The sequence below is a fragment of the Xyrauchen texanus genome, chromosome 3 (genome assembly GCF_025860055.1).
Source record: "Xyrauchen texanus isolate HMW12.3.18 chromosome 3, RBS_HiC_50CHRs, whole genome shotgun sequence".
NCBI lineage: Eukaryota > Metazoa > Chordata > Actinopteri > Cypriniformes > Catostomidae > Xyrauchen > Xyrauchen texanus.
In genome coordinates, this window is record NC_068278.1 from 6,173,997 (window position 1) to 6,237,882 (window position 63,886).

The 63,886-nt window shown below is 41.7% G+C and overlaps 1 protein-coding gene across 1 annotated transcript; it reads left to right on the plus strand.

Annotated features, from left to right (window-relative positions):
- Positions 1–28,990: 28,990 nt before the first annotated feature.
- zgc:175280 (cationic amino acid transporter 2 family protein) lies at positions 28,991–56,054 on the plus strand. The gene is made up of 12 exons (XM_052104467.1): positions 28,991–29,028; positions 32,002–32,369; positions 33,281–33,436; positions 33,963–34,125; positions 35,168–35,304; positions 36,177–36,399; positions 38,157–38,293; positions 38,920–39,022; positions 46,085–46,215; positions 47,267–47,433; positions 52,882–52,990; positions 54,045–56,054. The coding sequence occupies exons 2-12, from the start codon at positions 32,003–32,005 to the stop codon at positions 54,200–54,202; spliced, it is 1,851 nt and encodes a 616-aa protein (XP_051960427.1). The 5' UTR covers positions 28,991–29,028; position 32,002; the 3' UTR covers positions 54,203–56,054.
- Positions 56,055–63,886: the final 7,832 nt, after the last annotated feature.

The window sequence follows — 63,886 nt, forward strand, 5'->3', positions numbered from 1 at the left end:
AAAGTTTATGATGATTTTATGGGGCGTTGGGGAAGGGTACATACAGTCTGATGCAGCTTGTCGCTTTGGCACGCAACTGCTTGCCCGCACCTGCATCAGAAGCACGCACACTGTTCGACACAACGTCGAAGTGAGCAACAGACGGGGAACGTCTAGGTTACTGTTATAACCTCCGTTCCCTAATGGAGGGAACGAGACATTGTGTCCCCCTGGCCACGACGCTGAACCAAGCCACTGCTATGGCTGGACCTTATTCTTGGCTCCTCGGCAAAACCTGAATGGACAGATGCATGATTCCTTCCTTTTATACCGATATGTCTGGGGGGAGGGACATGCAAATTCTGTCTGCCAGTTTCTCATTGGCCTTTTCTCAAGTTCCAAGGTAACCGACACCTTCAAAGAAGTCCCCTAGTGTTGCTTCATTCGACACAACGTCTCGTTCCCTCCATCAGGGAATGGAGGTTACAACAGTAACCCTAGACATTTTCTCACTCCTTGAGTAACACAGCCAGTGATTACGACCGTCATTATCACTGCAACCGGACAAGAGCGCCTGGACGACACGAACACAGGCCCTCCTCCTTCACGTGCCTGGCTGCACCACACTCACTCCCTGGTTGTGACGAGCTACGAAGACAGTCAAAAAGCCCCTCCTCCCACTTTGAAGTGCCCACAATAACAAAATTGTGCATGCTAATTACCGTGATATACCATATTACCGAATACAGTCACATGCCTACTCTAAGCAATTTGCAACTTTGTATTACAGCACTTCTCTTATTACTGCCTCCTTAGGATGAATCACTTCTTTTGTACTCCTCATTTGTAAGTATCTTGGGATAAAATCTTCTGCAAAATGAATAAATGTAAAACAATGGAGGTTTTTGAATTAATTCACAAATTACAATTATACAGTGACTACATTAAACTGAAACAGATAATTTTACACTAAATATATAATGTAAAAATAATATCTGAGTCAAAAACATAGAACTGAACAGCAGAATTTGGCTAAATATTTCACTTTAAATAAGAAGACCTAAAATGTACAGGGACTTTAGGCTGGGAATCATTGTTTGAATTGGTTAATTTATATAGTCTGTCCAAACAAACATCTTTATTAGAATGTATCCGATTTTATAACGCTATATAAGAGCAAAAGGACAGCTTAGACGAACATGTTTAGCAAGATTTAGGCGAGATTATTGCCTCTGCTTTTAATGCTTTAAAGCTGTGAGTGCAATACAATCTGACAAAAACACACACACACACACACACACACACACACACACACACACACACACACACACACACACAAAACAGTTATGTAGCATTTTGTCACACAACAATACTACTTGTTGGAATCAATAGTTGGCTAGTAAAAAATTTCAGAATCAGAATCAGTTTATTGCCAGGTATGTGTACACATACGAGGAATTTGACTCAGGATTGTACATTGCTCACAATGTGCTTACTCATACAAAAATACAATAACACAATAATAAAATAAAATCAGACACAGTCTACAGTGTAGACAACACAAATATATACACTATGAACAAAAACAATATAGACATATTGACAAATAGTGCAGTGATCAGTGCAAAGAATGCAGGAGTAAAGTTATTATTATCATTATTATGTACATGTCGGAGGTGGAGGTGATATACAGTTACACATAAATGCATACATGTACACAGTGCGATGAAGCATAGTGCAAAGAATGCTGGAATAAATAGTTTAGGTATATTGTGCAGGAGTTGTGACTTGAGGTAGGTGGATTGGTATACAGTATATACAATATGAAAATATAACAATTTGATAACAGTTGAACAACTGACACTACTGAAAAGTGATATGTAAACATTTGTTTACTCTTTCTAATACACTGCTGGAAAAACAGCCATGTAGAGCTTAACTATGGAACGTTTGCATTTCTATTCTGTTATTAAATGTCATGGGGTTCTATATAATCATTGTATACATATTACTGTATACAACAAAACATACAAAATAAAAGTATCCCTTAAAAATGCATGTTCATGTTGACCAATAAATGCTAATATGAATATCACCACTTAAAATGAAGAAGTAAATGAAAGGCAATTGAGACAAAAAGAATCACGAGGCAAATCAGTTAGCAAAAGTAAAAGATAAGGTCATATGAATTTCATATAAGCAGATCACTTTAATGTTGGTTCAAAGTAATGTTTATCAAAGTTTTGAAATACAATCATTTTTAATCTATACAATACTTGGAATCATATAAAAGGTTGCTGAAAAAGGATGTAAGACCAATTATTTTGGTGACTCATGAAGTGTTAGGAGAAGTATTATTAAAGATTATTAAAGTAAAATTAATGATTAGACTTTTAATTTTCTGTTCCAGTTGGGATTTTAGAACTTTGGACAGCTTCTGCATGGTTTTTGCTTTAGTTTTGCTTCCTTCAGCAAATAACTGCATCAACCCACATGATCTCCTCGCCTTACTATGATACTGAGTCTCTCAGGTGATAACGACGTCCAGCTGAACAAATACTCATTTACAACTTTTCAGCACTTTGCTGGATACCGTCATTAAAAAACAAAACAAGTCAAAACAGATTACAAGTCAGCTCCACCACTACCACCTCTAGTAGATCTCCTCAGATGTAATTGCGGTTGTTATGTTGTAAATTGTCCTTATGATAACTGTCTTATGTCTTAACCTTGCTTACCCTTAATGTTACTATGATACACATAAAGCTGATTTCTGCAAGCTAATGTTTCCATATTGTTTTTTAATGGTGATAGTATAGAACCACAACTAGTGGCCAGTGTTGTAGATTGTGTGGTTGTGATGGGTGGTTTCCTACTTGAAAAATTAGCTATTGTAGCCTTTAAGTGGAGTTGGAAATATTGTATTGTGCACACAAATTACTAAGCACAGTTTTACTTACCAGTGGGAAACTCAGAATCCTAGTTGATTCTCTAGTTGTGACATTGGAATGGGTGTGTCCACATGAAAAATGCCACATTTTATTGCGAATGCAATGGAATTTAACGCAGCAATGGTCATTGCAAAACACAGCAAAAAAACGTCCTCTTTCTCTCATGTAGCGCTGAAGAAATCAAATAATTTAGAGAATCGGTCCTTTTGGACAGATCATGTAAATCAACCAGTTAAAATGAACGAGTTCCTTGTATTGAATGTTGAGAACACTGATCCATTTTAGTGAGTCGGTTCACTCGGACAGTTGGGCATTAAATGAACTACTGTAGTTCAGTTATTCCCAACCAGGTGTACACGTACGTAAGCAGGTTCTACAGGGTACACAAAAGGAATTGGATTTAGCTTTATTTAATCTATGAAACAAAATGTATAACTTAAAATACAAATATTTGGGCTCTGTAAAAAATATACATTTTCAGATTAATCTCAGTCTTTATTTGAACAGTCTTGTTATCGATTCATAAATTCCCAGGAGTGAAGTTAAGTACCGAGATCTTTTCACTGCATGCTGCGAGTAAAAGTTTTGGTTTCGCGTGTGTTGATTTGTTCACATATGGTATCTGAAAAAAAAATTGTCAATTTTCTTTGTATTTTTCAGAAATATTAAGTGTTCAGGAGCATCCCAATCCTTTAGATGAGCACATACGTGGATATGTGTTTGCACACACAAAGTCCTGGGACATGTGCACATGCACACACAACACACACACACACGGCCTCATCCATGAAAATGTCATAAATATACAAAAGAGATTGGGAGTAAATTCTGCGTAAAATGGAGCTTTCCGAAAACATTTTGCCAGATTCACGAACGTTTTGTAATTCCCAGATTTGTTAGTAAAACGTGTTTGTAAGTGAATTCCAGTTGTTCATAAATAGAGCACGCATGCACATTCATTTACAATTATCAATATCCATGCCCATGAAAATGCAGAATAAAGAAGGCTTCAGACTCACTAGTAAATGACAATAGAAAGCTTTTAACATACATGCGGACAGTAACAGTAAAAAAAAAGTTTTTTAATGGAGTACATACAAATCGTAAAACATTGATTTAGCAAACACAATAGGAAGTGATCAGACTGGGATTGGGAGGCCACTGGACATTGGTCAGATTGGACTTGGGCGGCCTTAGGGCAGTGGTCAGAGTGGACTTGAGTGGCTATAGGGCAGTGGTCGGCCATGGTGGTGGGCGCGTAGTAGGGGTCAGACTTAGCAGCAGCCACTAGGAGGGGGTCTGACTGAGTGGCGGCCACTGGGAACTGGACAGATGGAGAGGTGACCACAGGGTCAGGACAAGCATGTCGATAGCCCCAGGGAACTGGGCAGACTCATTGACCATAGGAAACTGGATAGGCTTGTCAATGGCCTCAGGAACCAGACAGGCTCATCAACAGCATCAGGGAACTGGACAGGCTCAATGACCACTGGGAACTGGAAAGACTTTTCGAAGGCTGCAGGAACTGGGCAGACTCAATGACTACAGGGTACTGGACAGGCTCTTCAATGACCTCAGGGAACTGGAAAGGCACGTTGATGGCATCAGGGTCGGTAATGCTGGCAACACCTGGGGAACGGCCTCTATGGCCGTGGGCTCTGGCACTGACTGGGGAATGGCCTCTGTGGCCATGAGCACTGACAGCGACTGGCGAGCAGGGGCCCTTCTCCTCCTCCTCCTATTTTGTATGGTCAGAAGCACTGTTGCGGGAACGGCCACCGCCTCCTGGTTGTCAGCTGGGCAGACCAAGACCACGTCATTCTTTCTCCTCCATTTAAGGGTAATCAGAGGACTGGTGCTCTGACTAATTGAGAGAGTGTGGGTGTTAAAGGAGGGAGAATGCCCAGGGGTTATCCACTCCTTAAGGTGGTGAAGCGTAACCCACAAACTCCCAAAAAGAAAGAAACCATAAAATTGCCATCTCCCAGGAACCGAGAGGGTCCTTAAGGCAGATGTTAAATATGTCCTTAAGCTCAGCCTTGCTGAGGTCCAGCTCATCCGCTGCAATGAGGAAACTGCTATCCAGGACAACAATCTAGATGACAGGCTGGGGGCAGATGAACTGTGTCCAGTACTAACCAGAATCGACAGACTGGAAGGCAAACAGGACTGATATGAATATGAAACAAGCACAAGACTAACTGGCACTTGACACCACACATGAGGAGACTAAAATAGGGAAGGAAATCAATCAGGTTAATGGGCAGTGCAGGCATAATAAATGAACTACTAATGGTAATAAACAAGGAGGCGGGGTATGACACAAGACTGAGAGACACGTGGCAACACAACAAAAAAAACAAAGCCACATGCTCTCACAAGACACAAACTCAAATGGTATGAGTGCTCATCGCCAAGACAATAAGGCAAAATACACTCATGTCAACTGACAAACAAGATGAGAGAATGCATAGCAACACCAAACAAAGCAATGTCATGCATTCCCACCCTAGACAAAGCCTGAATGTACATTAAGAGGCAAAAGTCATGCAACAGGTGATAAAACGAGACAGGACACATGTGGAAGAGTTCGGCCCCACACAAACCTGACACCTTAAACCGAAGTGACTGAAAACAGCTTGCATCCCAGGCACGCAGCACAACAGGAGTACAATGCATAGCATGTCCGTGGTCGTGAGAAACAGACATAAATGACTGACTGAGTGCATGCCGCCAAAACGACATAAGCGCAATGCACCCATGCCAATAACAGACAGAACAGGGAGCATGAATGTCCGGATAACGACACAGACCGAAACTGAACCAGACAGGGAATTCAGGATCCAGACACCATGCTCCGGAAATGAAACAAGACCAACCAAAGAGCGCACAGCAGGGAAACTACATCCAAAGCATGCATTCAAAAAGACAGAAGACAGAACACAAGACAGACACAGAACAATTATGTCACGATCCTGCCACACAAAATCTGAGACTGACAGATTGATAGGACCTTGACACATATTTGCTGTCATTGGAGCTTCTTTTGTGAATTAAACAGCCAAGAGATCAATAAAAAAGGTTTGACTTGAAGTTTTAGTGTAAAAAACGTTCAGTTTGTGCCGACAGGAGGATGTCCACCACATTCTCTGGTTCACTTGAGCCCATCGATTGTGTCATTGGAGAAACTTCTCGAGTAAATACAAGACTGTGTAAAGTTATATACTTCCCTTGCAACAGGAACAATCTTCAATGAAAGTGATAGAATGCCTGAAGGTCTTGACCGAAATGCTGTAAGATATTACAGATTTAAAAGTCTTTTTCAGACAGTGTGCAAGCTTTTTCTTTTTTCCCCATTGTATTGTTTACACAGCTGCCTGCAATGTGTTCATTTTAGGTTTTACCACTTACCAAAAGTCAACTGAATACGATTTACACATGCCTAAACTGAATTATGAAATCTAAATAAAAGAGCTTATAACAAATAAAAAAATGTCCATCTAGTCACATTAGAGGGCATTTGTGGAGGCGGGGGCATGGTCGAACTCTCGTCTGGGTAGAGAGGAAGCGGTAAGGGTTTTCACCTGAGATTAATTGCTGGTAATTGCTGTTTTTATGTTTGCAGTGAGAGATGGGGAAGTGAGAGAGATAAAACAGCTTCTGGTCGCCAACCTCCTAGACTACTTGCTGCTGAAGAAGTCCAGCACTTCTGCTCCTTGACATTTAGCGAGGTCGGCCACCCGTTTTCCTTTACCCGTGACGCCTGCCAGCAGTAGGTGCTGGCCAAGGAGGACGGCGACGTTGAGGATGTCAGCAATCTGGTGGTGCCGGAAAAGTTTTTATCCCGGCTGCCGAAGGAGACAGCCAAGTGGGTTCAGTGCCACCAACCGGCATCGCTAGACAAAGTGGTCTAGCTGGCAGAAAACCATCTGGCAGCATATCTGGGGGCCCACGCCCTTTCTCCCTCTAATGTTTCCTCCCCTGTTCTCTCTCCCCCCTTCTTCCAACCAGCCTGTTCCGTTGTCCCAGAAACGGGAGAACATTCCCCCAAGCCCGGCTTTTTGATCATTGTTGAAGGGGTTGTGTGCGGATGGGTTCTGTGAGATAGGGAATTGTGTGGGATGTGCGAAGCGCTGGCTGGGGAGGCATGGCTTGAGCCATCTCTGGCTGCTCTGTGTCAGGCTGATGCTGGGGAAGGGGATTTCTCGCTAGAGCAGTCGCGAGACAAAACCCTGAGATACGCGTTTGACCAAGTGATAGTGATTGATGGTCAATGTCTTCAGCTGGGCGTCACACTCACATATCCATATTTTTCAATTATAATATATCGGTTGAATAGAGTGACTGTTAGGAATTCCTTGTCTTGTTTCACTGTTGCCCTCTGTCTGCCATTTATGTCACCTTTGCATTCCATAGTTTTCACTTTTGTCCCTTGTTTAGCTCCACTGTCTCACTTGTCATTGTTTAGAACTACACTTCCCGGAATCCACCTGCCATCATCACTGCCATTTTGTTCATTGTTTTCACCTGTGTCTCATTCTGTCATCACTCACTGTGTATTTAAGCCCTGCTGTTTGTTCACTCCTTGTCGTTTGTTGTTTGTTGTTAGCCTGGTTTGTGTTCCCTGCCCTAGTTCTCTGTCTTGTTCCTTCGTGTTTAGGTTTCAGTTTTCAGTTCTATTTTCCCCATTGAGGGTTGTTCCTTTGTGTTTTTCTTGCTTGTTTATTTAATAAAGTGTAACTGCATTTAGATCCGCATCTTCTCGTCTGCCTTGCTGCTCAATCGTGACAGAACGAATGACCAATATGGATCTAGCAGCTTACCTGATGGAACTGATCCAGGTGGAGTTGACCATCCGCGAGTACTCCCACTTCTTTTCCGCTGTTGCCATCCACACCGGCTTCGACGACACATCCCTGAAAACCATCTAACAGCTCGGGCTACCAACGTACCAGTTGAGGGGATTGCCGAACTCCGGAGACCTCACGTGGAGGGAATATGTGGATCTAGTCTTAGGAGTACTCGCTGCCGGGGAACCACCTCTCTCGATCCCGGTTTCCGCCACTGGGCTTTCCGTGCCTGCCATGGCCAGCGAGCCAGAGCCCACGCCTGCCACGGCCAGCAAGCCAAGCTTTCCAGAGCTCCGCCTCCCGAGCTTTCCAGAGCTCCGCCTCCCAAGCTTTCCAGAGCTCCACCTCCCGAGCTTTCCAGAGCACCGCCTTCCGAGCCTCCCGAGTTTTCTATAGCTCCGCCTTCCGAGCTTTTCAGAGCTCCGCCTTCCGAGCTTTCCAGAGCTCCGCCTCCCGAGCTTCCTAGAGCTCCGCCTTCCGAGCCTCCTGAGCTTTCCAGAGCTCCGCCTTCCGAGCTTTCCAGAGCTCCGCCTTCCGAGCCACCCAAGCTTTATAGAGCTCCGCCTTCCAAGCTTTCTAGAGCTCCGCCTTCCGAGCTTTCCAGAGCTCCGCCTTCCGAGCTTCCTAGAGCTCCGCCTTCTGAGCCTCCCGAGCTTTCCAGAGCTTCACCTCTCAAGCCTCCCAGGGCTCCGCCTCTCAAGCCTCTCGATCCTCCCAGGACTCTGCCTCCCAAGCCTCTCGAGCCTTCCAGGGCTCTGCCTCCCAAGCCTCTCGAGCCTTCCAGAGCTCCGCCTCCCAAGCCTCTCGAGCCTTCCAGGGCTCCACCTCCAGAGCCTCTCGAGTCTTCCACGGCCCTTCTCCCCGAGCCTCCTACGGCTCCACCTCCAGAGCCTCCTACGGCTCCGCCTCCCGAGCCTCCTACGGCTCTGCTCCCAGAGACTCCAGAGCTTCCTACGGCTCCGCCTCCAGAGCCTCCTATGGCTCCGCCCCAAAGCCTCCTGAGCCTCCCACGGCTCCACCTCCTGAGCCGCCAGAACTTCCCACGGCTCCGCCTCCCGAGTCTCCTACGGCTCCGCCTCCAGAACCTCCCGAACCTCTTATGGCTCCGCCTCCAGAGCCTCCTGTGGCTCAGGCCCCAGAGACTCCAGAGCCTTCCTCGGCTCCGTCTCCTGAGCCTTCCTCAGTTCCGTCTCCTGAGCCTTCCTCAGCTCCGTCCTCTGAGCCTTCCAGGCCTCCTGACCCAGTCCCTGTCCTGTGGCCTCCTCCCAGGCCTCCTGACCCTGTTCCTGTCCTGTGGCCTTTCCCCAGGCCTCCTGACCCGGTCCCTGTCCTGTGGCCTCCTCCCAGACCTCCTGACCCAGTTCCTGTCCTGTGGCCTCCTCCCAGGCCTCCTGACCCTGTTCCCGTCCTGTGGCCTTCCCCCAGGCCTCCTGACCCGGTCCCTGTCCTGTGGCCTCCTCCCAGACCTCCTGACCCAGTCCCTGTCCTGTGGCCTCCTCCCAGGCCTCCTGACCTTGTTCCCGTCCTGTGGCCTCTTCCCAGGCCCCCTGACCCAGTCCCTGTCCTGTGGCCTCCTCCCAGGCCTCCTGACCCTGTTCCCGTCCTGTGGCCTCCTCCCAGGCCCCCTGACCCAGTCCCTGTCCTGTGGCCTCCTCCCAGGCCTCCTGACCCAGTACCTGTCCAGTGGCCTCCTCCCAGGTTCCCCAAACCTGTCCTTGCCCGGTGGCCAGCTCCCAGACCACCTGAACCTGTCCTTGCCCTTTGTGCCCCCTTGAACTTCCTATCTGCCCCTCGTTGCCCCCTGGACTTCCTGCCTGCGCTCTGTGGCCCCTTGGACTTCCTGCCTGCCCTCTGTGTCCCCTTGGACTTCCTGCCTGCCTTCTGTGCCCCCTGGACTGTCTATCTGCCCCTCGTTGCCCCCTGGACTGTCTGTCTGCCCCTCGTTGCCCCCTGGACTGCCTGTCTGCCCGTTGTTGCCCCCTTGGTCTGTCTGCCCACCTCAAGCTCCCCCCCAGTCATGGACATTTTTTGTTTCGTTTTATGTTACTTTGATCGTCTGGAATCCGATCCTTGAGGGGGGGCTATGTTAGGAATTCCTTGTCTTGTTTCACTGTTGCCCTCTGTCTGCCATTTATGTCACCTTTGCATTCCATAGTTTTCACTTTTGTCCCTTGTTTAGCTCCACTGTCTCACTTGTCATTGTTTAGAACTACACTTCCCGGAATCCACCTGCCATCATCACTGCCATTTTGTTCATTGTTTTCACCTGTGTCTCATTCTGTCATCACTCACTGTGTATTTAAGCCCTGCTTTTTGTTCACTCCTTGTCGTTCGTTGTTTGTTGTTAGCCTGGTTTGTGTTCCCTGCCCTAGTTCTCTGTCTTGTTCCTTCGTGTTTAGGTTTCAGTTTTCAGTTCTATTTTCCCCATTGAAGGTTGTTCCTTTGTGTTTTTCTTGCTTGTTTATTTAATAAAGTGTAACTGCATTTAGATCCGCATCTCCTCGTCTGCCTTGCTGCTCAATAGTGACAGTGACACAGGACATTCGCATGAAGGAACTACATTTGTTTGGTACCACACTGGACATCTTATTCCAGGCAGTGCATTATAATCTGATAGCAGGCCACTTGGGACAGGGGAAGACACTAAGCCATCTCATGGCCCATTTCTTTTGGCCAGACATTCATGGGGATATTCACCGGTGGTGTGCAGCATGCTGTGAATGTTAGCTGGTGAATCTGCCGGTGCTCCAAAAGCACCATTGCACCCTCCTCCCGTTGATTGATGTCCCCTTTGAACGAATTAGCATGGACCTCATTGGGCCATTAGAACGGATCGCACACGGACATCACTTTGCACTTTTCCTGGTGGAAAACGTAATGCCACATCCAGAAGCAATGACTCTGTGCAAGATCTCAGCACATAGTGTTGCAGAGGCACTGTTCAGAATTATCTCCCAAGTGGGGATTCCAAAAGAAATCCTCACTGATCAGGGCACTGTTTTTATATCACGTAAGCCATGCGAGCTGTACAAATTATTGGGTATTGAATTGATTTGGACAAGCGTGTAACATCCACAAACAGTCGAATCTAAAAGCCAATCAGTTCACCCCGGTCCCTTGTGGAGACCACCTCTTGATATCAGTGTACGGAGGTTGCCAGGTTGCAAAATAATTTCTCTGACGTCTTCTCGCTTCTCCCCGGCCGCACTAATCTCATAAAACACAACATCAAAACAACCCCAGGGGTAGTGGTATGTAGTCGTCCCTACCACTTACCCGAACACAAGAAACAGATAGTACGGGAAGAATTAAAGGCAATGCTCCATATGGGGGTAATAGCTCTCTTTTATTCGACACTGGATTTAACAAAGGGATATTGGCAGATCCCCTTAATGCTGATGTCCCATGAAAATACATCTTTCTCCACACCAGTTGGTTTGCACCAATTTGTGACCCTTCCATTCAGTTTGTTTGAGGCCCCGGCTATATTTCAGCATCTTATGGACATGGTCCTCAGACTGCATGCTGCATATGCCGCTGCATATTTGGATGACATCATTATTTATAGTAATGATGGCAGCATCAGGGGGCTGTTCTGAGGTCGCTGCAACGAGCAAGCAAACACGAAGAAGTGCACAATTGGGTGGGTGGAGGTACGGTATCTTGGGTTCCACTTGGGTCATGGTCAGATGCGGCCCCAAATTGATAAAACCAAAGCGATTGCGACCTGTCCGAGACCCAAGACCAAAAAGGAAGTGGGAAATTTACTGGGGCTGGCTGGCTATAATAGAAGATTTGTGCCTAGTTATTCGGATGTCACCAGCCAGCTGACTGGTCTCAATAGAAACCGGTCCAGTGGACAGAGCTGTGCCAACAAGCATTCACGCAGGTAAAAGCTGCACTTTGTGGCGCACCACTTCTGTAGTCACCTGACTTCTCTCTCCTTTTTGTTTTGCAGATGGATGCATTGGACAGGGGGCTGGGTGATGTACTATCCCAGATGGTGGAGGGGGAGGAGCGCTCGGAGCTGTACACTAGTCAGAAGCTCTCTATGAGAGAGATGAATTACAGCACCATAGAGAAGGAGTGCTTGGCCATCAGGGCGGTCCTCACTCTCTGCTATTATTTGTTGAGATGACCATTAACCTCTGTTCAGACCATGCCCCGCTCCATTGCATGAAGGAGGTAATTCATGCAGTTCAATGGAAGGAGGAGGTGAGAACCAGCTTGACGACATAAATAATATTTTAATGACTAACTTAAACAAAAGACAAACACACACACACATGACGGACATGTCCATAAACGATCTCTCTCTCCTGCACCATCCTCTGCAGTCAGCCTTTATCCCTCTCGGAGGCTTGATTAGCCTGATAAGGGACTGGGTGTGTAGAATCGCGATCCGCCCTGCCACAGGGCTTAGGCTAATTAAGCCCCCGTGAGGGATAAAGGTCGACTGCAGAGGATCGTGTGGGAGAGAGAGATAGATGTGTGTGTTTGTCTTTTGTTTTAGTTTATTCATTAAAATATTATTTATGTTGAAAAGCCGGTTCTCGCCTCCTCCTTTCCACTGATCCCTTTACAGTGTTCATCTGAGATGAATTGCTGGTAGTTACTGTTTCTATGTCCGCAATGAGAGACAGGGGTGTGTGGGACCTCAGAGTGAGAGAGAGAACCCAGCTGACAAGCTACGTGTATGTTTGCTGCTGCTGTTTCCATGCGAGAACCTGTTGAGTTATTATCTGAAGCTACACCGTGTTTTTGATATTAATACATTTACCTTTGATTTGGATTCGCAGTCTCCCACTTCCTCATTCCTTGAAACTGTTACAGCATTACTATTATTTTTCTCAAGAAAATTAAATGTGGAAAGATCACATGGTGCGTTAATGGCAGCACAGCTTTGAAAAGACTCTTCATACACTCTCATATTTTCAGGTCTTTGAAGGACAATTCAATGCTAAACTGTGTCAAATCAACTAAAATGTCGACTCAGACCATTCTTGTTCATGCTCGGGAGAATGGAAACTCTCTAATTAAGAAGAAATTTAATTAGTCCTCCACCGTTATCTGCCGAGCTCCATTTTGGCCAGAGTGAAGCCTTGAGCGAGCAACAGACTGATCGCTGATCAGTCACTGATCGAATTATTACTGCCTCTGTCAAATCTGCCATAGATGAAGTGCTAACGTCTCAGATTTTAGATCCGAAACTTGAAATTGAAAACACTAACAAAGCGGTCACCGCGCAACTGGACAAATCGAGCAAGTGGAAAAATGCTTATGTCTGCTTCAATCTAGATGCGATTCCAAGGAAGGAAAGCGATAAGATCAGTGATTTGAAATCCAAACTCGATGACATTACATTAAAGATTGCTGATATGGAAGATCCCAGCAGGAGATCCAATGTGCGGTTAGTCGGCCTCAGAGAAGGAGCTGAAAGAGATGATTGCATCACTTTTTAAAGGCTAATCTGGCCAAATGGATACCTTCTATCATGAACAGTGAGATCAAAATCGAACGTGCGCAACGTATCTATTCAGACAAGTCTTCCAAACACCCCCACACAGTCATATTTAAACTGTTGAACTATACCGATATACAAGCAATCCTCAAAGTGGCGAGGGCCATATACCCGATTAAATATGGCAGCGAAACTCTGGACTCTTTCTGGATTACAGTGCAGACACCACTAAAAAAAGGAAGGCTTTCACTGAGGTAAGGATTCCATCTTCCGATAGATACACTCGGAATTCAGTCTTTTCTCCTCTTTCCTGCCACACTCAAGGTAATTCATGCAGATAGGCAAAACCTCTTCTGATGCCACTTGAGGCTGAGCATTATCTTCTGTCTTCAGGGCCTGGGCACAACACCACTATAACATCTGTGGGTCTACCTCTTCCCCTGGACCGCTGTGCTGATATGGATATGGAGCAGCCCGTTACTGAGTCCAAATAAACTACACAGCGCTGAGGTTTTATATGCACACATGTTGCGTGATCTTTTGCGTGATTTTTATCATGATCATAAATCCTTCCTCCAGTTTTAAAATTATTTTTAGTAGTCTATTTAGTAGTCTATTTAACATCCTCGCGGCTTGCAAAGTGTATGTATATAGTGTGGTTTATCTTCATATGTGTTCTGTTAGTGGCTGCAATTGACATAAATGTACAACTTTTCTTAAATGTTTTTTGAGGTCTAGGCTTTATTACTCTCTATTTGTTTTCCTATCTGCACATGTTATGTCTACTCTTAATATTTTAAGCTGGAATGTGTGGTGGTTAAACTCACCGGTTATGTGCACTCATTGTTTGGAATTTTTGCGACGGAAAGATGTATCTAGCAGGGAAAAGGGAATATCAGGCCTGTGAGTCACTGTATGAACAGTTGGTTCTCAGGGACGCACATAAAATTATAGCTGACCCACTGTATATATTGCACACAGATTATGAATTGTTACCCTCGGGAAGATTGCCAATGTGTAGGTATAATCATTTAAAAAAATCTTTTGTACCTACCTCTATTAAAATGTTAAACATTGAGTAATTTCTTTTTTTTTTTTTTTTTTTACGGTTAGGGATTTATGTTTTTATTGTATTTGTTCTTAGTTGTATTGCTATTTTATGATCCAATGTAGTTGTCAATGTAAATGCACCTTGAGTCCAAAACAAATTTCCCTCTGGGGACAATAAAGTGTATTTCATTCATTCATTTCATTCATCTATTGCGCTGCTCCAAGAAACCCATTTAAAGGGTGAAGATTTCCAAAATATTTTTTTTTACGATTACCATATTATTCTTGGTGAAGATTGCAATGCTTGTGTCCACCCAGAGTTAGACCATTCTTCCGCAAATTCCACTGCAGCAATGTTGTCTTCATTAGCTCTTAATTGGTTTATTACAGAGCTTAATCTAGCAGACCCATGGCATATTAAAAATGGTAATGCCAAGATGTATACATTTTATTCCGCCCATCACAAGTCATTTTCCAGGACTGATTATATTTTGGTTGATTCCTCTTTGGTCCAACACATCAGTACTTTTGATATTTTGCCCATTTTTATATCGCATCATTCACCTGTGATTTGTAATGTCACTATAGGTGTAAAACTCTAAAATCAATAGATGGTGCTTCAATAATACACTATTAAATGACACCTCCTTCTTAGATCAACTTTGATGAGAACTAATTACCTTTTTGGAGATTAATTGTTCTCTGTGCCACAATCCACAGGTGTTGAGGGAAGTTACAAAATGTTTTAAGGGGTAACTGTATTTCATATTCCTCCAAGGTTAAGGCTTCTAGGAATAAACAGTTTGAAGTGTTGGAACATAAAATTCATGATCCAGAATGGTCTTGATGGTATTCCTCTAGAGCTTTGCCTAGCTGTCTGGGACAATAAGGGTCCTTTAATTTTGAACTCCATGAACTATGCCATTGATCACGGTACCTTCACAGATACCAAAATGAAGCCCTCATTACTTTGATGCTTAAAAAAGATAAAGATCCATTAAGTTGCTCTAGTTACTACCCAAAATCTTTGATATCAACTGATGTCAAGATCCTAGCTAAGGCATTGGTTCTATGACTGGAACCATACATTGACAGTCTGATTCATTATGATCAGACTGGCTTTTTGAAGGGCAGAGTAGCATCAGATAATATGCTTCAGCTGTTACACATAATTTACCATGCTTGTACTATTATGGTTACTTCTGGCATTTTTCCTTTGGATGACAGACTCAAATGGGACTATCTATGGGCTGTTCTAGAGCGCTTTGGATTTGGCCCTAAATTACGAAATATTATACAATTGTTATATAAATGTCCTACTGCCTCCGTAAAGACAGGTTCCCATCAATCACAACCTTTACCACTCCAAAAGGGTTGCCGGCAAGATTGTCACCATTTTTATTTGCACTCTCACTAGAGCCTCTTGCACAAGCCCTTAGACAAAGTAAAATAATCTCTCCTATAACAATTAATAACTATCGTATCTCATTGAACAATGATGATATTATGCTTTATCTTTCAGATTTCAGCACTTCTTTGCCAGAGGTTTTGCAACAATTTAATTCCTTTAGAACCATGACTGGATTAAAATAAATAGGGATAAGTAATCTTTTATGGCACTTAAGCACTTCTTTGCCAGAGGTTTTGCAACAATTTAATTCCTTTAGCACAATGACTGGATATAAAATAAATGGGGATAAGTCATCTTTAATGGCACTTAACAGTATCACTAAAGCAACTTCTCTCCCTAATGGCCTTATCTTCACTAATTCATGTACTTATCTTGGCATCAAAACGTCTAGATTACTGTTGTAACCTCCGTTACCTGATGCAGGGAACGAGACATTGTGTCGAAGAAGCGACACTAGGGGTATCTCTTGAGAGACTTGTGCATCTCTGAACTTGAGAAAAGGACAATGAGAAATTGGCAGACAGAATTTGCATTTCTTTCAGGGGGGAAAGACCCTGCGGAGACCACACCTGCCCAGGCTTGGGGAGGTAAAGAGTGGTGAAATACATCACATGGGATTTCAGGTCACATGTGCAAAATGGCCCAGTGGTAGATCCTATCTTATTGGGAGGGAGGAGTTGAATCTCCCTGAACATGCTGAGAAAAGAGATGTTCTGAACCAGGGCGAGCTTGCTCTTTTCCCAGTTGACCTGAAGCCCTAAGCGGCTGAGGTGCCTGGATGCACAGTAACTCCAGGATGCCGTTGAGGTAGTTGAGTATGCGAACGCCTGCTTCCTGTAGCGGGGCTGCCTCTGTGACCTTCGTAAAGACACGAAGGGACAGGAACATGCAGAAGGGGAGGACCTTGTACTGATTAGCCTGGCCGTAGAAACGTGAACTATAGAAAGGGTCGATGTCAAGGTAAGATTGAGACGTGAAAGTACGCGTCCTTCAAGGCAAGGCAAGGCAAGTTTATTTATATAGCACATTTCATACACAATGGTAATTCAAAGTGCTTTACATAGAAGAGATTAAAATAAGAATAAAAAAATAAGAATAATTGAAACAGTTTAGAATAAAATAAAATAAAATACAGTACAAACAGTCGGACACACAGTGGCACAGTGCTCATTCAGTAAATGCACAGCTAAACAGATGTGTTTTGAGTCTGGATTTGAATGTGACTAATGTAGGAGCACATCTGATCTCTTCTGGAAGCTGGTTCCAGCGGCTGCTGGCATAATAGCTAAAAGCAGACTCTCCTTGCTTAGAGTGAACCCTTGGTATTTCTAGCTGATGTGATCCTAATGATCTGAGTGATCTGTTGGGTTTATATTCAGTGAGCATATCTGCAATATATTGAGGTCCTAGCCCATTGAGTGATTTATATACCAGTAATAATACTTTAAAATCAATCCTAAATGTAACTGGGAGCCAGTGTAAAGACCTGAGGACTGGTGTGATATGTTCATATTTTCTGGTTCTGCTCAGAATCCTGGCAGCAGCGTTCTGTATGAGCTTTGACTGTCTTATGGTCTTTTTGGGAAGGCCAGTGAGGAGTCCATTACAATAATCCACCCTGCTGGTGATGAAAGCATGCACAAGTTTCTCTAGGTCTTGACTGGAAACAAAGCATCTAATTCTTGCAATATTTTTCAGATGATAGTATGCTGATTTAGTTATTGCTTTGACATGACTACTGAAACTAAGGTCTGACTCTAGAGACACACCAAGATTCCTGACTTGATTTTTAGTTGTTTGACCCCTAGCGTCAAGGTATGCATTCACCTTGAGAACGTCATCTTTGTTTCCAAACACAATGACATCAGTTTTGTCTTTGTTTAACTGAAGAAAGTTTTGGCACATCCAACTGTTAACTTCATCAATGCATTGGCACAGGGAGTCAATGGGGCTGTAATCGTTAGGTGATAGGGCTAAGTAGAACTGTGTGTCGTCTGCATAGCTGTGGTAAGCAATTTGGTTCTTTTTCATTATTTGGCTCATTGGGAGCATATACAGGTTGAACAGGAGTGGCGCAAGAATTGAGCCTTGAGGGACTCCTCATGTCATGGACGTCCACTCAGACTTATGGTCTCCTATACTCACATAATAACCTCTCCCTTCTAAGTATGACCTGAACCATTTTAGGACCATCCCAGAAAGCCCCACCCAGTTTTCCAGCCTGTCAAGAAGTATGTTGTGATCGACAGTGTCAAATGCAGCACTGAGGTCGAGTAGTACCAGTACTGATAATTTGCCTGTATCAGTATTTAAGCGAATATCGTTTATTATCTTTATGAGCGCTGTCTCTGTGCTGTGATGCGATGCTACCTTCTCTGCAGACACTCAAATAAGTAAAGTTAGGAGGGGATGTTTCATTAAGGACTGTTGCACTACAGCTGTCTTCTAGCCAAGTTTCATTTAGACAATAAAATCCAGGTTGTATGTGCTTATTAAGTCATTGACTAGAAGTGATTTATTTTTAAGTGAGCGGATGTTTAAAAGTGCTAACTTAACAGTTTTTGTCCCCACAGCAATCTTAGTTTGGCGTGTAATAGGCACCAGATTAGATGGGTTTGCTGTACGGCTTTTGAAGGCCTTAGACTTTCTATGATGTAATCGAACAGCAATAGAGATTGATACAGGCACACTGGGTTCCCGCTTGTTTTGTAAACATTTGAGAAAGTTACTGTTATCATAGCAGGGACCCAACACATATCACTGAGAGCTGGTATCAGTTGTTTTTGGTTCACCTCGAGCAGATGGAGGAGGGTGTGAGCCCTGCCGTTGTGGCAGAGGTCGAAGAGCTCTCACAGGAGTAGGGGGAGGGCGAGCTGGGCCCGCAGGTGCTTGAGGGGCCTGACGTTTTTTGCTTGATATCTGGGGGCTTGCAGCAAAAGAGTGGGATAGTTTGGTTCCAGCATACACCAGTTCTTCCATTTTCTCTGAGAAACACAGATGTGGAGATGCTGGAGAGAGGGATAACGTGTCTGGTGAGAGGGGTTGTAATATGCTGTCCTGGTTTCCCTGGATGTTTTCCAGAAAGTCGCCCTTGGGTGCTGAATCTTGGAGCAGTTCTAATATGTCACAGTCTGTCTGTGGTGAACTTTGTGGGCAGGGCTCAGATGAGATTGTGTCCATGAGCAGAAATTGTTGTGGCTGAGTGGTGTTATCATTGTCCTTGTGTGATTTGTCAACTGCATGTCCATTCAGGTGCTGAAGTGAAGTCCTGTGGTCATTCATACTGTGTCCAGGTGTGTGTGTGCCATTCAGATTGAGTGGATTGGCACACACTGCAGAAGGATGATTGAGGGAGAAGTAGATATTGTCCTTTAGCACTCTTGAACCAAGTTTGTTTGGGTGGTGGCCATCCTGTCAAAACAGTTGCCTCTGACTCCAGAAAAGATTGAAGTTGTCAATGAAGTTCACTTCTTTTATATTGCAGGTTTTTTGCAGCCATGTATTAAGCCCAAGCAACCGTGAAAACCTGTTTGTTCCTCTTGCTGGAAGTGGTCCACTGATGAATGTTTGAACTTTCAGTCTTTTAAGTGTTTCAAAAAGTTCATTGAAATCCTTTTTAAGGAGTTCTGACTGCTCTCTATGAATATTATTCTTCCCCACATGAATGACGAGTCGATTTGCAGTGTTATGTTTCATCAGAATGTTCTGAAGTTCCCTGTTTACATCCGAGGTTGTTGCTTGTGGAAGGCAGCATGTAGTTGTATTCCTGCTGCTAATGTTTCTGATTATGGAGTCACCCACTATCCTGGGCTCGGCTGTGCTCTGAGCTGAATGCCGCTGTCTGCTCGACCTTGAGCGCCAGTTCACATCAGTGTTAGCTACTGGCTGATTCAGTCCGTGTTCGATCACATTCATCACATATGGGGATTCCTCATTCATTAATACTTAAAATCTGTTCTCAAGATGTATAGGCGGTGGTAGGAAACCAGTGTTTGCAATCCTTGTCAGAGCCGTATCTGGGGTAGAGGATGCTACTGCGGCAATATGAGATGCTCGTGACAATCTGATGTCTCGAGTACCTTTTGGTCTCGCTCCCTGTTTTTGCCATCGATTTGTAAGTCGATCGGCTTGTTTCTCTACACTCAGTATGGCCTGTCAAGGAGCACTAGATTCATGGGACTCACCGGCTGTATGCTGAGGGCGTCCATGACGAAGCTCTGTTGTGTGTTCCGTCTGGTTTGGTGGTCCTGTAAATAACTTTGTTTCAAGAACTGCAATCCTTTGTAAAAGTCTGTGGCAGTTAATGCAGCAAGTAGATTCCAGAAGAGGCATTTTCTCTTATCCTTTTGAATGTAGGCAGTTGTGTTTTCCCTTCCCTGGAATGAAAACTTTCAGTGGGAGGCTGGTCGGATAAAAGAATTCTGCTTTTTTTTTTTTTTTGTAGTAGTCCAAGCTTTTGAGCACTGTGCTGATTTGTTTAAGTTAAAATTAGTTAAAATTAGTTGATTAAAGGAGATAAAATATGAAAATATAAAAGCGATAGAGCAAAGCGCGGAGCAGTAAGCAAGAGCGTCCGAACAGAAGACGTTACACTTCAGGTCTACCGCTGCGAACCAATCCTGATGCCGGACACAAGTTCAGATGTGTCATTGCGTGAGCATTTGGAACGGAAGTTTATAAAGACGCGTTCTGAAAAGGACATTCAACGCCGCTGTGTATTGCTCTTTAAGAGAATCAAACTCTTTTACAAATATTCTCTTTTAGAAAATGCTGTCGAAGCGCCCAGGGGCAAAGCTGCACTGCCGTGCAGAGAAGGAGAAAGACGCTGATATGCGCCGTAGATCCAACAGCATACGCTCTTAGAGATGAGGTGAACAGTTTTGTGAATCGCAGCTTGCTGATCACATCGGCTCCGAAGAAAATTTCTGAATGAACAGACACATTTCCCTTCCTTTATACCCGTATGTCCTGGGGCGGGACGTGCAAATTCTGTCTGCCAATTTCTCATTGGCCTTTTCTCAAGTTCAGAGATGCGCAAGGCGCTCAAGAGAGACCCTTGTGTCACTTCTTCAACCCAACGTCAAAGTGAGCGACAGACGGGGAATTGTTTATTCCCTGTCACGGGCTGCTCAAACAAACTTTTGCGAAATTGGTCAGAAAATTAAGCAGGATTTACAGAGTTGGGGTAACATGAATATTTCAATGCAAGACAGAATGAGCACGGTTAAAATGAATATTTTACCTGGAGTAAACTTTTTATTTTCCATGGTCCCTAGTCTCCATCCCCCTTACATTTTATCTGGGGCGGGGAACGTCCTAGAGTCAGTTTCTCAGTATTGCAGCTTGCAAAATTACATGGCAATCTCACTCTCCCTAAATTAATGCTTTACCACCTCGCTTTCCAGTTTAGGGTCATGTGTGTCTGGGTGGACACACTTTCCACAGTACCTGGAGGAATATTGAGTCTGACCACGTTCACCCTCATAGGCTTCAAGATCTGCCCTTTACTGGTATAGGCTCAAGAATCTACATCAGAAATTTGGAAGTAATTTCAATTACTTTAAAGGCTTGGTTCAATGCAGAGAAGATAACAGGTCACTCTAATTTTCTTTAACATAAGTCTCCTCTCTGGAACAATAACCGCCTGTTATCTGGCGGCCAACCTTTCAGTTACCCTCCCTGGCCCTAAAAAGGTGTACTCACTTTTGGCAATGTTTTTAATGGTAGCGGACTTCGTACATTTCAGAATATTCAAGCAGACTATTCCTTGCCAGGTACCTCCTCCTTCATGTATCTGAAGTTAAGTTTGGCAATGAAAGCATATGGTGTTGCCCTGGAATTCTGGCTTAGATGATCATCCATTGTTAAAGTGGATCAAACACACTGGAGGCTTTCGGGGTACAGTCTCTCTGATCTATAAAAACGACTTGAATGTTCATTTAAATCCTAGAAGATATTAGCTGTATGGGAGAGAGAACTCTCCTGGTTGGTTTATAGTCCTGACTGGAATACAGTATGGTTAAATCTCTGCCTTACCCACCTTCAAAACTGTACACAAAATGTATTGCACCCCATATAAGCGATACTTGATGAAACTCTCATTAAATCCCAATTGCGGTCCGTGTAATACTAATTATAAAGGTACTTTTTTTGCATATTTTTTGTCCGGTCATATTCCATTTCTGGAAACATGTAGTTCAAATGTTAAACAGCATCACAGAGCAGCAGATTGACCTAGATCCTTGTCTCTTGTTGCTAAATGATGATTCTTCTTATAAGTTCACATTAGTTCAGAGAAAGCTGTTAATGTCTGGTTTCCCTGCTGCTAAAAAAAACAATATTACAGCAATGGTTTACACCTGACATTTAAAAGATCTTGGTTGCTCTCATTTTATAACATAGTTTGTTTGTAATGCAGCACTGCAAGGATCAATGGGGCTAGAATACATATTGTTACCTATTGGAGTAATATAGCCAATATTAAAATAATTTTACTAAACTGATGGTTTGACAACCTACGTGATAATCTGCTGCCATGATTTATTCGTCTGTTCCTTTTAATTTTCCCTGTAGCCTTACTTACTGTACATATGTTCCCCTTCTGTCACTTACTCGACATTGTGTCACTGAAGCAACACTAGGGTCTCACTTGAGAGCCTCAGTTGCCTCTAAGCTTTGAGAAAAGGCCAATGAGAATTGGCGAACAGAATTTGCATGTCCAACCTCCGGACATACGGGTATAAAAGTAGGGAATCGTGCATCTGTTTAGTCAGATTGTTTTCTTCGGAGCCAAGAGGTTGTGTGTCCAGCGAGCTGGTGTTCATGACTGTTCCACTCAAACCTCTACAGAGCTTTTGCTGTTGGACCTTATGGCGCGTTACCATCGGCTTTCTCTTCTCTGAGATGAGACCAGCTCGCCCTACGGCCCGTCTGATGTCTCTTTCGGACCCTCTGGGCTGGATGATGATGTCACCGCTGCATCTGAGAGTGTTGCAGCTTCTGACATGGAGGACTCAACTAGGCTGCCACCTTTGGTTCGGCCCACCCAGTTTGAGGCCGACGCGCATATGGCTGACATGCTTGCCTGGGCCGCCATGAACGCGGGGCTGGATTGGAACCCTCCATCCTCCCCTCAACCCTTGCGGCTTGATGATTGGTTCCTCGGGTCAGAGTCAGAAAAGAACACCTTCCCCGATGCGTGTTATAGAGTTAGATGGCCCCAGCCACTTCAAACAGCCCTATGGTGAACATAGAGAGAGAAAAGGCAGCGGCTGGCGCAGCCTGCTTCCATGCTTGGCACGTTGATTTGTTCCCCGCTTCAGAGAAAGAGGGAGGCCGGTAAACTAAGAAGTGTATAACGTTTTTATGGGGTGTTGGGGAAGGTTATGTGCAGCCTGGCACGGGCTGCTCCTTTGGCACGCAACAGCTTGCTTGCACCTGCATCAGCTGTTCACGTAACACGGTTCAGTGTCATAGCATTATTGGATAGGGACCCCTAGTGTCACTTCACTGACACAATGTAGAGTGAGTGATAGAAGGGGAATGTCTAGGTTACTGTCGTAACCCCCATTCCCTGATGGAGGGAATGAGACGTTGTGTCCCTCTTGCTACAACATCGTACCAACCACTGTAATGGCCGAACCTTATTCTCGGCTCCTCAGTGCAAAAACAGACTAAACAGATGCACGATTCCCTCATTTTATACCCGTATGTCCGGGGAGGGACATGAAAATTCTGTTTGCAATTCTCATTGGCCATTTCTCAAAGCTCAGAGGCAACTGAGGCTCTCAAGAGAGACCCCTAGTGTCACTTCACCGACACAACGTCTAGTTCCCTCCATCAGGGAACGGGGGTTACGACAGTAACCTAGACATTTTTTTCTCTATTATATTTGCTGTACTTTTGCTATTATTCTAGCATTGTAATTCATTATCATTATTTCAAATAAAAATTATAATCACAAAAAGAAAATTAAATGCAAACCAATGTCAACTATACTTGAAAAAAATAAATGCAAGCAGCGAAGAAACATTTCTAAATAAAAACGTTTGTCTTTTTATTATTTGGTATTTTTTAAGGTTAATTTCACTCATTGAATTTTTATAAATTTTTCATTACTTATTTTACTTCTATCAAAATGTAGTAATGGCAGTTTGTCTGTAAGAACACAACATGTTTGAAAATCTTATGCATGATTCACACATGGTCGGGAGCAGGTGTATATTTTATTAATACCAACTAAAGTTTTAAAAATACGAAAACATTCATGAATCCGAAAATTTATGTCAGATTGACTTTACCAACAATTTACACAAAAATGTTTCATGAATGAGGCACATTATGTGTTAAGCACCCTGTTGTGTATCGCCTTTCTCTCTGAGGAATGTTTCAAGATCTACTAATCATATTGTGTTGTGAAGCACTTTCTTATAATGTGTTACATTCATACGAGCAAACAGAGACATAAGTTTGAAGTAAGATTGGAGCAGAAGAAATAGAAATAAACCTTGTGTAAATTGTCAGCTTTATGCTAAGCTAAAATGCTATTTCTAGCCATTTTACCTGCACATGCTACCAAACATGATAATATTTTTTATCAAGAAAATTTTTGTAAAACCTTTGATATTAAGGCACAAATTGTATTCTTGATAATAATTTTGTATTGTTTTCCTATAAAAAATATCTAAAAATCCTTAAAACAAGATCAATTTGATTAATCTTGTTTTAGAAACAACACTGCATAAGATATTTCAGTTTTTCAGAGATTTTAATGTGTATTTTTTCTTTCTGTACTGACAGAGTTTTTATAGTCAAAACAAGTGAAAGAAATCTACCAGTGCTGAAGAAGTAATCCAAAGTATTTAGTTATGATACAGACCTTGAGTAATCTAATGAAATACACAACAAATTAAATTTTACAGCATGTAATCTGTAATCTGTAGTGGAATACATTTCAAAAGTAACCCTCCCAACCCTTGTTATATGAATGTTTCTGAAAGTAATAAGGAAAAATGTGACAAAAATACACATACTATTGTATTTAGGTGTGTCTGTGGGAATTTCATACTCTAAAACTCACTGCAGTTTGGCCTTTGAGTAAAACAATTTTGATCAGTGCATTCTACTAATTGAGACGTTTCCAAAGATATATAACACATGGCTATCTTGTCATTTTATGGTTTTACCAACTCTGAAATATTTGTTGTGATAACAAATTTGCAAATGATGAGAATGAAACATTTCTTATTTGCCAGCCAATTAAAAGCATTATTTATGAACTTGTAGAATCAGTTATATGCATTGTAAAGTCCAGATTCTAAGCTTTAAAATGACACCTATATTGTTCAGATGAAGCAAGTGGTTTTTAATTTGAGCTCGGTTCAATGAATCCTTCTATCAATAAATATATATATATTTTTAAATATGTTCAAAAAAAAAAGTTGATAAGAAGATCAAATGAAATATCTTTTTGTAATATATGCAATATGAGATATTTTTACCAGGAACACTAAATGTTTTTGCACAATACGAACACAGCACACAAGTAAAAAAACACAGCTAGCTAGCTGCAGTTTTATTTGCTAGTCTTTATTTTACTTGGCCATCGCCTCTGTGCTTCTTTCATTCACTTTTGCTCTCTGCTTGCTCGCATTTCTTTTTTGTGCCCCTGATTTTAGCCTTTGGTGAGGCATTTTGTCTCTCTAGTCAGTCCCCGCTTTGCACAATTCACATCGTGTTTGTTCCGCACATCTGATTAGCCAGGTGTTTCGACTGAACCATTTTCACAATAACAGCTGGGGGATGGGGTATCAGAATCAGATGACAAGTTGAAATGTGTTTTAATGATAAAAATGTATGTATTTATAATGTAAATACAAATGCATTCTATTTTCGGTGATATAACTCAGTAAGTAAATTGTTATACTTGATCCCATTAATGGTTAACTATAGTCCCCCCTATAGCATTGGCCCCCCTGGGCCTTGGGCCCGGGGTATCAGTACTCTTTGACCCCCACTGATGGCAGGTCTGCTTGTCTCCCTCCCTACCCTTACAAAAATTTGAGAGTTCATGGCAAACTTGCCTCAAATTTGTCACTCATTGTTTTCACATTCAAAGTTTGCAGCTCTTCTCCAGTAGTGGTGAACCTGCAACAAACTTTTGGCAACAATAGACAATTTGCCACAAGTTGGCCGCAAAAGTCATTTGTATGTGAAAATTATCATTGGCGAATGTGCGACAAGCTTGCGGCAAATTTGCCATGAACTCTGCAGTCCCGCTTCATGCCTGCGATTATAGAGAGGGAGAGAGTATGCACACTTAGACAATTGACCGCGAGGAAAATAATTTTTACTAAAACAAGTTGCCTAACTCAACAAACCCTCAAAGAACAAACACTTCGATGTTTGTAAAAAAAATATCTTGGAAAATGTCTGTTTGTATCTTACATCAGTTTCAGTGCACTTGTTAACATTCAGCTGATTTGTTTGCCCCTGAAGTTTTTTAGAGGTCTACTGCTTGATATACTGTAGATACCTCGCTCGTGCTTTCAAGAAACAGGACAATTTCCTGATTTATAAAATAAACAATTACATGTGTAGGACTTTGCGTTGTAGGGATAGACAGGCACACTGGAATGTTTTGCCAAAGCAATATGGTGACGTTGTGACTTAAAATTTATGACATCATCAGCAATATAGTTCTGCATTATACATAGTCAGTGGTTTAATATGTGTCCAACTTTAGCTTTTCTTTTTGTACATCAGGGTTATTTCAATATTAATGATAACGTTAAAGGAAAAAATAATCCTACACTTCATGGGACTGTGGGGGTATTTACAGTAAAACAAAAAAAATAAAAAACATTAACCAATTCATTAAATGATTCACTGATTCTCTTGAGCCTCTGCACAGCCTTTAAAGGGCCAAATGTTTTAATTTTTGAAGCAAAATATTTAGGCTAGTGAATCGCTTCTGTTTATCACTATATATTTCGATTGAGTTCTATAAAATTAGTTTTCTAGATGTATTAGTGTATATGAAGTATAAATGTATGTGAAATTGAATGTTTTTACTCTATTTGTTTAATGTCACCGTAATTAAATATATAGCTTTCAGGTGATATTTAATTTTGCTATCAGAACTTCTGATATCTGTAAATCTTAAAAATAGTTTCTTCTTTAATAGCTATATTGTGGCTAGATACTTTTTTGGTAGTATCTTGTAGTGAAGCAAAATACTTTTTAAGTAGTTTGACTAGTTTTACTGTTAACTAGTTTAACTTTCCAAATTGTACATGTGACAATTTAAGTAGTTTGACTAGTTTTACTGTTAACTAGTTTAACTTTCCAAATTGTACATGTGACAAGTCATAATAACAACTGCCCAACAAGACACAGAAGTGCAGGTGTACTTGAAGCCAGCATATTGTATGTTAAAAATGGAATATCAGCTAACTAGTTACTGAATATAGCACATAATTTAAAAAAATCGCGAAAGAGAACTGATTTTGCAACAATACACATTTTGAACAGTAGACACAATAATCATGGCTGACTGTGAAATCTAAATTTCAACAATGGCATCTGAAACTGAAAACTATTTTGTTTATTTAAATGATGCTGCATCCAAGCCGCTAGGTGTCAGTGTAGGTCCAAGATGAAACAAAGACAAAAGTTACTGAATGCAATTTAAATGGTGGTCAGTGAATGGTAGAGCTATAAATAAGATTTTTTTCAGAATATAATTTGTGGATTATCGCATGGCTTGCGTATTTAAAGATAAGATTGAGGGAGGGCTGCTCACGGGCACCGCATAATAAATTGAGAAATACATTTCTCCACATAGCATCCATGTAATCATTTTAAATCTGTTTCATAGTGAGCTAACATATAGTGCTAGATAAAAACCGGCAAAATCTGTGCATAATAACTGAGTGCATACTATTTAACCTCTAGCGATGGTTTAGTTCTAAGAGAAAAGATTATTTAATGTTAATTATTAAGGTGTACCAACAATCATAAATCAAGAAGAATTATATCTTACCATTATTGTGAGGTGAAAATGAGAATCTACTGTACCAGTGTCATTCAGTCAGCATCTGTAAGATCCATCAGAAAACAATGTGTGGTGCACTCGGGCATGTTTAGAATTTTACGATGTACAATATCAAATTATGATTATTTATGAAAACACTATAATTGTGTCACCGCAATCATTATAAAAACAAAAATGTAACAATAAAAGTTTGTGTCTAGTATTGTAGTTTTGATGAAACAAGGCCCCCCTCCCCCCTTCCCAAGTAAATTTTTTTAGGCCTTAATAGGTCCCTTAACTCCACATAATTCCAACACTGCAGACTACATACTACAGCAATAATAAGAGTATAGTGGTATGCTATTCCAAAAATAGCCATGGACTTCAGCCGCTTGAACTGATAGTGTAATAATTAGAGTCAGCAAGAAATCACAGATTTTGTGGCTTATCTCTCTTTAAACTGCCCCAGTATCAGATTTACTTACGTTCGTGCATCCTCAGTGTTTCTGTGATTCATCAGCCATATAAAGTTGCTTCTGAAATACATTAATTCGTTCATCTCTTTCTTCTATAGACATTCAGTATATTTACACTTCATTACATAATTACACATTACTTGTATTGAAAAGTGTATAGAAATCACAAATAAAAAAGTCATGCTGGTTTCCTGTGTACCAATGTTTGTCTTTTTGCTGTAGCCTGATTTTAAGACAAAAAAAAATCACATTTCTCTATTATTCGGTATGCTGGAATGGTTACAGTGTCTGCTACACTTATGATTATAGATTTGTACTTAATATATATTCAGTGAGTACCTAAAATAGTATACAGATGTATAGAGAAATATAGAAATATTATATAAAATATGTTTTATCGTATATACATGAACAAATAAACAAAATGTATGATAAACACAGGTTCTGAGTAACAATTATTACAATTATGTTTTAATAAAAAAACAAAATTTTTTATTTCAAAGCTGAAATGAGAATCCTCATAACATCCTTCACACACTTTCATACAATGCAATTAAGAGCTCTTTTGTTAAATAACTTGTATATGTTATGCTTATGAGTGCAAAATTGTTCCTCGAACACGTGTGTATCTCTTCTCCAGAAATCACACAGTTCTTCGAAATGTAACAGAGTCTGTCAAAAATTACACGTGAACGTTTTGGACACGTGAGACTTGACAGGAGGGGCCCAAGACTGATATGGACTGTGCTCAAGATCTCCGTGGGCCACAGCACACGCACACACACACCACACCTTCACATACAGCCGTGCATGCAGGTAAGTTCCTTAATCAATGATTACAAGAAGATGCTGTGAATAATGGAAAGACTACTTTAAAATTGTGTACAAAGTTATGTTTGGATGTCAAGAGTTTTATTAATGCTTTATATTTCAAGCACAATCATAGAATAATTAAATGAAAGGATAGCTTTGTGTTCTTGTCTAAGAAAAAGTGAATGCAAGACTGTGTTTCTGTCAAATTCTGATATTGAAATTGATAAAAGACCCTTTATAAAGACAAAAGGTTGTATGTTAACAATAGGTAACACAATAGCTAATATTAACTAAAATTAGAAAACTCTTTTACAACAATTAAGGATGGACTTCAAAGACATTAGTCATTAAACTTATAGCTCATAAAAAATCTCTTTTTTTTAAACACTGGACCTTAACACTTAGTTTACTAATTTGAAACAATGACTTGCACTGCACACAAATAACTAATATTGGCATTATATTCATGCTGGTTAGTCAGAGGGGAACTGGCACCCACAGTGAGCCTGTTCTCCCCAAGGTTATTTTTCTCCATTAACCAACATCTTATGGAGATTTGTTTCCTTGCCACAGTCGCCTACAGCTTGCTCTCTGGGGTTCTAGATGCAATTATTATGTAATTATTAAATTTCTATGCACAATTTACAATCATATTTAATCAAACTACACAATGATCACTCTAAGACTTTATAGATATTACAGTTTCATTTTTTTTGTTAATGTATGATTTCTTGTAAAGCTGTGTTGTGAAAAGCGCTATACAAATAAAAATGACTTGATATGACTTGACAATTATTAATCTTGGTTTATATAAATTTTGGTACATACTGTACTAATATATTTTCAACATTAAATTTATGTTAGCATTAGTTTAAGTATTACAAACTAACTTGAAATAACAATTAACAATAGTATATTTATAAATAAACATTTTCAAAGATTACATTTCTTTTTAAATGGTTTTTCATTGTTAGATCATGATACATAATGCATTAATAAATGTTAACATGTAAGACCCCATTGTCTAAGAAAGACATGTGGTTGGGTTCCCAGTAGGGAGCAGATACATTAAGCTGTTCAAGTTGTTCAAAACAGCATCATAAAATCAAGATAAGAGAATGCACGTCAGATGTTATGTTTAAAAGGAAAATGTAGGTGATAAGTAATATGACTTTTGAACATTTTTAGTGGACTGGACTTTAGTTTTGAAATTAATTTTTCTTTTATAGTCTATCAAGTGGTTAAAAGCACAGATGACTTTCATTTATTAGAAAATAAATGTATTATTTCTTTTCATAATGAGAACTGAAGCACTGAGATGGGGGTAATGGGGTGGCTGTGGCTCAGATGGTAGGGCGGGTTGTCCACTAATCGCAGGGTTGGTGGTTTGATTCCCAGCCCACACAACTCCACATGACAAAGTGTCCTTGGGCAAGACACTGAACCCCAGGTTGCTCCCAATGGCAGACTAGCACCTTGCATGGCAGCTCTGCCATCATTGGTGTGTGAATGGGTGAATGAGATGCAGTGTAAATCGCTTTGAATGCCGCTAAGGTCGCTTAAATGCAGACCATTTAACTGCATAAAAACACCCATATATTTTGTGCAAAACACAATTTGAGTGGCAAAATTCTTGATCTTATGGGTCGGTTCTCAAAGTTGTCTGATAAGATGATGACACAGACTACTACGATTTGAGAACTACATATGAAGTAATTTTGGAGCAGTATAAATAGAAATAAACCTTGTGTTAAAATGTCAGGTGAACATTTAGCATTGTGCTAAGCTAAAATGCTATTTCTAGCCATTTTACATGCACCTGTTACCAGCCATGATACTTTTTTAATAAAGCAAATCCACGTTAGACGATATATTTTTTTTTCTTGTAAGACCTTTGTTATTAGGGCAAAAGAGAATTTCTGTACTGTTTTTCTGTTAAAATATCAACAAATCCTTAAAACAAGTTCAATTAGATTTATCTTGTTTTAGAAGCAACACTGCATAAGATATTTAGGCTTGATTCAGATAATGTATTTCTAACATGTGTATTTTGTCTTTCTATACTGGCAGATTTTTTATAGTCAAAACAAGTGAAAACATCTACCAGTGCTCAAAAAGTAGTCCAAAGTATTTAGTTTAAGTTACTTGCCTTGAGTATTCTAACAGAATTCATTACAAATTACATTTTACAGCATGCATTCTGTAATCTGTAGTGGAATACATTTGAAAAGTAAGCCTCCCAACCCTGCCGTGTCCTACTCTCGAGGAGACCACGTTGAAATGCCCCATACTGAGCGCATCGTGTCCTGTATTCAAGCAGCAAAATATAGGGGGGGGCCACCCACCATCCCTTAGGTTGTATGGCGAAACACTTGGGGGGGACATCACCCCCATCCACCAACACCCGCAACAAACAGACTAATAACTTTCAAGTTGAAAATAATTCAAGATCAAAAGCTAATTTAAATGATTCAATATAATAAAAAAAAGAATAAGGAAAGAATGTAAAAATGGATTCAAATATGACATACATTGTAAAAAAATAATGTAGTGCGCTGAAGTAACAGCAAAGTGAACACAGTGCTTAATTATAGAATGCACATCAGGTAATGAGTGGTGGTGGTGTAGTGGTCTAAGCACATAACTGGTAATCTGGTAATCAGAAGGACGCTGGTTCGCACTCCACAGCCACCACCATTGTGTCCTTGAGCAAGGCACTTAACTCCAGGTTGCTCCAGGGGGATTGTCCCTGTAATAAGGGCTCTGTAAGTCGCTTTGGATAAAAGCGTCTGCCAAATGCATAAATGTAAATGCATAAATATATAATATAAATATATAAATATACATATACTGTATGTGTTATTAACAGAAACATTTGTTGACAAGACAGACTCAAGTACACCGTTTTTTTTTGTGGACCTGATTTATAAATATATGATTTATTGCATAATCACAAGACTATATTTTTTGTTTCAGGATGTGTGACAAGGTTCTGACCTTTTTGAAGAGCCTGTCCAGGCGGAAACCCTTGGAGCCTGATGGCGAAGAGTCCAACTTTAAGCGTTGCTTAACCACACTCGACCTAGTGGCACTCGGGGTGGGAAGTACACTTGGGGCCGGGGTCTATGTGCTTTCTGGGGAGGTGGCTAGAACGGTCGCTGGTCCCAGCATCATTGTGTCATTCTTCATTGCTGCAGTGGCATCTGTATTTGCGGGTTTATGCTATGCAGAGTTTGGTGCCCGAGTGCCCAAAACGGGCTCGGCATATCTGTACAGCTATGTCACTGTCGGGGAGGTGTGGGCCTTCATCACTGGATGGAACTTACTGTTATCATATATCATAGGCAAGTGCAAACATTATATCTCACAAAAACAATACATCCTAAAAGTGTCCAATATTTGAGAACACCTTGCCATTTGTAGCACATCACTGTTAAAGGAATAGTTCACCCAAAAAGGAAAATTCTATCATCCTTTTCGACCTCTTCATGCCATTCCAAACACATTTCTTCCTTTTTTAAACACAACGAAAGTAGATCTTGATTCATACTGCCAAGCTCCAAATAGGACAAAAAAGCACTTTAAAACTACCATACAAGTAGCAATATTCAAAGTCTTCTGAAGCCATAAAATAAATAGGCCTAACTATGTGTGAGGAACAGACAAAAATGTAGGTTGTTACTCACTAATAATATTCCTCTCCATCACAACCTCTTATATTTTAGGAATATGCGTAAAAGAAGTAATGCACATAAAAGTAATTAACTTAATTGAAAGTCAGTAACTGTAACCTGATTACAAGAATTTAAAATGTAATGCATTACACTAGCCAAACACCGGTCATTGATGGAAAATGCCATTGCTTCTTGTATGTCACATGAACAATCGAGACACAAGTTTGAATATCTGCGACCACAAATGACATGTAGCAGAAAAAGCAAAAAAATTACATTTTGGACTGTTCCTCACATAAAGCTATCATATGACTTCAGAAGACTTGGAACATAGTGCACAAGTCTTACACGGATTACTTTTATGATGTTTTTGTATATGAAGATTTTCCATAATCTATCTGCAAAAGTTCCACAGTTTGATATCCTGGATATTTTTTGTTAATTTTGTGACATAAAGCATGACTCACTTAATGGTTATGCCAGTAATTATACGGCCTGTAAACCTGCCTTATCAAACATATTTTAAGACTCATTATCAGTCTGTCTAACTGAATTGCTTAATTTTTATGATTTTATGACAGGAACATCAAGTGTGGCCAGAGCATGGAGTGGCACTTTTGATGACTTGATTGGAAATAAGATTGCCAATTATTTAAGAGAACATACACCAATGAACTTACCTGGCCTCGCTCCCTATCCAGACTTCTTTGCCGCAGGCCTTATCCTTATTCTGGCAGGCAAGTAAGATTTAAAGTATACTTATTTTACAGTGCTAATAAATGTGTTATGTAAACTACCAGTTCAAAGGTTGGACAAACTTGACTGAAGATATGTTAATTATGATCTTTAAAACATTTATAAATGTAAGACTTATGCCGAAAAGCTTGAAATTAGTTTTATAGACAAATATAAATTGTGCCTATAATGAATTTATATACAAAACAACATTTTAATTCAAATGTAATGATTTTTTTTTTTGGAGTTTGCCAAACTGTTATTCTATAGATAAAGAGTGGCTACTTTTTCCCACAATGTTTTTTGTTATTATGAGTTTTAATGACTTTACCATTCTTCTAAAATGTGTAAAATAGCAATGTGAATAAAAGGGGTGTGTCTAAGCTAGATTGGTATTTTTATATATATATATATATATATATATATATATATATATATATATATATATATATACAGTACAATTCAAATTGACACAAACAAATTAAATTGAGTTAGATTTATGCTGAGTTATAATTTTTTCCATATCAGGTATCCTTGCATTTGGGGTGAAGGAGTCTGCCATTGTCAATAAGGTCTTCACAGCTATAAATATTCTTGTGCTGATTTTCGTCATTATTACTGGCTTCATCAAGGGTGACATTGGAAACTGGCAGATAACAGAAGAGGAAATTTGGAACTACACAATAACTGCGTATGTTTCATTACATACACTACATGTTTAATCATTGAACAAATGGCGCCATTTCAATTGATCTCATTATTATTCGTAGGTAGGATCATTCGTATGTATTGTAAAGTGTGGTTCTAGCACACATGCTTTTTAGTCATTTATATACACTGCAATGTACAGTATCAACATATTGACAGCATATACAACAAAAAACATTTTACATATGAACAACTTTACCCCCCTAAAGGTTCCAATGTGTCTTCAGAGGAAAGTTTTTGAAGGCCCAGCAGGGTGGGTCAAATACGGTGGCCTGTGGCATCCTTGGCTCTATTGCGCTCAGAATCGGACCGCAAGATCAGAATTGCATCTGCATATTGCATTCAGCAGCGATTTTGTGGGCGCGTTTCGGGCGCTAAACGAATGCAGTTAGTGTGTGCAAAAAAACGTGCTTTTAACGGGCACAATTCATTCTTAGTGAATCTGCCCCACAGGCCTCTGAAAAATGAGGCCATTTTATTTATTTAATTTTTTGCAATTATTCCACAGTATGTGCAAATGTTGAGCTTTTAAATTTGAGTGTGAAAAATTGTTTGCGGTAGCCCAAAAATGCTGGATAAGATGTAGCGCATGGTCATTGTGCTTAGCGCTGTGCCTAATGCAGTCACAAAAAAATAGAGCTTTAAAGTAGTACATTGCAGTGTCTATCCAAATGTAATAATAAATGTAATTAAAAATAATAATATATTTATTAAAAATAATTATGGACTATTAAAAATACCAGCTTGAAATAAAAAATACAAATAATATAAAACCCCTGGTGTACATTTTACACACAAATACCTTACAATACGAATGAGATCACTTTGGCAATTTACTGGCTATTTGTGCTAATGCTAGAACTGACCTTTGATTACCTACATATTTTCAAATTAGGGCTCATGAAACTCCTAGAAATGTGAATTTGGAAATTGAGAGACTGTTTTGGCACATATGGACTGCTTTACCACACATCTTTTTCAACCTTGGTCTTTCCGATGGTCTTTAACATTGCTTTTTTGTTTAGAAATCTCACAACTTCAAATGAAACGTTATCAAGTTTTGGAAGTGGAGGATTCTTTCCTTTTGGTTTTGAGGGAACATTTGCTGGAGCCGCCACCTGTTTCTATGCCTTTGTGGGATTTGACTGCATTGCAACCACAGGTGCTTCAAACATTTATATATTTTAAGGATTGATCACAATATTAACTCTCATGTGCATTTCATAAGTAAACTGTCATAAAGAGGTCACATACATTAATTATTATTATTATAATTATTTTCCTGAGGTGCAATTATAATGTTAGTAATGTTTTTTGTACCACAACCAGTCATCATTTGTAGTTTTATTTAAGCATTGTCCACACTCTTTCTGACTCTTACATTTGCTGCTGAATTCAATAAAGTTTATAGCAACTCATTTCATCAATAATGGTCTCTTTTCAAAGCCTGCATTACATTGTGACAGATTTACAAAACAATGTGCTGAACAAACTGTTAAGACCAGACTGAACTAATCAGGAATCTTGTTAAGAATAAACTTAATTTGTCATTTGTTGGGATCCTTCAAAAGGCTCTGCAGTGTAGCAAGTGAAAAAAGGCCAAGAACAGCACAAGGTTTGAAAGATTTTCCCATATTTTAACATACTCTTGTCATAGGTTCTTCTGGTGTTTAGGAATAATAGCATCATCCTGCTATCTCTTTATTACTTCACTGAGACTGGACAGGCCAAGTTCCTGAGTACCAAATATGTGAAAACACAAATGGTCATGCGTTGATCTGTCTGACATCACAAATTGCTGAAGTTCAGAATGAGCCATTTCAATAAATGCTCTTTTAGGACTGGGGAGGACATTTTGAGTTCTAAAAGTCATAGCACATTAAACTTTTATCTCAAAAAAGGGAAAAAGGAACATTTTATTCTTCTTGATATAACCCCTTTAAAACATTTTTGGTATTGGGCTGACACATCAGGAAGGCATAGATGAAAACAAGTTATGTTCTGATATTGAATCAACTTTCTCTATCTGTGCAGGTGAGGAGGTTCGAAACCCTCAGAAGTCGATCCCTATAGGAATTGTGGCTTCTCTTCTCATCTGTTTCGTGGCTTATTTCGGAGTGTCAGCCACTCTCACACTTATGATGCCCTACTACCAACTGAGTGTTCAGAGCCCCTTACCTGTAGCCTTCACCTATGTGGGCTGGGATCCTGCAAAGTATGCAGTGGCTGTTGGATCATTGTGTGCCCTCTCAACAAGGTAGAGCGGAAGCTTAGCATTGTATGATTAGGAAGATGCTCATTACTCATCCATTCTTATGTCATTCCAAATGCTTAAGCTGTATTTATTCTGTGACACAGCTCTTTTCCATACAATAACATTTGACAGTAACCACATCTGTCAAGCTCCAAAATGGACCAAGAAAACATGAACGCACCATAAAAGTACTCCAGACTACTTGTGTTCTATATTCCTAGTCTTCTGAAGCCATTTGATATTTGTGCATGGGACTGAAATTTCAGTCATTATTCTTTGAATATTTTCCCCTCCACCACCACCCCCAAATCCAATATGGCACCTACTGTACGGTGCAAGTTGAACAGCAATAACATCAGATGTCATTGGTTCTTGAGTGTCTAGTAACCAAATGCCATGAGAGCGTAAGTAGAGGTGAAGATTATCAGTGAGTAATGACTTAAATTTCAGTCAGTTTCACACACAAAGCTATCGTGTCTTTGGAAAGCTTGGAATATAGTGCAGGAGCCATACATGTACCACATTTATGATTCTTATATGGTGCTTTTTGTCCATAACTATCATAGTATGTAAAGATGAGTGTGTGCATTCTTCAAAAAAAAGTTACTTTTGTGTCCAACGGAAACAATAACAGCATACAGGAGGGTGAACAATGACAAGTTGCCTTATCAAAAAACAAGACAGTTTACTTGGTTTCCATTTTAGGAACAATCCCGAGCAGCTTTTTTCTATGCAGGTCCAACTGTATATACTTGAATGGGAAAAGACCAACATTTCCAAAACACTCGGTCAAGACTGCGACTAAATAATCAGCAGTAAAATCTAACAACAGCAATGGTATCATAAATTGGCTGGTTCAGGTAATGTGTATTCTCTATTTAAATGACAAGTGATGTCTGTAAAGTGATTGGCTCTTTTACCAGTGAGGCGGGACAACCTTTTCTACACCCGCCATATTGGGTGTTCCAATTTCTCCCATTCATTTTAATACATGGTCTGTATTCTGGCAATATCTATGACTATAGCAAAAGTTAAATATAGCGTGATCTCATAACTGATAGAGCAAGTTGCTATGAATAAAAGCATCTGCTCAATGCATAAATGCAAGATAACAGATAAAACACAGCAGGGACCATTTTTGCCCCACATTTTAAATATCTAGGGGATTTTTATCCCTATGAGTGATATTTTTGCCCAGTGCCCTGCAGGTAATTTCAGACCCTGTCATAAAGTAAAAAGCAAAAGCGTGTTCATCGGTTTGGTAAAGATGATACATCATAAAGTCAAATGTAGTATGGATAATGCTAAACGCTCTATGACCGTCATACACTGTTGATACAGGATGATACAGGATACACAGAAGTTAATATTTACCAGTTCTGGTGGTAACAGTTTGTATAAAATGAACTGGTGCTTTTGGTGCTTTAATCTATATTTTCTATGTGTTTCTATGTGTTATATTTAACTGTCCTCAGTGAAATGTGAAATGTTTTGTGTTGAAAAGTTCATGGCTGGTCAGCAGCATATGTTGTGTTTTAGATGCTGGTATGCTTGTTTCCCCACCAGGCTTCTTCAAGCCTTCCATGGTCAACCAGTTTCACCATAATGACCATGCTGGTTGACCAGCATTTTATTTGTTTTTTTGCACCAAACCAGCAATTACAAACTTGGATCTAAGCTGGACTTTGAACTGTGCAAATGATGCAATGCCATATTACTGTACCAACAGTCTAATTAAATGTTGTAATACTTTTCAACAGTCTGCTGGGGTCTATGTTTCCAATGCCCCGTGTGCTGTTCGCTATGGCTAGAGATGGGTTGCTTTTCAAACCCCTGAGTAAAATGAGTGCCCGACAGAGCCCTGTTATAGCCACACTCTCTTCTGGTATAGTAGCAGGTACATTTCTTTGATAACACATCTCAGTAATACACAGTGGTTATAGTGCTGTTCTGTCATGACATCAATCCAAAAGGAGAATTCGCTATGGGTTCCCTTGGGAATTTCCAATGGGTTCCAATTTAGACATAAAGTAAGGCCTGTTTTTAACTTTCAGATTTTGTTCTACATCATAAATTACACATAGTCATCCCTCAAACATGAGATGTGAAGCCGCTATGTTTCTAAAAAATGGAAGTTACAAAAAGTTGTTAAATAAGGACAACAATGGTTTTCTGATTTGTCAATCACATAAACTTACATCCTTTTGGTAGCTATTGTCGTTATATAGCATCTATGCAAAAAAAACAACAAAAAAAACATTATGTGTCAACTACCCACATATGTAAAGGGTTTACATTTTAGATGCTGTCGATCCAAGCATACAAAAATGTATGTGTACACTTTACCAGTGTAAATGAGACCACCCTGAATGTGCACCTGACGTTAGCCCTGACATTCAGTTATAGCTATTCTTCTCGTTACCATAGCACATGTAAATGTGGTTGTCTTCTGTTAAGCTTGGCCTACAGTAACATTATTTTAATGAAAGTTTTTGATTTAATGAACTCTTTTGCTATTTTCAGCAATAATGGCCCTGGTGTTTGACTTGAAAGCTCTAGTAGACATGATGTCTATTGGAACACTCTTTGCCTACACCCTTGTAGCCATCTGCATCCTAATTCTTCGGTAAGATTCAAAAGCAATACATAATGTATCAATGATAATCTGAAAAATTTAAAGATCTTTCCATACAATTTTTTAAATATTCAAAATGATTTTTCTAAACATGTACATATCCATCAAAAATGTGCATTCACACTTAAATACAGTACGTAATGGTACCATAATAACAAGATTTCCCAAATGCATTTTATTTATTAATATTCGATTTAAAGTGTGAACAAAGTGTTTAGTTAAAATGCCATACTTCATATTCTGTAACTACAAACATCTTGTAGTACCAGCCATGAAAAACATTTATTTATAGTAAGTAGATGATTAAATGTGTTGGCGAAAAATAATGAGCTTTGAATGACATGACATGACATGACATGACATAATTTATTATGGGTAAAATGATCTGTTTTTGCCATGTCCCCACACTGGAGATTCTACATTCACAAGTCAACACAAGTTTATTATGGATTAACAGATATTAAAAGGATAGTTCACCCAAAAATGAAAATTCAGTCAATATTTACTCAACCCTGTGTTGTTATAACCCTAAAATACTTTTTTTTATTTTACTTAACACAAATGGAGAATCTTTGAAACAATGTTGTGCTCAGTGATGTCATTCAATGGCAGTTTATGTTGACTAACTCTTCAAGCTTAAAAAAAAAAAAAGCAAAAGTATAATTCAGAAGTCTAATAAATTATTCCATGAGACTCTTGATTGTTATGAAAGCATAAGATAAGGTTTGTTGAGAAACAAACCGAAATCTACTGTATTAGTTAGTAAAAATGTTACTGACGTTGATCTCCTGTGCACATTCATGATAGCACATGAGAGCAAACGTTCACGAAGCCCCACTCGTGACATTGCGGTGTTCAAGTGAACACTTGAAACATCTAAAAACAGGTCCTCCACAGTGATAGTGACAACAGAACACAACGCTGTTGTACACAAAACAGAAAACAGAACTTACTAAACATGTCTGAATAGTTTGTTGTCGAAAAATTGATGCATTTCTATGCCCAGCCTTATTTTTGAAAGTTTTTGGACCAGTGCCAGTTCACAGTGGACGGAGTTACCCGCATGATGCAGAAAATAGAAATCAAACGATCGATAGAATGTACCGTCATGTCACGAACCCCACTCCCTCGCTCTGCCCCCTCGAGCTTCCACGCTCATTTTGCTCGCTCGAGCTTGCACGCTCGTTTTTGCTCCTATGAGCTCACATGCTCGTACACTATCTCCTCCCTCGGGCTCACATGCCCGCTCCCAATCGCCAGAACATTATGTACACCTGCACTCGTCTCAATCACCACATCATTGTTTACACCTGCACTTGCCTCTATAAATACCACAGCACATTCGTCTCACTCCGGTTGGTTATTGTGTTTAGTTCCCCTTGTCTTTGCCCCCCATTGACTCGTCTAGTTCTGATCTCCACTGTGTTTAGCTTTCCCCCTCGCTTTGCCAGCTCTAGTATTCCCCTAGTCCCCTTGTTTTTCATCCTGCTAGTCCCGTCTAGTTGTGCTTGTTTCCCGGCTTCGATCTCCCGCTCTCGTTGACCACTCTCTCCCGGATTTGCCCCTTGTTTGTATCTTGATTCCCCGGCTTTTGACCCAACGCTCACCCCGACGATTCTCCCTCTGGATTTTCCCTACTGTACCTTCGCCTGCTCTTTAAATAAAAGCAGTGTTTGTTCACATTGTGACTGTCTCGTCTTGTGTGTGTGTGTGCGGGTTACAGAATAACCAACCTCACCGTAGACAGTCACAATGCGTCACGCGGAGGATTCGCGCGGCTCACTAGAGCGGAGGTGCACGTCACATTCGGCACGAGGAGCTACAGTTTGGAGGCAGGACCAAGTGCTCGCGGCCCAGGGGCAGCAGGTATGTGCTATGTCTGATTTATTTCACCCTGTTTCACCTGTGTCTGCCCCTGAGCCCGTTGATGCTCTCCACGCATCCGCGAGCGCCGTAAGCTCTCCACCCCCGGAGAGGTTTTATGGCTCTTCGGACGCTGACCAAGGGTTTTTTATGCAGGGCTGCGGTTGTGAAACTCATAACCTCGCCCTTAACATTATGGAGCCGGCGGCCCGACTCTTGGTTTTGCGCCAGGGGAGCCAACCCTTGGAGGCTTATGTTATGGATTTTTGTACCCTGGCTAACCAGGTGAATTTTGATGAGGTGGCTCTAAAAGACATTTTTCAATGTGGACTGAATGAGCCAGCCTCAACATTCATGCCTGGTGGTCGCTGCTCTCTCAACCTGGCTCAGTTTATTGACCCCAGTCCCGAAGCCTGACACGGCCCCAGTCCCGAAGCCTGACACGGCCCCAGTCCCGAGGCCTGTCACGGCCCCAGTCCCGAAGCCGGTCACGGCCCCAGTCCCGAAGCCTGTCACGGCCCTAGTCCCAAAGCCTGTCACAGCCCCAGTCCCGAGGCCTGTCACGGCCCCAGTCCGGAAGCCTGTCACGGCCCCAGTCCCGAAGCCTGTCACGGCCCCAGTCCCGAAGCCTGTCACGGCCCCAGTCTCGAAGCCTGGCACAGCCAGCGTGTCAACGCCCATGCCCGCCACGGCCAACGAGCCAGCGCCCATGCCCGCCACGGCCAACGAGCTAGCGCCCATGCCCGCCATGGCCAACGAGCCAGCACCCATGTCTGCCACAGTCAGCGAGCCAGGGTCTGTAGCCTCGACCACCCCAGAGCCAGCGCCTGTAGCCTCGACCGTCCCCATGGCCACGTCCCCTGGTGGCCGAAGACGTAAGAGAAGGAAGAGGGCCCCTTCTCCCCAGTCTCGTCTTGTGCTCAAGACCGCAGAGGTTCCCTCAGAGTCTTCCACGGCTCTGCCGGGCTCTGCTCTGCCCACAGAGTCTTCCACGGCTCTACTGATCTCTGCTCCGCCCTCAGAGTCTTCCACGACTCTGCTGGGTTCTGCTCCGCCCTCAGAGTCTTCCACGGCTCTGCCGGGCTCTGCTCGCCCTCAGAGTCTTCCACGGCTCTGCCGGGCTCTGCTCCGCCCTCAGAGTCTTCCAGGACTCTGCCAGCCTCTGCTCCGCTCTCAGAGTCTTCCACGGCTCTGCCAGCCTCTGCTCGCCCCTCAGAGCCCTCGCAGCCTCCGCCTCACGAGCCTCCCAAGGCTCCTCCTCTCGAGCCTCCCAGGGCTCCTCCTCTCGAGCCTCCCAGGGCTCCGTTTCTCGAGCCTCCCAGAGCTCTACCCCTCGAGCCCCCCCGGGCTCCGCCTCTCAAGCCTCCCAGGGCTCCTCCTCTCGAGTCTTTCAGGGCTCCACCCCCTCTCAAGCCTCTCAGGGCTTCTCCTCTCGAGTCTTTCAAGGCTCCTCCTCCCCTCGAGCCTCTCAGGGCTCTGTCCCTCGAGCCTCTCATGGCTCCACCCCTCAAGCCTCTCAGGGCTTCGTCTCTTGAGTCTCTCAGGGCTCCACCCCCTCTCAAGCCTCTCAGGGCTTCTCCTCTCAAGTCTTTCAGGGCTCCTCCCCCCTCGAGCCTCTCAGGGCTCTGTCCCTCAGTCTTTCATGGCTCCACCCCTCAAGCCTCTCTGGGCTTCATCTCTCGAGTCTTTCATGGCGCCACCCCTCAAGCCTCTCACGGCTTCGCCTCTCGAGTCTCTCAGGGCTCCTCCTCCTCTCAAGCCTCTCAGGGCTTCGTCTCTCGAGTCTTTCATGGCTCCCCCCCTCAAGCCTCTCGAGCCTTCCAGGGCTTGGCCACTAGAGCCTCTCGAGCCTCCTACGGCTCTGCCTCCCGAGCCTCCTACGGCTCCCCCTCCAGAGCCTCCTATGGCTCCACCTCCTGAGCCTCCCACGGCTCTGCTCCCAGAGACTCCAGAGCTTTCTAGGGCTCCACCTCCCGAGCCTCCTACGGCTCCCCCTCCAGAGCCTCCTATGGCTCCGCCTCTCGGGCCTCCTATGGCTCTACCCCCCGAGACTACAGAACCTGCCAGGCCGTCGCCTCGTAAACCTCCCACTCCCTCGCTCCGCTCCTCGAGCTTCCACGCTCGTTTTGCTCGCTCGAGCTTGCATGCTCGTTTTTGCTCCTACGAGCTCACATGCTCGTACACTATCTCCCCCCTCGGGCTCACATGCCCGCTCCCAATCGCCAGAACATTATGTACACCTGCACTCGTCTCAATCACCACATCATTGTTTACACCTGCACTTGCCTCTATAAATACCACAGCACATTCGTCTCACTCCGGTTGGTTATTGTGTTTAGTTCCCCTTGTCTTTGCCCCCCGCTAGTCTCGTCTAGTTCTGATCTCCACTGTGTTTAGCTTTCCCCCTCGCTTTGCCAGCTCTAGTATTCCCCTAGTCCCCTTGTTTTTCATCCCGCTAGTCCCCTCTAGTTGTGCTTGTTTCCCGGCTTCGACCTCCCGCTCTCGTTGACCACTCTCTCCTGGATTTGCCCCTTGTTTGTATCTTGATTCCCCGGCTTTTGACCCAACGCTCACCCCGACGATTCTCCCTCTGGATTTTCCCTACTGTACCTTCGCCTGCTCTTTAAATAAAAGCAGTGTTTGTTCACATTGTGACTGTCTCGTCTTGTGTGTGTGTGTGCGGGTTACACGTCACTGCTCGTCACTGCTGGTTAGGACAAAAAACTCTTATTACCATAGAAAATATACCTTTCATCATGTGTTGTTTGCCGTCAGGTTAGGACACGGTTTGATAGTGGTTGCCTGTAGCCTCATCTACACTCACCTAAAGGATTATTAGGAACACCTGTTCAATTTCTCATTAATGCAATTATCTAATCAACCAATCACATGGCAGTTGCTTCAATGAATTTAGAGGTGTGGTCCTGGTCAAGACAATCTCCTGAACTCCAAACTGAATGTCAGAATGGGAAAGAAAGGTGATTTAAGCAATTTTGAGCGTGGCATGGTTGTTGGTGCCAGACGGGCCGGTCTGAGTATTTCACAATCTGCTCAGTTACTGGGATTTTCACGCACAACCATTTCTAGGGTTTACAAAGAATGGTGTGAAAAGGGAAAAACATCCAGTATGCGGCAGTCCTGTGGGTGAAAATGCCTTGTTGATGCTAGAGGTCAGAGGAGAATGGGCCGACTGATTCAAGCTGATAGAAGAGCAACTTTGCCTGAAATAACCACTCGTTACAACCGATGTATGCAGAAAAGCATTTGTGAAGCCACAACACGCACAACCTTGAGGCGGATGGGCTACAACAGCAGAAGACCCCACCTGGTACCACTCATCTCCACTACAAATAGGAAAAAGAGGCTACAATTTGCAAGAGCTCACCAAAATTGGACAGTTGAAGACTGGAAAAATGTTGCCTGGTCTGATGAGTCTCGATTTCTGTTGAGACATTCAGATGATAGGGTCAGAATTTGGCGTAAACAGAATGAGAACATGGATCCATCATGCCTTGTTACCACTGTGCAGGCTGGTGGTGGTGGTGGTGTAATGGTGTGGGGGATGTTTTCTTGCCACACTTTAGGCCCCTTAGTGCCAATTGAGCATCGTTTAAATGCCACGGCCTACCTGAGCATTGTTTCTGACCATGTCCATCCCTTTATGGCCACCATGTACCCATCCTCTGATGGCTACTTCCAGCAGGATAATGCACCATGTCACAAAGCTCGAATCATTTCAAATTGGTTTCTTGAACATGACAATGAGTTCACTGTACTAAAATGGCCCCCACAGTCACCAGATCTCAACCCAATAGAACATCTTTGGGATGTGGTAGAACGGGAGCTTTGTGCCCTGGATGTGCATCCCACAAATCTCCATCAACTGCAAGATGCTATCCTATCAATATGGGCCAACATTTCTAAAGAATGCTTTCAGCACCTTGTTGAATCAATGCCATGTAGAATTAAGGCAGTTCTGAAGGCGAAAGGGGGTCAAACACAGTATTAGTATGGTGTTCCTAATAATCCTTTAGGTGAGTGTATGTTTCTGTTTGATTTCCAAATACTCCATTCATAGAAATGCATAAATTCTTTGACTACAAACTCTTCAGACATGTTTAGTAAGTTCTGTTCTCTGTTTTGTGTGCAACTGTGTTGTGTTCTGTTGTCGCTATCACTGTGGAGGACCTGTTTTTAATTAAACAATTCAAGTTTTCGTTTAAAAGAAGAAGGGGCTTCGTGAACTGTTGCACTTGTTCCCTATCATGAATGCGCACAAGAGATCAACAGTCAGTGAATATTTTCACTAAATAATACATTAGATTTCCATTGGTTTCTCACCAAACCTAATTGTATGCTTTCATAACAATCATGAATAAATGAGTACAATTATGAATTATACGTTTGTGTCCTTTTGATGCTTGAATAGGTAGTCACCATAAATTTGTGACAATTTCTTCCTTTGTGTTAAGAAAAAGAAATAAAGTCATATAGTGGTATAACACAGGAGTTAGTAAATAATGACTGAATTTCATTTTTGAGTGAACTAATCCTTTAAAACATTAAAAAAAATAAAAAAGTAAAAAAATCAATTGAAAAATGTGTAATTGAAAGGATGTTAATTGTTTATATATATATATATATATATATATATATATATATATATATATATATATATATATATATATATACAATTAACATCCTTTGAATTACACACACACATTTGTATATATATATAAACAATTAACACTCTTTCAATTATATATATATATATATATATATATATATATATAAAATGTATTCATTAAAATAAATCTAATGTTTATGTTATTATCGCAATAATGAATACATTCCCTGAGCAATAAAGTTTTATTAAACCAAATCAGGTCACCATGAAATCAGTTAGAGAGAATAGAGAATTTTTGAAATATCTTATCTCATTTCCTTATTTCATTTTATATCTAATTTATTTAAGGGAGTATTTATTATTCTAGTCTTATTCTAGTACTCACCAGTTGCATTAGTGAGCATTAAATTAAGTATGGCATATACCTTGACTAAGGACTAAAATACATTGCATGATAATCTGAGGGAAAGCAAAGAGGAAGCTCATACTGCAAGAGTTTGATGCAAATTGTGTGACAAATGTAACAAAGTTGTTCAATGGAGGTCACTATTTTGTCTATGCAGGTACCAATCAGAGCTTAATGAAATCAGTGCGAAGCAAGAGCTTGAGAAACCGAAATGGAATCCTTTTTGCCCCCCTAAACTCCCTTCTACAATAAGTTCCAAAGCTGTGTCTATGCTGTCCATCCTTACAAGTGGGTTTGAGTTTTCATCATTTCATGCTTTTCATGTGGCTGTGTGCAATTTATTGAATAAATATAACTAATGCTGCCTTCAAGTCCTCCTGGGAAGTTCCTACTCACAAGTTCAGAATTTTTAAATTCAAGTGATTTTGGTCTGAATTAAATTAACTCATTGGGCAATTTCACATTACTTGATCTTTTTTCACTTAAGGAAGTTTATTGGTAAGTGAGGAAGGATTTTAATGCTACTGGGGCAAAATGAAGATGAAATGGTTGTGCATTAGGTGTGTAATTAGTTCTTTATCTGTGTGATTTATCATTATCGTTCTGCCACAGCAAATAATGGGAAGACTAATCACCTGTCACCTCTTCAACTGGTTAAATTATGAGAATTTTCTACCATGCTGTATTCTTCAAAATAGCATAAAGTGCATTCAGACTAGTGCGTCAGCATTCGCAATTACAACTTATGATCCATCCAATTTGCTTTTACCATGATTGTTTAACAGACACACCCAAACTTTGACAGTCATGTTTAAAGAAAATGCTGAGATTTTATGGTGACGTGGTATTCATGTATGCTTAATTTGTAAATATGTTTATTTCGACATGAATGCTTGAATGCAGTAATGTGGTTTTTACACTGCCTGGCCAAAAAACAAAGTCAGTTCTTAACCCAATTCCAGTGATTTCAGCAATGTCCTTAGTTGATGCTTGATGCAGGCCACTCATTTGCCCATTCTGATACACAGTAACATCTTTTCCACAACCACGGGATACATCTTCCAACATGGTTGTTTAAGAAATGAGAAGTTACACACTGCACCATTTAGGGTTAAAAGAATTGTTGCCTTCTGAAACATATTAATCACTGCTATGATCCAATCATAGGCTCTTAAGTTTCTGCTCATTTAAATCCAAACAGCAACTTTTAATTTTTTTGGCCAGGCAGTGTAGTTGTGTATTTAAGTTGTTTCTTAGCTAATTTTATGCTAAAATTATTTCAAGCTAAAAGGATTTATACTCTTCATTTTAAATTGACATTTTTCAATGTTCTTTCTAGTTGTGTTTTCGGTTATCCTGAGTGTGATCATCACCAAAGGAGTACAAGCTGGTCTTATTGAGGAGTGGTGGATGATTCTCATTATCACTTTGGTTGCAGTGTGTTTTTTCATGTCTGTCATTATAATCTGGCGACAGCCGCAAAATGACAGCAAGGCTGCATTTATGGTAAGTTCTTACACACTGGGGTGAAAAAAGGGGGACAAAACACAAAAAAATTATTTTACGGCTGTCAATCGATTAAAAATGTCAAATCAAATTAATCACAAATAGATAAACATTTGCTGAAATAAGTCCCCAAATTAAGATAATTAAAAAATAATATTATCAAATGACTTCATTGTGGCAAGCAAGGAAAGCATGAATAGACATTACAAAAAGTGGCCTTTGAAGTCAGAGTGGCGAATTGACTAAACCAGTGTTTCCCTGTTCCTGGAGGCCCCCCCAACAGTTCACATTTTTGATCTGCCTAATTAAATACTCCTAATTCCACTAATTAGCTTGTTAGTTGAGACTCCAAGACCTGACATGGGTGTGTCAGATAAGGGACACATTCAGAATGTGTGCTGTTGGAGGGCCTCCATGAACAGGGTTGGGAAACAATGCACTAAACAGTTGCACCAGTTTTGCATGTGGTATTTCAGTGCAAAAATCTGTGTCCAACTTATTAAGGGTAGTGCTAAGTGACACATTATATGTGTAAAGTCAGTGAGCATGGCCATGACTATGCTTTTCATGCAAGCATGCGCTAAGCCTAGGCGCAAGTGGGTTGGAGAAATCATGTGCGCAAAGCCCAAGCGATAAATAAAGCATATTCATAAGACATCGGTAGGTAGCGTAAATGGATTGTATGCACAGGCACCAGTAAAAGAATGGACCTGGGTTCTCATGCAGACCAGGGAAGAATGAACACTGAAGGACAGGAGAACGTAGAATGCATCTATTGCGAGCTTTGAGATGTGCTGTGATCTTCCTGTTGCATAATTAACTGTCACAGCACATTTGAATCCAGTGAGAGAACTACTGGCATCATGACACACCAGTGAGGTTTTGCAGGATTAGTGACATGTTAAAAGAATAAAGTCTGGAAAAGCATGTTTCCTCCATGTGTTTAGTACAACAGTATATAGAAATGATCCCCAACATAACAACAAGTGCTGACAGAGTATAACGACTCTCACGAGCCCCACAGACTTTCACGAGCTTATAGCGGGAAACTCTTGAGGTAAAACCCAATGATACATTTCCTTCATCTGCCACTGTAGTACCATGTTCTTGCCCACAATTCACCATCCAATGCATCCTCGATATTCGGCCTGATCAAAACCATATCTGTGCCGAGCAGGGCCAGGAAGATGAGTGAATGAGGTCCACCTGTGTGCCACACTGGTCTCGCATTCCAGTGAGGGGTGGCGGGAGTATTTAAGGAGAAGGGGGCGTGTCAGAGGGGAGAAAGTGATGCACAAAGCTGTCTCTGAGTTAATTCGTTTGAAGTAGCTGGCTGAAAAGCAGTGCGTGTGTTTTATGTAGGACTGAAAAGCACCCCGTTACTTTGTGCACTGAAAAGTGTGATTAAAGTGTCTTAAGTGTTTCTTAAGCCATCCCACCTTCATCCTTTTCCATGAAATGTTACAATATCCAGGTAATTTTATGCGAAGAAACATTATTCTTTAACCATGCACAGCAGACTCAATCAGTGCTAAAATAACACTGCGTCTTTCATATTTAAATTAAGTATTTGTCATCCTTTTCTGTGCAAACACGCTTCCTTTCTATGTAAATTAGGCTCTTTATAGACTGTTTATTTCATGGAAAAGGATGAAGGTGGGATGGCTTAATAAACACGTAAGACACTTTAATCACACTTTTCAGTGCACAAAGTAACGGGGTGCTTTTCAGTCCTACATAAATGGGTGATGTCCTTATGGGTGATGTAGTCAAGCACACTTTGGCATGTTAAAGAGATGATTCAGGTGTCTGGATCACAGTAGTGGAGTGATGCTGTACAGTACTGGCAGTGTGTGCCATGATCACAGTGTCTGTTGCATCCTCCATTATACAGTAAAGAACAGAACACTTTAATTTAAATTGCCTTTAGAACAGATTTAGTGTAATCTGTGTAATTCCTTTCGTAAATCAGCACAGTTAGGTTGTGCAAATATACCACTAGCAATTCATTCTTAGTGAATTCACTCCAAAAATCTTTGTTTTTATTTATATTGTGTTATGATGAGCTGGAAGGCAGACGAGGGGCGAGGATCTAGCTGCAGGTTCTTTATTGAAGGAAACAAAAACACGGAAAAACATACGAAGGTTTAACAGACAGGATAAACATCAAAGGGCACGGAAACAAGCATCCAAAAACATCGCCGATCGACAAGGGAATGGAGAACAAACAGGGTTTATATACACTGGAGACATGATGAAGACAAACTACAATCAGGTGAGCACAATGACACAGGGCTGGCAGTGATGAGGGCCGAGGATCATGGGAAGTGTAGTTCCTGACAAAGACAAGTGAGACCCAGGGCAGACAACAAGGGAATCGTGACATAACCCCCCCTCAAAGGAGCGGCTTCCAGACGCTCCTCAAAACAAAACAAAAAAAAAAAAAAAAAAGGGGAATACCCAAAAAAAAAAAACGAAAATCGTCCAAGGAGTGAGGGGGGGTCAGGCCAAAGAGGGGACAAGGGGCAAACAGACAGACCAAGGAAGCACAAGGGGCAAACAGACAGACCAAGGGAGCACAAGGGGCAAACAGACAGACCAAGGGAGCACAAGGGGCAAACAGACAGACCAAAGTGGCACAAGACAGGCAGTCCAAGGGGGCACAGAGAGCAGACAGGCCGTCCAAGGAGACACAGAGAGCAGACAGGCAGTCCAAGGAGGCACAGAGAGCAGACAGGCAGTCCAAGGAGGTACGGGGGCAGACAGGCAGTCCAAGGAGGCACGGGGAGCAGACAGGCAGTCCAAGGAGGCACGAGGGTAGGTTCAGGAGGCCTGGGAGGCGGCCACAGGATGGGGACAGGTTCAGGAGGCCTGGGAGGCGACCACAGGACAGGGACAGGAAGCCTGGGAGGTGGCCCTAGGACGGGGACAGGTTCAGGAGGCCTGGGAGCTGGCCACAGGGCAAGGACAGGTTCAGGAGGCCTGGAAGGCGGCCACAGGGCAAGGACAGGTTCAGGAGGCCGAACCATGGGAGGTGGAGCCGTTGCAGGCGGAGACGTGGAAGTAGGCGCCGTAGGAGGCTCTAGAGGCGGAGACCTGGAAGGCTCTGGAAGCGGAGCCGATGGAGGTGGCACCGTAGGAGGCTCTAGAGGCGGAGCCGATGGAGGTGGCGCCGAGGGATGCTCTAGAGGCGGAGCCGATGGAGGTGGCACCGTAGGAGGCTCTAGAGGCGGAGGTCTGGAAGGTTCTGGAGGTGGAGCCGAGGGAGGTGGCACCGTAGGACGCTCCAGAAGCGAAGCCCTGGAAGGCTCGAGAGGCGGAGCCCTGGAAGGCTCGAGAGGCTTGAGAGGCGGAGCCAAGGGAGGCTCAGGGGGCAGAGCCGCAGGAGGCTCTGGGGCGGAGCTCTGGAAAGCTCGGGAGGCAGAGCTCTGGAAAGCTCGGGAGGCGGAGCTCTGGAAAGCTCGGGAGGCTCGGAAGACGGAGCTCTGGAAAGCTCGAAAGGCAGAGCTCTGGGAAGCTCGAAAGGCGGAGCTCTGGAAAGCTCGGGAGGCGGAGCTCTGGAAAGCTCGGGAGGCTCGGAAGGCGGAGCTCTAGGAAGCTCGAAAGGCGGAGCTCTGGAAAGCTCGGGAGGCGGAGCTCTGGAAAGATCGGGAGGCGGAGCTCTGGAAAGATCGGGAGGCGGAGCTCTGGAAAGCTCGGGAGGCTCGTAAGGCGGAGCTCTGGAAAGCTTGGGAGGCTCGTAAGGCGGAGCTCTGGAAAGCTCGAAAGGCGGAGCTCTGGGAAGCTCGGAAGGCAGAGCTCTGGGAAGCTCGGGAGGCGGAGCTCTGGAAAGCTCGGGAGGCGGAGCTCTGGAAAGCTCGGGAGGCGGAGCTCTGGAAAGCTCGGGAGGCTTGGAAGGCGGAGCTCTGGAAAGCTCGGAAGGCGGAGCTCTGGGAAGCTTGGGAGGCGGAGCTCTGGGAAGCTCGGGAGGTACTGGCTCTTGGACGGTCGAGGCTACAGGCGCTGGCTCAGGGACGGTCGAGGCCACAGGCGCTAGCTCAGGGACATCGGAGGCTACAGGCACTGGCTCAGGGACATTGGAGGCTACAGGCGCTGGCTCACTGACATCGGAGGCTACAGGCGCTGACTCACTGACATCGGAGGCTACAGGCGCTGGCTCACTGACATCGGAGGCTACAGGCGCTGGCTCACTGACATCGGAGGCTACAGGCATTGGCTGGTTGGCCGTGGTTAGCGGAGGCTGGAGAGCAGAGGCCTTTCTTCTCCTCCTCCTCCGGGTGGATGAAGTTAGCAGCGCTGGTTCATTGACCACGGCAGGCGTGGGGGTTGGCTCACTCACCGTGGTTGGCGAGGAAAGCCCAGAGGCGGGAGCTGGGATCTGGAGAGGTGATTCCCCGACAGAGAACTCCTCCAAGATGAGTCCCACGTACTCCCGCCAGGTGCAGTCTCCGGTCTCCGGAAGTTCCCACCATCGGTGTTTGGGTACACCGAATCGGTACGCCACCTTTAAAGTGTGGTCATCCCAGCCGGTGTAACTGGCCACGCTGGTGAAGAAGTGTGAGAACTCCCGGACAGACAGGTCCGCCTGTGTCAGCTCCGTGAGGAACCCTGCTAGATCCATTGTTGGTCGATCGTTCTGTTATGATGAGCTGGAAGGCAGACGAGGGGCGAGGATCTAGTTGCAGGTTCTTTATTGAAGGAAACAAAAACACAGAAAAACATACGAAGGTTTAACAGACAGGATAAACATCAAAGGGCACGGAAACAAGCATCCAAAAACATCGCCGATCGACAAGGGAATGGAGAACAAACTGGTTTATATACACTGGAGACATGATGAAGACAAACTACAATCAGGTGAGTACAATGACACAGGGCTGGCAGTGATGAGGGCCGAGGATCATGGGAAGTGTAGTTCCTGACAAAGACAAGTGAGACCAAGGGCAGACAACAAGGGAATCGTGACATATTGTTAAACAAATGCATTGACCTTCAGTTCAATCCATTCAATTGAGTACATAATTCTGAGTTTCACACAGGAATCTGTGGTATTTTTAGTTTGTTTTGTCAGCAGTCCGCAATCGTCATGTTGCATCTTCCGTTTAAGATGCTTTCGCAAGATAACAGTAGATTAAAATGATAAAAGTTGAAAGGCTTCTGCATTCTGATTCAGTCTGTTGAGCTCTGACTATATGTTTTGAACGCAAGAACACATCTTGTGAATAGCTTCTTAGTCATTCTTACTGCTGCTAGGTGTGTTATCTGTAGTAGCAGCTGTGGCTCAGTTGACACTTTATTTTTTTATTGTAATCATTTGTACAAAATTAACACTCATGTAATCATTTGTACTAAAATTGACAGCCCTACTAAAAAAAAAAAAACAAAAAAAAAAAACAATAATGTTTCAACAAACTATAGACACTGTTAACCTTTCACATTTTCCTGTAGGTCCCCTTTCTGCCAGTACTTCCTATTTTGAGTACATTCATTAATATCTATTTAATGGTCCAGCTTGGAGGTGAAACATGGATTCGTTATGCAGTGTGGATGGCTATTGGTAAGATGACATGACTATTTGTATAGAGTCATTTATAAAGTCATATATGTATACTACCTGTCACAAGTTTGGACACACGTCACAGAATTTATGTTTCTCACATATGCATATACACTCACTGAGCACTTTATTAGGAACACCTGCACACCTACTTATTCATGTGATTATCTAATAAGCCAATTGTGATGCAACAGTGCAATGCATACAATCATGCAGATACAGGTCAGGAGCTTAATTTAATGTTCATATTAACCATCAGAATGGGGTGATTTTGATGGCATGATTGTTGGTTCCAGACGGGCTGGTTTGAGTATTTCTGCAACTGCTGATCTCCTGGGATTTCTATTCACAACAAACTCTAGAATTTACTCAGAATGATGCCAAAACAAAATAAATCCAGTGAACGTATTTCTGCGGACAGAAATGCCTTGTTAATGAGAGAGATCAACAGAGAATGGCCAGACTGTTCGAGCTGACATAAAGGCTATGGAAACTCTCTCATAATTGTAGATAGCATTTCAGAATGCACAAACACATCGAACCTTGAGGCAGATGGGCTACAACAACAGAAGACCACACAGCAGAGGACCATAGTGTTCCTAATAAATGCTCAGAGAGTGTATATCACCATATTTTAAACTGGATTGCGAAGGAAAAGCAGCCAACAGTTACTGTACCTAGCATACATGGTAACTCCTTCAATAATGTTTTAAAAGCATCCTAGGATGCAACATGTGAAGTTGGTGGAGAGAACTTTTGAGTGTGCAGAGCTGTAATCTGGGCAAAGTGTTGCTACTATAAAGAAGCTAAAATATCATAAAAAAATTATTGACTTGTTTAACGTATTTGGTCAGGGGTCAGGGTTAGTAATGCTGACCCTAATCAAACATAATTCCCATATTATTCATAGATGACTTCACTATTATTCTAAAATGTGGAAAATGGTAATAATAAAGAACGAGTAAATTAATCCAAACTTTTGACTGGTAGTACATGCACATTTCAGCATATGCCATTAGATTTAAACACCATTATCTTTCCTAATTAAAAATAGGCTTGGTCATCTACTTCTGTTATGGAGTGCACTTCAGTGTACAGAAGAAACGGAACAAGTCTTCCCAAAATCATGTTTATGTTGAGACAATCGATGAAAAACTGAAGGACGAAAAGAAAAACGGATTCAGTACACCTGAGCTACAAACCAAGTTTTAAAGGCAAAAACTTAAAAAGCAATAATGTCAAATGCTTAGCACCCAATACAGTGAAGTATGTTTTATTTTTTTTACTGGATTTTGAATTAGAATGAGTGTGAACATGTAAAAACAAATTATAAATCTAAATATGTTTTATGTGCAGAGGTGGGTAGTAACATGCTACATTTACTCCGTTACATTTACTTGAGTAACTTTTTGAAAAATATTTACTAGTCTATTCTATTAATAATGTATAATAATTTTGTTTATATTTCAGCATTATATATAATGTCCTTGTGGGACATTTCCACATATTGACAATAATAATTACTAGAAATTTTTACAAACCTCTCTTCTTATTGACAAATTCATCCAGGTCTGACAAGAGCCCTTAAAGGGATAGTTCATCCAGAAATTCTCATTATTTACTCACCCTGATGCCATCCCAGATGTGTGTGACTTTCTTTCATCTGCTGAACTCAAATGAAGATTTTTAGAAGAATTTCTCAGCTCTGTAGATCCATACAATGCAAGTGAATGGGTGGCAACATTATAAAGCTAAACAAAATCACATATGTCAGCATAAAAGTAATCCATAAGACTCCAGTGGTTAAATTAGTATCTTCAGAAGCAGTGTGATATGAGAACGTGTTGATGAGAAACAGAGAAAGAATCACTTTCACATTGTTCTCTGCATATTGCAAAAAATGAATTACAAATATTGATCTGTTTCTCACCTACACCTATCATATCACTTCTGAAGATATTAATTTAACTACTGCAGTCTTTATGTGCATTTTGGAGCTTCAACGTTTTGGCCAACAGAGCTTAAATATTATTCTAAAAATCTTAATTTGTGTTCTGCAGAAGAAAGGAAGTCATCCCTATCTGGGATGGCATGAGGGTGAGTAAATGATGAGATAATTCTAATTTGGGGGTGAACTATTCCTTTAAATTGCTAGCTCAGCCATAATTTAATATTTTGTCATAATTTCCCTACCCTTGTGTTGTTCCAAGCCCTTTGTAAAATGTGGAACACAAAATATGTTAGACAGAATGATAGTGACTGACAGTCTCGGTAACCATTCACTTTCAAAATATGAAGAAAAAAACATTCACTGAAAGTAAATAGTGACTCATGCAAACATTCTGTCTAATATCTCCTTATTGTGTTGCATGGAAGAAAGACATATGGGTTTGGAACAACATGATGGTGAATGATGACAGAATTTCCATTAATAATAATTCTGTAATACATATTAAATGTGTATTATGCAATGGAATGTAGGGGAGTTAACATCTATTATGTCATTTGTGAAAGTAACGAGTTACTACTTGAGTAATCTTTTAAATGGATACTTTCTTACTCTTACTTAAGTAATTATTTATGTTAGTACTTTTATTTATAATTATTAATTATAAGTAATTAATTCAAAAAATATATATATTTTTAAATAATTGTACTTTTACTTGAGTAGAGTTTTTGGCTACTCTACCCACCTCTGTTCATGTGTGATGTATACAAAAACACTCTTTGTAATAAGAGTTTGAATCTATAAATATTATAAATACTCCATATTTATATGTGTTGTAATATATCTAGCTAGAATTATGCTATTGTCTTGCTTGTATCTTGATGTAAATGTCAGAATTTTGGGGATTTTCTTCTGAGCACCTGCAAAGAAGTAGTAAAGCAGAAATATTCAAATATCGTTGGCCAGTGTGACTGGAGCACTGAAGAAAATCTATTGTAGTATTTACTGGCTACATCAGTTTAAGTCAGCTGTTCTCAATCTATATTTCTAATTGTAATCTGTTTGCATCCTGAAGCATTGTGTATGAATGCTAATATTTTTTGAATTCCAATAAATACAGAGATATGTAAAAGTTGCACTTAGAATCTTTTGTTTATATGGTGCTGGTTGATAGGGCAGTCATCTTAGACTGATGCTGACACGTAGTAGTTTGGATGTAACATTAAAAAAAAAGATTTTTAGATACTGATACTGTACATTTCCAGTCAGCCAAGATAAAAGTATATCCAGTTGTAAGTGTCTAATAACATGGGAATTACCCAGCTGGTCATGTGATCTCAAAAGTCATCAAGTCATAAAGATAGTTTAAATGGTTTACTGAGCATATGCAGTCAGTCACAGATAGAGATGGATTGTTTTCTGAAACAAATACAGAAATATAGAAATAAACTATTTAAGTATATTGACTCAATAAACAAATTAACATAAATATAGCAGCTAAATAGAGCTGCTTTACCAGCGGGGTGATTAGCACACCCATCCACACGTGTATCAGTATAAAGCAACAGTTTAAACAATCCTGAAATTATATACTCAATAACAAAGTTATCTACTTAACTCCTACGCAAGTTCTGTTGAGTGACTCACATTGTGAATACGCCATTAAAGTAGCAGCTCGCTTTGCTCCATTCACTGATGTGAAATGTCTCTGGGTAGAGAACTGTTATGATCAGCCCACAACATGAAGAATTCACGACAGACACCATCACATTTAAGCAGCAAATGTGCAATTAAAAATAAAAGTGTCACCCTCAAGTTTGGGCAACTGGCATGGTGTACACCTTGCCTTTGACTAGGTTTTCTGCTGTTCTCACATCTGTCCTTATTGACCAGTCTTAATCAACAGTCTACAAACAAAAGCTTCATGAAGTTGTAACTCTGCACGCGTGTGTGGCTATGGAGTTGAGGAGCTCGATGTGGACAGCTCTCCACATGAATGCGTCTGCGCGCACACGCCCAGAGAATCCACAGTCACTTCCAGGACAGCGGTGACACGCGGCGCATGTGGCAGGGCATCCAGGCCATCACCAACTACAGGACAACGTCAGTTGCCTGTGACAAAGATGCCTCCCTTCCAGATGCGCTTAACGACTTCTACGCTCGGTTTGAAGTACAGAACGACGTGATGGCGAGGAAGACCAACCCTCCTCCCAACGACCAGGTGCTCTGTCTTACCACGGCAGATGTGAGGAAAACTCTACATAGAGTCAACCCACGGAAGGCTGCTGGACCAGACAACATTCCTGGCAGAGTGCTCAGAGGATGTGCAGACCAGCTAGCAGATGTTCTTACCGACATCTTCAACATCTCTCTGAGCAGCGCCGTCGTTAAAAACGTGCTTCAAGGCCACCACCATCATACCCATGCCAAAGAAGTCTTCAGTGTCCTGCCTCAACGACTACCGTCCTGTCGCACTTACACCCATCATCATGAAGTGCTTCGAGAGGCTCGTCATGAGGCACATTAAGACCCAGCTGCCCCCCTCACTAGACCCACTGCAGTTTGCGTATCGTTCAAACCGTTCAACGGACGATGCCATCGCCACAACCCTCCATCTGGCCCTCACCCACGTAGACAATTGGGACTCATACGTTCGAATGCTGTTCATAGATTTCAGCTCAGCATTCAACACAATCATTCCCCAGCACCTGATTGGAAAGCTGAACCTGCTGGGCCTGGACACCTCCCTCTGCAACTGGATCCTGGACTTCCTGACTGGGAGACCTCAGTCAGTCCGGATCGGGAACAGCATCTCCACCACCACCACACTGAGCACTGGGGCCCCCCAGGGCTGTGTGTTCAGTCCACTGCTGTTCACTCTGCTGACTCACGACTGTGCAGCAATGCACAGCTCGAACCACATCGTCAAGTTCGCCGATGACACGACCGTGGTGGGTCTCATCAGCAAGAACGACGAGTCAGCATACAGAGAGGAGGTGCAGCAGCTGACGAACTGGTGTAGAGCCAACAACCTGTCCCTGAATGTCGACAAAACAAAAGAGATGGTTGTTGACTCTAGGAGAGCACAAGGTGAACACACTCCGCAGAAGATCGACGGTTCCTCTGTGGAGATCGTCAAGAGCACCAAATTCCTTGGTGTTCACCTGGCGGAGAACCTCACCTGGTCCCTCAACACCAGCTCTATCACCAAGAAAGCCCAGCAGCGTCTCAACTTTCTTCGAAGGCTGAGTAAAGCACATCTCCTAACCCCCATCCTCACTTCATTCTATAGAGGGACTATTGAGAGCATCCTGAGCAGCTGCATCACTGCCTGGTTTGGGACTTGCACCGTTTCGGACCGCAAAGCCCTGCAGAGGATAGTGAGGACAGCTGAGATGATCATTGGGGTCTCTCTTCCCTCCATCAAAGACATTTACAAAAAACACTGTATCCACAAAGAAACCAGCATTGTGGACGACCCCACACACCCCTCACACAAACTCTTTACCCTCCTGCCGTCAGGCAAGAGGTACTGAAGCATTCGGGCCCTCACGGCCAGACTGTGTAACAGCTTCTTCCCCCAAGCCATCAGACTCCTTAATACTCAGAGACTGGTTTGACACACACACACGTGTCCTGAGTTGCACTTCAATTACTGTCACTTTATAACTGTCTGCTACTCCAATAACTGCTATGTGCATAGAACACTATCTCATAGTATATTATGTTTACATTTTTAGAAACTGTCATCTTTTTGCACTACTTAGTACTGATCGGCGCTGCACTGTGTCTATTGTCCTGTTCATTGTCAGAAATTTGTTGTACTGTACCATACTTTTTGCACATGTTTGCACGTGCACTTTATATAGGTATATATAGGTATTTTATTTCGTTGTGTTGTCTCATGTGGTCCTGTGTTGGTCCTTTGTTGTTTTTATGTAGCACCATGGTCCTGGAGGAACGTTGTCTCGTTTTGCTGTGTACTGTACTAACTGTATATGGTTGAAACGACAATAAAAACCACTTGACTTGACTTGACTCATGGTAAAACATTTAAATATTGTATTTCATCACTTCTCAGTCCTTCTGGCTATCTTGATAAGGTAAGGTCTGAAAAAGTCAACTCTTTTCAAATAAAAGGGTGGGCAGAGAAGTCTGAGCCAGTCTAGCGCCAAATCTGCCTTTTGTGTGACCTTGTGCTGAACTCTCCATCATTGACAGGATGGGCAGTTGAGCTGATGGTGTTAGACAGCCTGACATCCCCTCAAGATCCAGTACTGCCTCTGTTACAACAGGTACTCAGGTACAACAGATGCTCATCAAACTGTTTAAACTGTTTAATGAGAAGCTTAGTTGCTGGATTAGATCCAGCATGATGGGGAGTTCACAAGCCTCCATAATCATCCTCCAAATCTGAGCACATTGGTCACAAAGAGTGAGGAGAGGTGCAAGCCCTGGCAGAAGATGATCATTCAGGGACAGACCTTAATACCTAAATGCATAGTTGAAGACCAGTCTTGTTTTGTTATTGTGGCAAGGTACCATGCCTCATCTGACTGGATGACCTCCTCAGGCTTGATGACAGATTCTACCTTGATAAGCTTTAGGGCTGCCCCCGCCCAAAAGATTTAGTAGTAGTTCTCGGAAAATGGTTTGAGTTCCAGGACTGAGAAAGCATATTATATGTAACATTGCTAACATTGTTCTACATTACAGAGACATACTAAACCATAATAATGAGTCTTTAAAATATAAATTCAAGCGCACGCATAAAGCTTGCTGCAGCAAAAGTAATGATTATGAATCTGTCGGAAAAAACAGAAAGAAGACTATCTGAACATTTTAATAATTTTTTAATAAACTATTTCTGAGTCAGTGTCATCTGCAAAGATGAAGTTGATGATGTTGACTCGTCATCCCCACAGTATAGTGGATGCGCTTATAGAGAGAAATGCACCTTAAGTTAAACATGTCATGCAGTAAGCATGGTACTAATTTAGATTCCACGCTCCACACAAACACTTGAATATGCACCTAATAATAGCGCACCTTTATCTAGGTTAAGGTTAGAGCTAGCGGCCATGTAAACGTTAGGCTACTACTTACATGTTTCAAATGATAAGTCTGAGGTTCAGCTGTGACATGGCATGGAGAAGTCTGAGGTTCTGTTGTGACATGTCATGGAGCAGTCTTAGGCGTGGTTTTGACCTGGCCTGGAGCAGACTCAGATGTGGCGGTGACATGGTATGGAGTAGACTCTTTTCGGTTCAAGGTGAACATGACTTGTATTACTTTTTGATTTAATCACTTTCTTCTTTGTTTCTTTAATACAAAGATACCTGTATATATTACTGAACCTGCAGAGTTGCGTTCACAAAGTGTAAGAGCAAACTGCTCCATCACATCACCTCACGAGATGATCAGAGATCATGTGCAGCATTCTCATAGACTACATAATTCTTGCAAACAGTTTTCAGTTGAATGAAACAGATAACTCTTTACATTCGCTTGTTTCATGAGACAGTGTCCCATTGCACACCTCTGAACAAATATTGAAAAACACGTGCACGTGCACTGACGGCTTTTCTTTTGTGTGTTCTTAAAAATATAATAAAATTTATTTCTTCAAGTGCGTCTTTTTGACTAACAGCATTTCTTGTCATGTGTCACTCTGAGACATCTTACAGGTCACCCCGCCTGTTTCGGGTAGATGAGCAAAATTACTCGTGCATGAAATACATTTGGACGAGGAGCTTGCAAACTGGATTGAGCCTCATCACATTTTGCGGGTGCTGGGTGCTAGTTTCACACCCTGGGTGCTCTTAAAAAATAAAGAACATTCATAAAATCACTCGTAGAAAATGCTGTTAACCGCTAAGATCAATAGTTATTGGGAAACGAGGCCCAGAACTCTATGCATGTGCATGTGTTGGAGGAGCTTTCATTGCACTGGTGAACAGCAGAGCTCACTGCGCACACATATCAAATCAGACACGCATCGGCAGTTTTCTTTTGTCTGTTCTTCAAAATATAATCCCACATTTCATCAAACATGTATCTTTCTGTCTAACGTTTTGTAATATATCACTCCGAGAAGTTCCACATTATAACCAAAATCCGCATTTGGCGGGTGTTCATTTCAAACCTTGTTCACTAGGAGTAGCTATCTATATGTAAATTTAGGAAGAAAGGAAATCAAAACTGTAACTGACTTTATTGCAATTATAGCATTACTGGGGTTTTAAAAATAAATACAAATAACTGAAAAAAGATGTAGCTAAAGAAGGAAATCAGGAATCCCAATGAAATGTATACTATTACAGACAAAGCAGGAAAACTCACTTCCCTGGTGATGTTATTCATACTATCTTCTATTTCTCCTCAGAGATCAATGCGAGCAGGGTCTGTCAGATACATGGTTGTATTACCTGATGTGCAGATCAAGCTGACAAAGCAGGGAAACATCTGTGGTTTCATCAAGCTCCAGGCTGATGGCTTGGGATGCTCTCATCTGCTCTAAGAGAGGCTCCTCAATGACCTTGGAAATTATTTCTAGCATTTCTTCAGTTTTGCGTAGTTGTAGTTGTTCCAGTGATCAATCTTGAAATCAGAAAATGAAAAAATATATATTGCTATAATTTGTTTAATTGGGAAAGAATTATGAGTTTTACATCAATGTATAAAGGCTTAACGAATTCAAGTGTGTAATATTAACACAAGTATTTACTTTAAGCTTGAGGAAATAGTCACAGCCCAATACTTGGCCAAGCTTAGTATCTTGCCATAGTTGGTGTGGTGGTATCTCATTTTTGACCAACCAATACAGGCACTCGAACCACCCAATTGCAACTTCATGCTCCATAGTGATAACGGGCTCTAAGGCATTCAGGACAGAGTATCCTGCAATTAAAAAAATAAAAGATTAAGTGACGACTAATCCTAGCTTCCCAAAACAATACCAATTGTGATTTGATCTGTGCCATTCAATGCTCCATTGGTGGTGCTTAGTATTAATATGGTGCTCCAGATAATCCTTTCTGTAATGGACAACCCCAGCCTCCAGAATGGGTCTTAATTTTGGACCATTTTTTACAGGAGACCTGTGCTGCCTGCAAACGCGACAAAACATTGCTAAAAAGTAGAGGAATAATCCATTAAGTCTGTAAAACACTGCAATAATTTTATAGGGTATTATTTGTAAATGTTGACACTTTCAACAACTTGACCATTCAGGATTCTGCCCTGATATCCTGTGTTTGCCTGTGGTTCCTTGGATGGCATAAACAAAATAAATAATAACAAAATAAATATTTTCCACATACACCAACAACTACTGAAACTAGGGCTGCAGCGGTATACTGGTTTAATGGTATACCCCGGTATGAAAATTGTCGAGTATCATACCATGTACATTTGCTTATTTACAGTATTGAGAAAAGAAATGCAACAGGACAGGGTGAGATTCTCTGTCCAGTTGCATTTTTTTCTCAATAACATAGATAAGCAAATGTACATGGTCTGATATAAGTGTGTGTGTGTGTGCTGGGCCATAGCCAGTGTTTGAAAATTTGTGAGGTCCACGGTGCGGTGTTAAGACCTTTACCAAAATGACACCTATCAATGCAACATATTCTATACATCAAAATTAATTGATTGGTCCAGGGGCATGCTCCCCCGTAAGAACATTTTTAAATACTTCCATCTGGTACACTTTGAGAGCAAAATTAAGAGGCTAGTGTTGTGCTCTTGTAAACAGTTTTGTGCTCTTAAAGCTGCAGTAGGCAACTTTGAAATAAATGTAATTGTGAGAAACAGTGCCCCCAACTCTTCCGCATATACATGATGCTCTTCACCCCCAGCCAGGTTTACTTGACAGCTGTTCACAAACAGAGCCAAGGCCTGCCACTGAGTCTGTGGTGCTTACTAATTTCTCACTGGGCCTAACTTAGACACCATGTTTAAATAGAAAACTATTTTTCCAATGAATAAATAGTAACTACTGTAGCTTTAAAAATGTCATGCTCTAACCATTCTAGTGATGTCAGTTTCAGCTTTTAATCTTTTAATGTTACCTCAGACTGCTAAGGATAGCTAGCTAGTGAAGCCGTAAGCAGTGTAACATTATGCCAATTAACCTAGTAATGCTAACTTTAATTTACGTTAATCATCATGATTCTAACTTCGGCAATAATATTATCTGTTTGCTCTTGTACACTGATGATGATAAATTGTGTGTGGAGTAGTGTATAAATGCAGTGGATACATTTAATATTAGTTAACGTTACTTAGCTCAGAGATTTGTCATTGTCCTCCTCGACCAAATAAGGTTAGACAGATCCAGGAATACTCCAGTGCAGATATCTGTGATTGTGTGTGAGTGCGGGAGTTTACAGCAGCGGGGAGGAGCTGACTGGCGTGTGAGAGAGAGCGCAAAACACAACCTTTTATTTTATGTTATTATGAGACTGAGAGTGGCAAAAATATTTTAGATGAGAAGTGTAGAAAAAAATTAGGCTCATTAGGAGACTGTGGTGGGGCAAATTAGACTGTGGTGGGCCGCCATACTCTAGTCGATTAATGGGAAACACCGTATGTGCACTTCATGGCGTAACCCATCAGATGTCCAGGGGAAGGCGGCTTGTTGCTGCTAGCAAGCAGCATTTTTTGAGGAGACAGCTGATTGCAAGGAATTAATTAGCATCTTTGTTTACACTGCACACTTAAGCTTGTGTCCAAGGTGAAGTTATCGCCACTGTCATCTCCTATCATACCCTATATTTATAACCTCTAATAGTATTTCTACATAGTATTTATAAGACAAACAGACAGACTGTATTTATAGTGTTTATTGTACTTGTATGTCATTGTGGTGTCATTACTTTTTTGGGACTTTCAGAAATGAAAAAAGTATGCGCAGGTTAATTTACTTCTTGAACATCTCAGACCAC

Excerpts from the sequence above, each read along its gene's own strand:
- zgc:175280 (XM_052104467.1), top strand. The coding sequence starts at position 32,003 with ATGTGTGACAAGGTTCTGACCTTTTTGAAGAGCCTGTCCAGGCGGAAA. Across the intron at positions 36,400-38,156 it reads TTGTGTGCCCTCTCAACAAG|TCTGCTGGGGTCTATGTTTC; the intron begins GTAGAGCGGAAG and ends ACTTTTCAACAG. Across the intron at positions 47,434-52,881 it reads ACAGCAAGGCTGCATTTATG|GTCCCCTTTCTGCCAGTACT; the intron begins GTAAGTTCTTAC and ends ATTTTCCTGTAG.